Source organism: Arachis stenosperma, chromosome 3, assembly GCF_014773155.1.
Source record: "Arachis stenosperma cultivar V10309 chromosome 3, arast.V10309.gnm1.PFL2, whole genome shotgun sequence".
Taxonomy (NCBI): domain Eukaryota; kingdom Viridiplantae; phylum Streptophyta; class Magnoliopsida; order Fabales; family Fabaceae; genus Arachis; species Arachis stenosperma.
Genome location: NC_080379.1, coordinates 71,974,177 through 72,046,265, shown reverse-complemented (window position 1 = coordinate 72,046,265; position 72,089 = coordinate 71,974,177). Strand labels below are relative to the sequence as shown.

General features: G+C 40.7%; 1 non-coding gene across 1 annotated transcript; it reads right to left on the bottom strand.

The window, feature by feature from the left end:
* Positions 1–45,325: 45,325 nt before the first annotated feature.
* On the bottom strand, positions 45,326–45,433 carry LOC130972740 (small nucleolar RNA R71). Its single transcript, XR_009083903.1, has one exon. It is a non-coding gene; the product is annotated as a small nucleolar RNA R71 (small nucleolar RNA).
* Between the last annotated feature and the right edge of the window lie 26,656 nt (positions 45,434–72,089).

Sequence of the window (72,089 nt, the reverse complement as noted above, 5' to 3'; positions counted from 1 at the left end):
CCAAAGCATAAAAGTTATAAAAGTAATCCCTGAAAGAGACATGAACAAGGTCAAAGAAAGAGGATTACAAAATAACTTAGAAGGGCCCGACGTGATGAAGTCGGCCCAAAACATAAAAGTTATAAAAGTAATCCCTGAAAGAGACTTGAACAAAAGTCCAAAAAAGAGGATTACAAAAATAACTTAGAAGAGACCGACATGATAAAGTCGGCCCAAAACATAAAGCTACAAAAGTAATCCCTGAAAGAGACCTAAACAAGGTCCAAATAAGAGGGTTACTAACAACAACTTGGACAAAACCGACATGACGAAATCGGCAACCTCAGTGTTATACAAAGTAATTCCTAATAAAGACCTGAACAAAATCCAAACAAAATGTGTCCCTGGAAATAACATCAGGCAAAGGAATCAAGCCAATCGAAAGAGGTCAAGCAACGAAAAGTTCCAACACTCTCAAAACCTAGAAAGGTACCAAGACGAGTGTAGATAGACATGATATAAAAACTACTAGTTATAATAATAGCAAGCTTTAGAGGCCACCAAAGTCAACCCCAAAAGCTTTAAAACTACTTTGTTTTTAAAAATAAAGTTACTAAACAAGCAACTAAAAGAGTGTCAACAGTCAGCAAACATTATTTTCAAAATAAAGAGTTTTAAAAGCCCACAAGCCAGACTATCTACACAAGCAATTAGAAAATTCAGTTAACATCCGAAGGCTTCGCGACAGCATCAACACCGGGTGAAGGAGGGCGAGTCTGGAGAGGCACTGCATCCACCGTCCCGTCATCCCTATTCAAGATTCGGCAATCAGGATCTAATTCGAGATGAACAACCTTAGAGGAAGGAGTTGAAGAAGTCGGCACAACAGAAGCTTTGGCGGCAGGCTTAGAGGGAGGCTCAACATCATCATCATCAGGATCGTCAGGGACAATCTTGCCATCCTTCACAACATTAGGATCGTCAAGAACCCGAACCTGCTCTTTCAAGTTCTCATAAGAAGCAGTTACGCTGCCTACAAGGTGACCCTGGAGCTCAAAATAATCATCCCGGGCCGACTCTAACTCCACCTTGAGACGCATCACTTCCCGGTAGGTCGTGACGTAGCTTTCATTGTGCCTCAATGCCGTGTCCTCAGCCAACCTCACAGAAGTCGCCAAGGCAAGGGAGCTAGCCTTCTCTCCCTCTAGTTCCTTCTCCAGTTTGGTCACCTTCACTTCGAGCTCCTCCTTCAGACCCTTCATACGGTCAAACTCTCGCTTAGCTTCCTCCATAAAGGCCTTGGTGGATGAAGGGGAAGATTTTGGGCAGTTCGGTACAGGACAGCTCCCATATATGCCATCTTAATGCTACTTCGAGTTATAAAATCTAAGTGATGAAGGAGAGAAACATCATCCATAGAGAGGGCACCATAAGGACCAATCTGCTGGTCGAGAAATCTAATGGGGTCAAAATCAGGCGCATCCAGATTGAAGGGTTCAACGGTTTGAGGTCTTTTGGAAGGAGGGACGACCGTAGAAGAAACCACAGCAGCAGTAGAATACTGTGGAGGATCCACTAAACGAACCCGAGGAGTAGGGATCATTCTCCTTGGGCCAGGGAATTCGGCACAGACGGCTTCGATGAGACCTGAGAGGACCATTCTCCATTCGCCCGGGTCGAGGTGTTTTGAGCTGCAGTAGCCTTTCTCGCCTTTTTGAAGGCCTTCATTGCATCATTATTCTTGGCCATCTCTGAAAAATGAAAAACAACAGTTTTACAGACTGGGACCAAGGAGAAAGCAAAAAAAAGAAACAATATATATCAAGTAATACCTAATGTAGCTCGGACGAGGGAGGGGTCCCTGATGAGCGGATAATTTATACGCTTTTTGGCATTGTTTTTAGTATGTTTTTAGTATGATTTAGTTAGTTTTTAGTATATTTTTTATTAGTTTTTAGTTAAAATTCACTTTTCTGGACTTTACTATGGGTTTGTGTATTTTTCTGTGATTTCAGGTATTTTCTGGCTGAAATTGAGGGTCCTGAGCAAAAATCTGATTCAGAGACTGAAAAGGACTGCAGATGCTGTTGGATTCTGACCTTTCTGCACTCGAAGTGGATTTTCTAGAGCTACAGAAGACTAATTGGCGCGCTCTCAACGGCATTGGAAAGTAGACATCCTGGGCTTTCCAACAATGTATAATAGTCCATACTTTGCCCGAGATTTGATGGCCCAAACCGGCGTGGAAAATCAGCCTCAGAATTTCCAGCGTTTAACGCTGGAACTGGCATAAAACTTGGAGTTAAACGCCCAAACTGGCATGAAAGCTGGCGTTTAACTCCAGAAAAGGTCTCTACACATGAAAGCTTCAATGCTCAGCCCAAGCACACACCAAGTGGGCCCGGAAGTGGATTTTTCTGTCATTTACTCATTTCTGTACACCCTAGGTTACTAGTTTACTATTAATAGGATCTTTTGACATTGTATCTGTACCTCATGACACTTTACACGTTTCTTTGTGTACCTTCCACGGCATGAGTCTCTAAACCCCATGGTTGGGGGTGAGGAGCTCTGCTGTGTCTTGATGGATTAATGCAATTACTACTGTTTCTCATTCAATCATGCTTGCTTCCATTCTAAGATATTACTTGTTCTTAAACCGGATGAATGTGATGATCCGTGACACTCATCATCATTCTCAACTATGAACGTGTGCCTGACAACCACCTCCGTTCTACCTTAGATTAAGTAGATATCTCTTAGATTCTTTAACCGGAATCTTCGTGGTATAAGCTAGAATTGATGGCAGCATTCAAGAGAATCCGAAAGGTCTAAACCTTGTCTGTGGTATTCTGAGTAGGATTCAATGACTGAATGACTGTGACGAGCTTCAAACTCCTGAAGGCGGGGCGTTAGTGACAGACGCAAAAGAACCAATGGATTCTATTCCGGCCTGATCGAGAACCGACAGATGGATAGCCGTGCCGTGACAGGGTGCGTTGAACATTTCCACTGAGAGGATGGGAGGTAGCCACTGACAACGGTGAAACCCTGCATACAGCTTGCCATGGAAGGAGGCTTGCGTGTTTGATGAAGAAGACAGTAGGAAAGCAGAGATTCAGAAGATGGAGCATCTCCAAAACCTCAACCTATTCACCATTACTGCATAACAAGTACTTATTTCATGTTCTTTTGCTTTTCACAATCAATCCTGATAATTTCTGATATCCTGACTAAGATTTACAAGATAACCATAGCTTGCTTCAAGCCGACAATCTCTGTGGGATCGACCCTTACTCACGTAAGGTATTACTTGGATGACCCAGTGCACTTGCTGGTTAGTTGTGCGAGGTTGCAAAAGTGTGATTGCAATTTCGTGCACCAAGTTTTTGGCGCCGTTGCCGGGGATTGTTCGAGTTTGGACAACTGACGGCTTATCTTGTTGCTTAGATTAGGACTGTTTTATTTTTGTTGGTTTAGAGTATTTTAGTTGAGTCTAGTTTCATATTTTAAGTTTGGTGTCAATTGCATGCTTTTTGTTTTTCTTTTATTTTTCGAATTTGCATGTCTTTAGTCCCTTTTTGATCCGTAAAAATTCTAAGTTTGGTGTCCTCTTTGTGTTTTTCCTTTAAAATTTTCAAAAAAATTGTGTTTGATTTTCTAAAATTTTATGTTTGGTGTCATTTTGTTGTTTTTTCTCTTTCCTCATTTCAGAAATCAAATCTTTTTCATAAAAATTTTTCACTCATATCTTTCTAATTGCTAATCTCAAAATCTTTTTAATTAACTAATTGATTCAGTTTTCAATTTGCTTTGATCTTATTTTCTTTTTGATTTTCGAATTTTTATTTTTTTTCCTTTTGCTTTATTTTATTTTTTTCGGCTAATTCAAAAAAAAAAAACAAAATTTAGCTATTTGCAATCCATATCATTTCCCTTTATCCATTATGGACCTAAGTGGGGTTGATCAGTCCAGAAGGACTCTGGGGTCATATGCTAACCCCATTACAGCTGCATATGGGAGTAGCATCTGCACACCTCCCATCAAAGCAAGCAGCTTTGAGCTAAATCCTCAACTCATTATCATAGTGCAGCAAAATTGCCAGTATTCCGGTCTTCCACAGGAAGAACCTACTGAGTTTCTAGAACAGTTCTTACAAATTGCTGACACAGTACATGATAAAGAGGTGGATCAGGATGTCTACAGACTATTACTGTTTCCATTTGCTGTAAAAGATCAAGCTAAAAGGTGGTTGAATAACCAACCTACAGCAAGCATAAAGACATGAAAACAGTTATCAGACAAATTCCTGAATCATTTTTACCCTCCAAAGAGGATGACACAGCTAAGGCTGGACATCCAAGGCTTTAAACAAGAGGATAATGAATCCCTTTATAATGCCTGGGAGAGGTATAGAGGTATGCTAAGAAAATGCCCCTCTGAAATATTTTCAGAGTGGGTACAGTTAGACATCTTCTACTATGGGCTTACAGAAAAAGCTCAGATGTCTTTAGACCACTCAGCTGGTGGATCTATACACATGAGGAAGACAATTGAAGAGGCTCAGGAGCTTATAGACACTGTTGCTAGAAACCAATACTTATACTCTAGCAATGAGTTCTCTCCAAAAGAGGAAGTCATGGCAGTAGTCACTGATCCTAATCCTCAAGAACAGATGATTGAGCTTAATCAACAATTGCTCCTGATGACAGAACAATTAGCAGAATTTAAAGAGATGCTCCATGAAACCAAAGTTGCTAACAAGAACATAGAACTGCAGTTGAATCAAGCAAAATAGCAGATATCTAATCAGACAACGGGAGAGTGTCAAGCAGTTCAACTGAGGAGTGGGAAGACATTAAACAACACCACTCAAAAGAGCAAAAAGTCAAACAAGGAACAATTGACAGAGGATAACCAAACCACTGTTCAAAATCCCTCTGAGGACAGTAAGAGCCCAGAGAGGAATGCTAGTGGCGTTCAAACGCCAGAAAGGGAGGGAAAGCTGGCGTTAAACGCCCATTCCCTGCCCAGTTCTGGCGTTCAAACGCCAGAAAAGGGAGAGAAGTTGGCGTTTAACACCCAATCTTCACCCATTCCTGGCGTTCAGACGCCAAGGGAAGATCAGACACCTGAGAGTGCTGACAGTAATCCCTCTAACAATGCTTCTTCAACCACTTCTGTAAGGAATAAACCTGCAGCATCTAAGGTTGAAGACTATAAAGCCAAGATGCCTTATCCTCAAAAACTCTGCCAAGCGGAACAGGATAAGCAATTTGCCCGCTTTGCAGACTATCTAAGGACTCTTGAAATAAAGATTCCGTTTGCAGAGGCACTTGAGCAAATACCTTCTTATGCTAAGTTCATGAAAGAGATCTTAAGTCATAAGAAGGATTGGAGAGAAACTGAAAAAGTGTTTCTCACTGAAGAATGCAGTGCAGTTATTCTGAAAAGCTTACCAGAAAAGCTTCAAGATCCTGGAAGCTTTATGATACCATGCACATTAGAAGGCGCTTGCACCAAGACAGCCCTGTGTGATCTTGGAGCAAGCATCAATCTAATACCTGCATCCACTATCAGAAAGCTTGGGTTGGCTGGAGAAGTCAAACCAACCAGGATATGCCTCCAACTTGCTGATGGCTCTATTAAACATCCATCAGGCATAATAGAGGATATGATTGTCAAGGTTGGGCCATTTGCCTTTCCAACTGACTTTGTGGTGCTGGAAATGGAGGAGCACAAGAGTGCAACTCTCATTCTAGGAAGACCATTCCTAGCAACTGGACAGACTCTCATTGATGTACAAAAAGGGGAAGTAACCCTGAGAGTCAATGAGGATGAGTTCAAGTTGAATGCTGTGAAAGCTATGCAGCATCCAGACACACCAAATGACTGCATGGGCGCTGACATTATTGACTCTTTGGTGGAAGAGATCAATATGACTGAAAGCCTAGAATCAGAGCTTGAAGACATCTTCAAGGATGCTCAGCCTGATCAAGAAGAACCACAGGAAACAAAGGAATTTTCGAAAATTCCTCAGGAGGAGGATAAGCCTCCCAAACCTGAACTCAAACCACTACCACCATCCCTGAAGTATGCATTTCTGGGAGAAGGTGACACTTTTCCAGTGATTATAAGCTCTGCTTTAAATCCACAGGAAGAGGAAGCACTGATTCAAGTGCTAAGGACACACAAGACAGCTCTTGGGTGGTCCATAAGTGATCTTAAGGGTATTAGCCCAGCTAGATGCATGCACAAGATCCTGTTGGAGGATAATGCCATACCAGTGGTCCAACCACAGAGGAGGCTAAATCCGGCCATGAAGGAGGTGGTGCAGAAAGAGGTCACTAAATTACTGGAGGCTGGGATTATTTATCCTATTTCTGATAGCCCCTGGGTGAGCCCTGTCCAAGTTGTCCCCAAAAAGGGAGGCATGACAGTGGTTAATAATGAAAAAAATGAACTGGTTCCTACAAGAATAGTCACAGGGTGGCGTATGTGTATTGACTACAGAAGGCTCAATACAGCCACCAGAAAGGATCATTTTCCTTTACCATTCATAGACCAAATGCTAGAAAGACTAGCTGGTCATGATTATTACTGCTTTTTGGATGGCTATTCAGGTTACAACCAAATTGCAGTAGATCCTCAGGACCAAGAGAAAATAGCATTTACTTGCCCTTCTGGCGTGTTTGCCTACATAAGGATGCCTTTTGGTCTGTGCAATGCACTTGCAACCTTTCAGAGGTGCATGCTCTCTATCTTCTCAGATATGGTAGAGAAATTTCTGGAAGTCTTCATGGATGACTTCTCAGTATATGGAGACTCATTCAGCTCCTGTCTTAATCACCTAGCACTTGTCCTGAAAAGGTGCCAAGAGACTAACCTGGTTTTAAACTGGGAGAAATGTCACTTTATGGTGACTGAGGGAATTGTCCTTGGGCACAAAATTTCAAGCAGGGGAATAAAGGTGGATAAGGCAAAGGTAGAGGTAATTGAAAAATTACCACCACCTGCCAATGTTAAGGCAATCAGAAGCTTTCTGGGGCATGCAGGATTCTACAGAAGGTTCATAAAGGATTTTTCAAAAATTGCAAAACCTCTGAGTAATTTGCTAGCTGCTGACACACCATTTGTGTTTGACACACAGTGTCTGCAGGCATTTGAGACCCTGAAAGCTAAACTGGTCACAGCACCAGTCATCTCTGCACCAGATTGGACATTGCCATTTGAATTAATGTGTGATGCCAGTGACCATGCCATTGGTGCAGTGTTGGGACAGAGGCATAACAAGCTTCTGCACGTCATTTATTATGCTAGCCGTGTTCTAAATGACGCACAGAAGAACTACACAACCACAGAAAAAGAGTTACTTGCAGTGGTCTATGCCATTGACAAGTTTAGATCCTATCTAGTGGGATCCAAAGTGGTTGTGTACACTGACCATGCTGCTCTTAAATACTTACTCACAAAGCAGGATTCAAAACCCAGGCTAATAAGATGGGTGTTGCTTCTGCAAGAGTTTGACATAGAAATAAGAGACAGAAAAGGGACAGAGAACCAAGTAGCTGATCATCTGTCCCGAATAGAACCAGAAGCTGGGACGTCCCTCCCCTCTACTGAGATCTCTGAGACTTCCCCAGATGAGTAACTATTTGCCATTCAGGAAGCTCCATGGTTTGCAGACATTGCAAACTATAAAGCTGTGAGGTTCATACTCCAGGAGTACAGCAGAGTGCAAAGAAAGAAATTAATTTCAGATGCCAAGTATTACCTATGGGATGAGCCATATCTCTTTAAGAGATGTGCAGACGGAATGATCCGCAGATGTGTACCCAGAAAAGAAGCACAAAGGATCCTATGGCACTGCCATGGATCACAGTATGGAGGACATTTCGGAAGTGAGCGAACAGCCACTAAAGTCCTCTAATGTGGCTTCTACTGGCCTACTCTCTATAAAGATTCCCGAGAGTTTGTGCGTAACTGTGACAGTTGCCAAGGAGCTGGTAACTTGCCTCACAGATATGCCATGCCTCAACAAGGGATATTAGAGATAGAATTGTTTGATGTATGGGGAATTGACTTCATGGGTCCGTTCCCACCATCATACTCAAACACGTACATTCTGGTGGCAGTGGACTATGTATCTAAGTGGGTAGAAGCAATTGCTACACCCACTAATGATACCAAGACCGTGCTGAAATTCCTCCAGAAACACATCTTCAGCAGGTTTGGTGTTCCCAGAGTACTAATCAGTGACGGGGGCACTCATTTCTGCAATAGACAGCTATACTCTGCTATGGTCAGATATGGAATTAGCCACAAAGTGGCAACTCTGTATCATCCACAGACAAATGGGCAAGCTGAAGTCTCTAACAGAGAGCTAAAAAGAATCCTAGAACGGACTGTGATAGCCCGAAGAAAGGATTGGGCAAAGAGCTTGGATGATGCTCTGTGGGCATACAGAACAGCATTCAAGACTCCTATAGGAACCTCTCCATACCAACTGGTGTATGGGAAGGCCTGTCATCTACCCGTGGAACTGGAACATAAAGCCTACTGGGCAACCAGATTCCTAAACATGGATGCTCAGCTAGCTGGTGAAAAAAGATTGCTCCAGTTAAATGAGCTAGAGGAGTTCAGACTCAATGCCTTTGAAAATGCAAAAATTTATAAGGAAAAGGCAAAGAAGTGGCATGACAAGAAGTTGTCAACCAGAGTCTTTGAGCCAGGACAAAAAGTTCTGCTCTTCAACTCTAGGCTCAAATTGTTTCCAGGAAAACTTAAATCCCGGTGGAGGGGTCCATATGTGATTACAGGAGTGTCACCGTATGGATCTGTTGAGCTTCAGGATATTGATTCTGACAAAAAGTTCATTGTTAATGGACAGAGAATCAAACATTATCTTGAAAGCAATTTTGTGCAGGAATGCTCAAAACTGAGACTTGAGTGAGTCTCAGTAAAGGTCCAGCTAAAGACAGTAAAGAAGCGCTTGCTGGGAGGCAACCCAGTCATTAGGAGGTTATATTATTTGTTTTTACAGAGGCAAGTATCAAAAATGAAGGAATTCACAGAGTTACAGAAGGATTCAGCTCAAAAAGCAGAGAAAAAGAGCTTGCTGGCGAAAAAATGCCAGTAAGGGGCATTTTGGGCGTTAAACGCCAGAATGGGTACCATTCTGGGCGTTTAACGCCAGGTATGGTGCCATTTTGGGCGTTAAACGCCAGAATGGGCACCATTCTGGGCGTTTAACGCCAGGTGTGCAGCATCCTGGGCGTTTAGCAAAACGCCCAGTGATAAAGGAATTCTGGCGTTTAACGCCAGGCAGGGCACCTGGCTGGGCGTTAAACGCCCAAAAGGGGCATCAAATGGGCGTTAAACGCCAGAATGGATGCCATTCTGGGCGTTTAACGCCAGAAAGGTGGGGGGACCAAGATTTCGTTTTTCAATCAAATTTTTTAAAACTTTCCTTTTCTTACCCATACTCTTCTACATAAATACACTTCAACCTTTCATCATTCACTTTCAAATCTTCAAAAATCAAAACAACTCTTCAAATCTATCTCAAATCAATCCCAAATCTTATTCAAAAACTCACCCTTTTCTCAAATCCTCTCCATATCTTCTCAAATTTCTTCTCAATTTTTTCGAAATCTCCTTCCCCCCCTTATAAGAACAAGTTCGGCCTCACCATTCCCACACACCATTCGAATTTGCTCTCTCCCCTCTCTTCTCCTTCCTTTCTTTTGCTTGAGGACAAGCAAACCTCTAAGTTTGGTGTGCTTTTTCGTGATCACTAAAGCCAAGATTCATCAAGATCATGGCTCCTAAGGGAAAACAAACCAATTTAAGAGGAAAGAAAGAGAATAATCCAAAGAATCTTTGGAATCAAGAGAAGTTCTTAACCAAAGAACATGAAGACCATTATCACAAAATAATGGGTCTGAGGTCGGTGATCCCGGAAGTGAAGTTTGATCTGAAAGAAGATGAATATCCGGGGATCCAAGAGCAAATTCGAAACAGAGGATGGGAAGTTCTAACCAATCCTGAAATAAAGGTTGGAAGGAATATGGTTCAGGAATTCTACTCAAATCTGTGGCTAACAGATAAGCAGAGAATGACTGGAACTGCCTACCATACCTACAGAACCATGGTCAGAGGGAAAGTTATGTACTTCCATCTGGACAAAATAAGAGAAATCTTCAAATTGCCTCAACTGCAAGATGACCCTGACTCCTTTAATAGGAGAATGGTGAGAGCAGATAAAGGGTTGGATCAAGTTCTAGAGGACATATGCCTCCCTGGAACTAAGTGGATAACCAATTCTAAAGGTGTCCCAAACCAACTCAAGAGGGGAGACCTCAAACCAATTGCAAGAGGTTGGCTAGACTTCATTGGGCGTTCCATACTGCCCACTAGCAACCATTCTGAGGTCACTATCAAGAGAGCAGTGATGATTCATTGCATTATGCTTGGAAAAGAAGTGGAGGTTCATCATGTGATTGCTTGTGAGATCTACACAATTGCAAATAAGAATTCCACTGAAGCCAAACTAGCTTACCCAAGCTTGATCTCCTTGCTCTGTAAAGAGGCTGGGGTGAAGATGGGAGTAGATGAATTCATACCCATTGAACATCCAATCACCAAGAAGTCAATGGAAGGACAAATGCAAGACAACTCTATCAAAAGGAGGGCGCAGGAGTTCCTCCCTGAATTCCATGAAATTGGCTATTGGGCCAACCTAGAAGCGTCTATCAACAAGTTGCAAGAGACTATGGAGCAACTTAAGGAAGAACAGCAGAATCAGAACTGCATGCTCTGCAAATTGCTGAAGGAACAAGAGAAGCAGGGGCGTGAACTCCAAGAGTTGAAACGCCAAAAGCTCTCCTCTCAAGCTGAGGGAGCATCCACTTCTCAAAATCAAGGTTGTTGAGTCCTAACTCTGTGAAAACCTCTATCATTAGGAGCCTAGTTTAAAATTTTTGTTTTCTAATTTTCTTTTAGTCTCATCTTATATCTATTTTTGAGTCTTGTTCTTAATTCATAATTAATAAAATTTAAAGTTTATGCCTTAAAGCTATGAATGTCCTATGAATCCATCACCTCTCTTAAATGAAAAATGCTTTAATCACAAAAGAACAAGAAGTACAGGATTTTGAATTCATCTTTGAAACTAGTTGAATTAGTTTGATGTGGTGACAATACTTTTTGTTTTCTGAATGAATGCTTGAACAGTGCATATGTATTTTGAATTTGTTGTTTTAAGAATGTTAAAATTGTTGGCTCTTGAAAGAATGATGGAAAAGGAGAACTGTTATTGAGGATCTGAAAAATCATCAATTGATTCTTGAAGCAAGAAAAAGCAGTGAATTTAAAAAAAAAAAGAAAAAAAAAATCGAAAAAAAGGGGAGAAAAAGAAAGAAATAAAGTTGTGATCCAAGGCAAAAAGAGTGTGCTTAAGAACCCTGGACACCTCTAATTGGGGACTCTAGCAAAGCTGAGTCACAATCTGAAAAGGTTCATCCAATTATGTGTCTGTGGCATGTATGTATCCGGTGGTAATACTGGAAGACAAAGTGCTTTCGGCCACAGCCAAGACTCATGACATAGCTATGCTCAAGAATCATTATTCTTAACTAGGAGAATCAATAACACTATCTGAGTTCTGAGTTCTTATAGATGCCAATCATTCTGAACTTCAAAGGATAGAGTGAGATGCCAAAACTGTTCGGAAGCAAAAAGCTACTAGTCCCGCTCATCTAATTGGAGCTAAGTTTCCTTGATATTTTGGAGTCTATAGTATATTCTCTTCTTTTTATCCTACTTTGATTTTCAGTTGCTTCGGGACAAGCAACAATTTAAGTTTGGTGTTGTGATGAGCGGATAATTTATACGCTTTTTGGCATTGTTCTTAGTATGTTTTTAGTATGATTTAGTTAGTTTTTAGTATTTTTTTATTAGTTTTTAGTTAAAATTCACTTTTCTGGACTTTACTAAGGGTTTGTGTGTTTTTCTGTGATTTCAGGTATTTTCTGGCTGAAATTGAGGGTCCTGAGCAAAAATCTGATTCAGAGACTGAAAAGGACTGCAGATGCTGTTGGATTCTGACCTCCCTACACTCGAAGTGGATTTTCTAGAGCTACAGAAACCCAATTGGCGCGCTCTCAACGGAATTGGAAAGTAGACATCCTGGGCTTTCCAGCAATGTATAATAGTCCATACTTTTCCCGAGATTTGATGGCCCAAACCGGCGTGGCAAATCAGCCTCAGAATTTCCAGCGTTTAACGCTGGAACTGGCATAAAACTTGGAGTTAAACGCCCAAACTGGCATGAAAGCTGGCGTTTAACTCCAGAAAAGGTCTCTACACATGAAAGCTTCAATGCTCAGCCCAAGCACACACCAAGTGGGCCCGAAAGTGGATTTTTCTGTCATTTACTCATTTCTGTACACCCTAGGTTACTAGTTTACTATTAATAGGATCTTTTGACATTGTATATGTACCTCATGACACTTTACACGTTTCTTTGTGTACCTTCCATGGCATGAGTCTCTAAACCCCATGGTTGGGGGTGAGGAGCTCTGCTGTGTCTTGATGGATTAATGCAATTACTACTGTTTCTCATTCAATCATGCTTGCTTCCATTCTAAGATATTACTTGTTCTTAAACCGGATGAATGTGATGATCCGTGACACTTATCATCATTCTCAACTATGAACGTGTGCCTGACAACCACCTCCGTTCTACCTTAGATTAAGTAGATATCTCTTGGATTCTTTAACCGGAATCTTCGTGGTATAAGCTAGAATTGATGGCAGCATTCAAGAGAATCCGGAAGGTCTAAACCTTGTCTGTGGTATTCTGAGTAGGATTCAATGACTGAATGACTGTGACGAGCTTCAAACTCCTGAAGGCGGGGCGTTAGTGACAGACGCAAAAGAATCAATGGATTCTATTCCGGCCTGATCGAAAACCGACAGATGGATAGTCGTGCCGTGACAGGGTGCGTTGAACATTTCCATTGAGAGGATGGGAGGTAGCCACTGACAACGGTGAAACCCTGCATACAGCTTGCCATGGAAGGAGGCTTGCGTGTTTGATGAAGAAGACAGTAGGAAAGCAGAGATTCAGAAGATGGAGCATCTCGAAAACCTCAACCTATTCTCCATTACTGCATAACAAGTACTTATTTCATGTTATTTTGCTTTTCACAATCAATCCTGATAATTTCTGATATCCTGACTAGGATTTACAAGATAACCATAGCTTGCTTCAAGCCGATAATCTCCGTGGGATCGACCCTTACTCACGTAAGGTATTACTTGGACGACCCAGTGCACTTGCTGGTTAGTTGTGCGAGGTTGCAAAAGTGTGATTGCAATTTCGTGCACCAGTCCCCCAAAGATTTTTTACTATCCAGATGAGGAGGTTCCCCCCAAAGGTCCTCCAAAACTATTACAAAGGCCTGCTCAATCTTGTCGAGCATTTCCCACGTATATCGGGATACTACTACATTCTACTGCCAATGTAGAGGGAAGGATGGTTCACCATTCGCTTCCAGAAAAAAGGGGCAAGCTCCCTCAACAGCTCGAACCTTGAAGAAATAATTCTTGAAGTCCCTAACTCGTCATACATGGTAAAAACCTTATGTCCTTGTGCAGATCTAAAAGAAACCCACGAGGCTTTCATTTTTGAAGAAATCTCGGGCTTAGTTAAAACAAACAAATAAAGAAAAGAGTTTGAGAAGGGGTAACACCCAATTCTTGGCAAAGAAGCTGAAAAATCTTAATAAAGCCCCAAGAGTTCGGATGAAGCTGGGACAGAGCTACATTACACGACCACAACAAATCGGTCTCAAATGAAGTAAAGGGAAAAGTGATGTCTAACTGGCTGAAAAAATAGTCGTAAGCATAAAAGAAAGGCGCTCCCCCTGGGTCGGGACAGGGAAGCAAACCCTCTCCTCGGAGTCAGGTGCCACCAATTCATAATTCCTCTCTTGATCTCTACTCTTACAGAGACGGTGATGTTTCCTAAGCTCCACACAGAATTCAGCATTTACCATAGAAACACACATAAAAACAAGGGAGTCCAACCAATCGGACATCCCCTCAGGGACTTTAGAGGACGTCTCTACAATATTTTTGCGAGAAGACATGGCCAACTAGTCCTACAAACAAGAAAAGGAGATTGGATTACTAAAAAACATCTCGGATGAAATCAAAACAACTCAGCCAACACAGTCCAGTGCAGTACAAATAGCAAAAGGAAACCCCAGGACCCACACCAAAAAGATCCAGGGGCATCCTTTGGAGGCAATCAGGTGATGCCAGGGCATCTAGGCCAGTTTTACTGACCTTTTCTTTACTGTTTTAGGGTAGTTTCATGCATTTTCTTAGTGAATAAGGCAAGTTTTGGATGAAATTACACTTACACATTGATTTAAGCAACTTTTGTGAACTTTGCATACTTTCATGAGTATTTTGCTAGAATTGCATGATAAATTGATGATGCATAATCTCATGACTTTGGCTAGAGCTTTGATGCACTTTAATTGCTTATTTTCAGGGCAAAGGAAGCAAGGAAGAACCACGTTAGTACTCACGTTAACCTAGTTAACGTGAACACTAACGTGGAATGGTAAAGCTTGCAACATTAATGAGAAAAGTGATCACCAATAACGCCTGTGAAGCCACCCAAAGCTCACGTTACTTGCCATGTTAACTAAGTCAACGTGGTAGTTAACATAGAAGAAGAAGAAACTCCAACGTTAATGGTAAAAGTGAACACCACTAACGTTGGAGAACTTGGCAATGGTCCACGTTAAGAGTCACGTTAACTTAGTTAACGTGAACTCTAACGTGGAAGAGGAAACAAAAGCCAACGTTAGTGACACTCACTTTTGTCACTAACGTTGGACCATTTAGCATTGCCTACGTTAACTTTCACGTTAAGACTATTAACGTGAAAGTTAACGTGGAGTTGAGATCAAAGAGCCAACGTTAGTGACACTCACTTTTGTCACTAACGTTGGGAGATGGCTTCACTACTACGTTAAGAGCCACGTTAACTTAGTTATCGTGAGTTCTAATATAGAGAATGTGGCATTTGGAGCGTTAGTGACAAAGGTGAATGTCACTAACGCTCTCGAAGGTGGATCACACCTACGTTAAAAGTCACGTTAGCTATACTAACGTGGACTCTAACGTAGGAACATAGGGGCACTAAGCAACGTTAATGGGAAAAGTGATTCCCATTAACATTTGCGAAGGGGTATAAGCCAACGTTATTGGGAAAAGTAAGTCCCAATAACGTTAGCCAAGTTTTGAGAAAGCAACGTTAGTGGTCACGTTAAGACCACTAACGTTGGATTTCACGTGGATATATGAGGTTGGAACGTTAGTGGAAAAAGTGAATGCCACTAACGTTCTCAAACCCACAATAGAAATCAACGTTAAATCTCACTAAATACCCAAAGCCTAATTCATCTTTCTCTGCAAGTTGGGCCCACTAAAGATGAGAACTGCTTCAACTCAAGATCCAAAGCCCACATCCAAGGCTCGAAGAACTCACTAGAAGATCAAGAGGAGTAGTATATATAGGAGTAGTTTTAACTATAGAGATGCTTGGTACCTTTGGGAACTATTCTCTATAGATTTACTTTTCTGCACTTTTAGCATGTATTCTTCTTTTCTGCCATTTTTCATTTCTAGAGCTATGAACCACGAAACCATTTTCATTGGGTTAGGGAGCTCTGTTGTAATTTGATGGATCAATTATAGTTTTCATTCTTCTTCTTCTTTCTTTTCTCTTGATCTTGCTAGAAAGCTTTTGATCTTAATTCAATTGGTTAGTTGTCTTGGAAAAGAAACTCTCCATAATTGGATCTCCTTTGAGACTTGGAAAAGGGATAAGGAGATCATGCTAGAAATGCTTTCTTATGTTTGACCAAATTGGGGTTTGGGCGGATATAGTGACATGTAATCCTCCCAACACTTTGAATTGGAAATACATGTGGTATAATCAGTGACCACACTTCATCTCTTCCCATGAGCAATTAAATCAAGGAATTGGGCAATTGTTCAAGCTTAGAGAGATTGGATTGCCAAGGAATTGGGATCCAATCAGTTAAGATTGCCAAGGAGATAAATGAATGCATTGATTGAGGAAGAGATGAGAATGAACTTGATCCGGAGAATGCAACACCTCCTGAACCCAATGATTTCCCCATTTCTGATCTTACCCATTCTCTTTACTTCATGCCATTTAAATTCATGCTCATTACCCCAACTTCCCATTTAAGATTCTGCACTTTAATTTCTGTTGTTTACTTTCCAGTCATTTAAATTTCTGCATCTCAATTCAAATTCTGTTAGCTCAACTAGCATATTCTTCTAACTAAAGTTGCTTGACCAATCAATCCTTGTGGGATTCGACCTCACTCTATTGTGAGTTTTACTTGACGATAATTCGGTATACTTGCCGAAGGGAAATTTGTTGAGAGGCAAGTTTTCATGCATCATCAGGGAACAAGGATTCAGGAAAATCTAAAAGACTAACGTCCCAACAAAACTCGCAGCAAAGACAAAGAAAAACCCTTTCTCAGAAAATAACATCCCAAAAAGAAAAGAAAGTCATTACCCCATAAATCCATCAAAATAGCTACCTTCCAAATTCACAGTCTTAGCTTATCAACAAACAAAAAGCAAAACAACACGAAGAAAACCAAAACGAGCCATCAAAAGAAAAAGTTCTTTTACGGGATTCATCGGCAAAGAAAGCTATCAGCGTAACGAAAAACATCAAAGGAGCAATCTTCCAGGAAAATAAGCAGGTTCATGCAGTTCGCAAAAGAAGAAAAACAAGCAGTATGAACCCTAGAATACAGAGGGACTATTTCAAAATCATGAAAAACCCCCGAACAGTAAACAAGCAGGCGCACAGTGATACAAAAAAGATTCAGATTTTCCAGCATGCACTTCAAGAGAAAAATTGAAACTTTATCAAAAACCGAAGGCAAAACGACAAAAGAGAAAGTAAAACCAACCTGGAGAAAGGAGAAAGAGCTCTGAAGAAAGACAGAATCCAGAGTGAAGAAATTATCCCTTGAGCAAAGCACAAGACACAGCGTTGAAAAACGAAAAGACAAGCTCCAGGTGAAACAGAAGAGCAAAGAAAAGAGGGAAGTTATAGAAAAGAGAAAACCTTTTATTGAGACCAAAATTCAAAATAAAAGCCAAAAGAAACAGAGCATCAAAAACCAATTAATGAGGGCATTAAAACCCTCGCGCATTCCCAAGGCTAGAACGCTAATACAAAAGCGCACGCTTTCAAAGGAAACGAAAGAAGAAATGTTCCGCATTCAAAAAAGAACTATACAAAGATAAAATCGACAAAATGCTTGAGTTTGGCTTCACCCGAGAAGGTTCGAAGTCCTAAAACTAGGACTCGGCCTCCAAATAAAGACCAAGCTCGAGCAAGGGCACTGTTCATACGCTGGACCAAGCTGTCCGACCTAGGATGTTCTATTAACAAATCGACCGATCTCTTCAGGTCAGGACAATCCAACTTTTTTTCAAAGAGCTCAGCCAAATCACCATGAAGAGCCCAAAAAGGGCCCAACAGAGGAATATGAACCAAATCCTAAGGCAGTCCAAGCCTATAGAGATAAGGGCGATTCCCTCGAAGATAAGATGACCTCACTCAAAGATAAGATAAGATAAGATAAGATAACTATCTTATCTCCAGAAAGGTCATTCCACACCATTATAAATACACTGGAGCACCCAGGTATAACTCATACTCTGATTCTACAAAACACCTATTTAATACCCTTGCTAACTTAAGCATCGGAGTCCCTTGCAGCTACCACCACCCTCCGGTGACAAAGGATCAGCAGCATTGACAGTCCAACAAATCGGACGGGGCAGCTTCAGTCACCACCTACACGCCGGACACGTCATCTCCAACCAGCACAGGAGATCTCGACCGAGATCGACCTACAGTTTTAGGTAACCGTCGAAACAGAGATCAACAAAGAAGACTTACAGTGGAAGGAAGAAACCAACAAGACACTCATTAATTCCCTTCCGAAGCAAGAAATAAGCAACAAAGCAGGACAGAAGGAGAATGAAATTGTGCAGAGTGATGAAGGAAAGCAAGAAGGAAATGAATTGCAGCCCACTGTCAAAGGCAAAGGATCACTAAAAAGGAGGAAGAAAAGCAAGAAAAAAGCTCAAAAAGGGTGGAAGAACAAAAAGATCCCAACTGAGGGATTTTCAAAGGGAGATAAAGTATAGTTAATCTATCAACAGTTGGGGACAAACCAACAAGCTGATGACTACTACACTGTCAGCAGGATACTCTCACTAGAGCATGCAGAGATTGAGCATCGCGGCACTGGAAGGAAGCTCACTGTGAGGGGAGACAAACTGAGACACTACAGTCATCAACCACCCTAATGAAGGCCCAATGTCAAGCTAGTGACAATAAAAGAGCGCTTCATGGGAGGCAACCCATGATTTAAAATTTTTGTTTAGATTTTAATTCCAATAACCAATGATCCTTCTATCTTGAATTTGAGTTCTCATGAATATGTTTGATACTTGCATACATGATCTTTAAGCATATGCTAAATTTCTAAGTTTGGTGTGCCTAAAGGCACTCTAAAATAGCTTTTCTAGGTTTCATAGACTATATTCTCATTCTTTTTGATGGAGAATATAGCCAAACATTAAGTTTGGTGTCTGCATATACATTGAATTCCAAAAAAAAAATCATTTTTGTTTATGGGATCAAATTTATGAATAGGTGGATCATACATAGTTTCATTTTGTCAGTTTATGGTAGAAAATAAAATGTACGTTGTGATGAATACACCAATAATGATGGATTATTTGCATTTTATTTTGATCCCTTAGCAAGAGACAAGTTTGGTGTTCACCAAATTTTGGTTCACTTATCTAAGGAGCACAATTGGTTATTTATGAATAAGGAACATGTTGAATTGTGTAAATTCTATTCACCACACCACCGTGCCCCTTTTAATTCTTAAGGATTAATATTGCTTTGGTTTAATTGAATAGGAAAAAAGAAGATTGAGAATAAGACAAAAGGAGAAGGAAGACACGGCTATAACAAGCTAAGGGAGGAGGGTCACATGTGCTTAGAGAAGCGTGCTCCCTTGGAAAACAAAATCTTCATGTTTTCATACCCTTGAAGACCAAACCTTATGCATTCAATGGGAAAGGAATCCTTGTCAACCTTCAACTATGCATGCAAACCGTTCATCTCATGAGCTTCCTACAACATTTTGCTCAATTTTCACCCTCCATAGGCTTAACCGAATTGCTCTCTTCAAGTGTGTTTTTGTTCAAAGCCCTGATGCCTTGTCTATAAATAGTTTGAGACACTTCATGGGCTACACATTCATACAAGCTTTCCTCATACTTATAAGCGTTTCTTTTACATTTCACTTATCCAAAAACACGTTCAGCACCACTCTTCCCCAAATAGCACATTATTTTCCCTTCTTTTTACAACAAAAACCAAACCTCACCCCAACCAAAGTTTACCCTTGCTTCTTCCCTCTTTTTAAACTCATGGCCCCATCAAGTTCTAGTAGAAGAAAGGGAAAGGAACCAATGGAGGCCGAAATCTCAACCTATGATACAAAGAAATTTAAATCTCAGTTTCATGAAGTAAGATATCATAGGCTCATGAAATCAAAGCATGTTATTCCTGAGATGGGCTTCAGACTGAGGGAGGGGGAGTATCCCATTATGAGGCAAATTACTAAGGAAAGGAGGTGGGAACTTCTATGTGATCCCCTCACTGACATCAGTGCAGTCATGATAAGGGAATTCTACGCGAATGCTGTAAAAGGGAGTGATGACAGCCACTCGTATAAGAGTTATGTCAGAGGTGTTGAGGTGGATTTTAGTCCATCATCAGTTATGAGGGTCCTACAGTTGAGGAGAATAATCTATGGTGAGCTTAGCTTTGAGGATAGAATGTAGGAAGAGAATGACCCTGATGAGATATTACAGGGGATATGTTTGGAAGTCACAGACTGGGAAAGAGACTCAAAGGGAACCCCAAGCCACTTGAAAAGACTAGATCTCACTCCTGAGGCCAAGGGGTGGAATGAGATAGTAAGGAGATCTATATCCTTACTTGGAACACCTCAGTGGTCACAGTCAAGCGAGCACTCTTGACGTACTGCATCCTACATGGAGGAGAAATCAACCTCTCATAACTCAAAGCCGATAGTATTCAGTAGATGGCTGAAAACACAAGCAAATCGGGTAGGCTTGGTTATCCAAGCACCATTCTACGGCTATGCAACAGGGCTGGGGTGCTCTTTGAAGACGAAGACACAGAGAAAGTAAAAGGAGGAAAGGGAATCACAAAGAGAAGCATGGAAGGTATTACTGAAGATGATGATCAAGAGGAAATAAGAACTCAAAGTAGAATACGAAGACCACAAGTGGATGGGGAGCAGGCTCTTGATGCATTGGATTTGAGTCAAATGCAGAGAGCAATTGAGAAAATATCTCAATAACTCATGAAAGCATAGGAGCAACAGTAATAATAGTACCTGAAGCAATAGGAGCAGTATCTGAAGGATAGAAAGGAAAGAGAGAACTGACATCGCCAAATGATGGAACAACAAGAGAAATGACAGCAACAAATGATGGCTCAACAATAAGAATTTCAAACAGAGATTCTTGATGGGCAAAAGGAATAATCAGCAGATTTTCGAGAATCATATGATAGATTTTCCCTATGGCAAGCCAAATATGGGGAGTATATTCAAAATCTATACCAATGGAAAAACCTATATCATACCATTGGGAAGCATAGGAATGTGAACAGAATGGAGTACAATAAGCAAGGTCAAGCAAAGTTGGACTATATAGTCCATAACATGCCCACATTGAATCAGGAAATCAAGCCATTTGCCCAATGCCCAGAATTCATGGAGCAGTAGAGTGAACAAGTCAGGAGAAATATAGCACACATGCAGCATGGCTTGGAGCAAGTTGGACTCTCATGCCAAGTAGACCAAATTTGGGATCGGAGGTGCCCTGCTGAAGAACCCCAAGAAAGAAAGAAAGAAGAAGAAGAAGAAGGAAGAATTCAGTAGAATGGAAATGCTTGATAATTAGAGGTGGTGAAGTTCTTTTCTTTTTTTTTTAATTAAATAAGGAAGATGCATATCTGAAACATGATATGCCTCCAATTCTTTCATGTTTTACACTTCCATGCTTTAATAAAATTTTTGTTAGGCTCTGCATAATGCATTCTTTCTATCATTCATCAATAGCTTGAATTTGGTTTTGTATCCCTTCTGCTTGAATAAAAGAAAAGTGTTTGGAAATGGAAGTGAATGTCTAATGTTGCATAAGTTAGAATGAAATTCAATGGTGGTAGTTGTTTGATTCAATTATTAGCTCAAAAAACAAAAAGCTGCATAATAACATGATTCTTTGAAGTGTGAGTTAGTTTGCTGCTATAATCTGTCAATTAATGAAAATCCCTTGAGAATAAATCAAAACAAAAAGAAAAAAGGAGAAAAGTCAAGAATTTGCAAAGAAACAAACAATAAGGCTAGACACCAATAGCTTGGACCCTAGGACATAAGCCTATCGTGTTTTTGTACTAGGATATGCTTAGACAAGTAGGTTCTGAGGAGTATTTTAAAACTTGGCCACTTAGATCAACTGATTTGGGGTTGCTGATGTGTGGAAAACGATTCAACACAAAACTCACCGGCAAGTGTACCAGGTCGCATCAAGTAATAAAACTCACGGGAGTGAGGTCGATCCCACAGGGATTGAAGGATTGAGCAATTTTAGTTCAGTGGTTGATTTAGTCAAGCGAATCAAATATTGGTTGAGTAATTTTGTATCCAACAGTAAGTAAATAGCAGAAAATGTAAAGGGAGAGGGATGAATTGCAGAAATTAAAGAGAACTGAAAGTAAAGGTGTTGAATCTTAAAGAACAAGAAATTAAATGACTGAAACTTAAAGTGCATGAAATGTAAATTGTAGTAACCTAAAGTGCAAGAAATATAAATTGCTTGAATGGAAAAAGGGATTTGAGGACTGGGAATTCAAAATTTAAGCAAGGGAAATTAACTTGCAGCAATTATCAAAGCAAGAGATGAATTAAAATTGTCTAGATCTCAAACAAAAATGGAAATTTGATTGCAGCAGTGGTTCAACAGAAGAACCAAAAGAAAAATTGGATCTCAGGACTCCAGAGACTAGATAGCAAAGTCTTGATCTCAATTGCCTTCCCAGATCTAAGTTCACAAAGCAATTAAAGAGAAATTGAAGATTGAAGCAGTAAAGGAAATTGAATTCAACTCAATTATGCAGTAAAAAAATCAAAGAGATCTTAAATGGAGATTGAGACAGAAATTCTTCAATTCTTCACACTCAAGACTCAAACAAGAAAAGTAAAAAGTGCTCAAGCAAGAACAAGGAAGAAGAGAGATCAATTCTCCTTCCCAATTCTCTAAGATCTGAATTCAAAACTCTCACAGAAAATGAAGTCTTAAGATGTAAAAATTCAAAAATCCAAAAGAAGGTCCTCATTGCATCAAACTATCTCCTATTTATACACTTTCTATTCTTGGATTTTGGAATTTGGATGGGCTTTTGATTTGGTGAAGAAACGAATTAAATTGGATTTTTAATCCAATTTTCAGCCCATGAAGAAATTGGCTCCAGGAGGCTGCTCTGCTCTTGTGGAGGGCAGAGCAGGGAAATTCTGCATGAGGCCTCGTGCATGCTTGTGCTGCGTGTGATGTTGCCCTGCCCTTGCGGAGGGCAGGGCAATGTGCGTGCATGCTTGCCTCCCGTGCGTCCAATGTTGCGCGTGCAAGCTCCTGGCCGTGCGTGCTTATGTGCGCGCCCAAGCTCCTAGCCGTGCCAAAATTGCTGCCCGTGCCATGCTAAGGAACGCTGCTCTGCTCTCCTTGTGGGCAGCGCAGCAAAGTTTCCCAAGGGTCCCTGGTTCGAAACTTGATGAAGGGAGATTGTTGCATTTCTTCCTTGGTTTCTTGGCACCAAAGTAGCGCCTAATTCCTTGCTTCCCCAAGGTGCTGTGTTCGATCCTTGAAGGTTGAAAACAAGCCAATTTTGGCTTGTTTTCCTTGTTTTTGAGCGCTACTTCCTTCCCTTCTTGTCTTGGGTTCGAAACCCATGGGTAGCACTAGGAGACAATTTCCTTTGAATTTTTCTTGCATGGAGCCCGATATTGCTCTTGAGGAGGGCAGGGCAGAATTTTTTCTTCCTTTGGTCCTTGGTATAGAATTGTGCTCCGCTCTTATGGAGGGCAGGGCAGTGATGTTTTGGAAGCTTGGTTCATTATGCTGCTCTCTTGGAGAGCAGTGTGCTCTTGTGGAGAGCAGTGTTGCTTCCTCCTTCAATGTTGCGCCACACTTCTCCTTCTTTCAGCATACCATTTTCTTCCCTTGGCCACACTTCTTAAGCCACGCTTTTCTTCTTTTCTTCTTTTCTTCACCTACAAGAAATCAAAGTAACCAATCAAAGTATCTCCCAATTCATAAGGTTTTTAAATCATTAAAAATTAATTAATTTTAGCTCAAACCTCATGATTTAGCATCAATTAAATGGTAGTTGTTTGATTTAAAGAAGTCATGCATTTTCATTCCAAATTACTTACTTAGGTTGCAAGAAAGTGCATAAAGACTAGTGAAACAAGTGAATTTAGCTTGAAAAATGGTATATGATGACTTGTCATCACAACACCATACTTAAATCTTGCTTGTCCCCAAGCAAGCATCAAAACTAAGAGGAAATGAAAAGAACAAGAAGAGCAACATATCCTTATTAGGCATATAGCAGAACTTGATTCATGGAGTTTTTATGCAGATAATGATAACTCAGTTATTGTTTGCTGTTACATAATATACACTTTTCCTCAAAGGCTTACTAAGCTTGCTATTATAAGGTCTACTTTTTACTTGCTCCCTTGCTAACTTTTCTTTCCTTTTTTTTTTACTTAACAAGCTTATTCTTCTTTAAAGGTTGGTGTCAAATGTTGCAGTAGCCTTTGGCTTTAATTTTACTCAACATCTTTCCACCACAGACACATGGCTCACTATTTCCTCCTAGGATCATTGATGCCCAGTATCTCTTTGGATAACTAAATGTTCTGTATCTAGGTTGCTCTTTATTGTGGACTTTCAATTGGCCATCCCGAATCAGTTGATCTAAGTGGCCGGGTTTTGAAATACCCCTCAGAATTTACTTGTCCAAGCATATCATAGTACAAGAACACCACAGGCATGTGTCCTAGGGTCCAAGCTATTGGTGTCCAGCCTTTATTCTTTGTTTTTCTTGCCACATTGGCTTTTTCTACTTCCTTTTCTTTCTGTTTTATTTTGTACTTGATGAGCGGATAATTTATACACTTTTTGGCATTGTTTTTAGGTAGTTTTTAGTAAGTTCAAGCTACTTTTAGGGATGTTTTCATTAGTTTTTATGTTAAATTCACATTTCTGGACTTTACTATGAGTTTGTGTGTTTTTCTGTGATTTCAGGTAAATTCTGGCTGAAATTGAGGGACTTGAGCAAAACTCTGAAAAAGGCTGACAAAAGGACTGCTGATGCTGTTGGAATCTGACCTCCCTGCACTCGAAATGGATTTTCTGGAGCTACAGAACTCCAAATGGCGCGCTCTCAACGGCGTTGGAAAGTAGACATCCAGGGCTTTCCAGCAATATATAATAGTCCATACTTTATTCGGAAATTGACGACGTAACTTGGCGTTGAACGCCAAGTTCATGCTGCTGTCTGGAGTTAAACGCCAGAAAAACGTCATGATCCGGAGTTGAACGCCCAAAACACGTCATAACTCGGAGTTCAACTCCAAGAGAAGCCTCAGCTCGTGGATTGATCAAGCTCAGCCCAAGCATACACCAAGTGGGCCCCGGAAGTGGATTTATGCATCAATTACTTACTCATGTAAACCCTAGGAGCTAGTTTATTATAAATAGGATGATTTACTAATGTATTAGACATCTTTGGTCTCAGTTTTGTTTTATTCTTCATCCTAAGAGGCTATTGATCACGTTTTAGGGGGCTGGCCATTCGGCCATGCCTGAACCTTTTACTTATGTATTTTCAACGGTGGAGTTTCTGCACACCATAGATTAAGGGTGTGGAGCTCTGCTGTACCTCAAGTATTAATGCAATTCTATTTTCTTTTATTCAAATCTCTCTTATTCTTATTCCAAGATATTCATTCGCACCCAAGAACATGATGAATGTGATGATTAAATAACCCTCATTATCATTCCCAGTTATGAACGCACGTGATTGACCACCACTTCCTTTCTACATGCAACAGAGCTTGAATGTGTATCTCTTAGATTCCCCAACAGAATCTTCGTGGTATAAGCTAGATAGATGGCGGCATTTATGAGGATCCGGAAAGTCTCACCTTGTCTGTGGTATTCCGAGTAGGATCCTGGGAATCCGGAAAGTCTCACCTAGTCTGTGGTATTCCGAGTAGGATTCCGGTAATGAATGACTGTGACGTGCTTCAGACTTGCAAGTGCTGGGCGTGATGACAAACGCAAAAGAATCAAGGGATTCTATTCCAGTAGGCGCGGGAACCAACCAGTGATTAGCCGTGCTGTGACAGAGTGCGTGAGCGTAGTTTTCACTGCGAGGATGGGATGTAGCCATCAACCATGGGTGATGCCTCCAGACGATTAGCCATGCGAGTGACAGCCGCAGAGGACCATTTTCCCGAGAGGATTGAAAGTAGCCACCGCTGATGGTGAACCCCTATACACAGCTTGCCATGGAAAGGAGTAAGAAGGATTGAGTTGAAGCAATAGGAGAGCAGGGGTCCTTGGGCCATACAGCATCTCCATGCGCTTATCTGAAATTCCCACCAATGAGGCTGCATAAGTATCCCTTTTATTATTTCTTTTTCTTTTTATTATTTGATTTTCTAAATTCCATAATTTTATCTGCCTGACTGAGATTTACAAGGTGACCATAGCTTGCTTCATACCAACAATCTCTGTGGGATCGACCCTTACTCACGTAAGGTTTATTACTTGGACGACCCAGTACACTTGCTGGTTAGTTGAACGGAGTTGTGAATTCAACCAGTGCCATAATGAAGCTTTCTTCTCAAAATAGTTAAAACATGGATCACAATTTCGTCCACCAGTACTCAAGGGATTTTTTTTTCTTTACTGATAGGAACAGCAAGCTAGCTCACACTTTAATGAAAATGACACTATGCAGCAATTATTTCATGAGTTATGCATTTAATCAGACACATATACCACCATTAACTTCCATTCTAACTTATGCAACATTGGATATTTACTTTCTGATTCAAACAATTCTCTTTTATTCAAGCATATGGGAAACAAAACAAAATTTAGCTAAGTGATGAATGACAAGCATTATACATATCATTTCTCTAGCTACTTATTGAACAAGGAAAAGTACATGAAAATGGAATAAAAGGAAATAAACAGTGGAGGTATATCATGTTTCAGACATGCATCTCCTTATTAGAAGTATGAAAGAACTTTGCCACCTTCTAATGGTTGTGGCTGCTGCTTGATTCTCCCTTTTTCTTCTTTCTCTTCCCTAGCTTGGAATAGTCTCGGGCTTCTTCACCAGGGCATCTTCTATCCCAGACAGAATCTAAGAGTCCTGAGAGCCCAACTTCTTCCAATCTGTTAAGTGTTACCTCCGTATAGTGATAAGACCTTGCTTGCTGCTTGGCATTAAACTCTTGGCACTATTCAAATGGCTTGATCTGTGGATTGAGTGTTGGCAAATTGTGGGTCAAGTACTCCAATCTTGCTTGTATGTTTTCATCACTCTCCATTCTTTGCACATATCTAACTTCTCCCATAGTGTGATGAATATTCTTTCACTGATACAAGTTGTGACTATATTCCCCTGCTTTAGCTTGACTAAAGTACAGCTTATCATATGATTCTCAGAATTCTTTGTATTGCTCCTTTTGTCCTTCAAGAGTCTTTGTTTGAAACTCTTGTTGTTGAGTCATCATTTGTTGTTGCCAACTCTCTTGCTTCTCCTCCATTTGACGCTGCCAAGCTTCTCGTTCCTCTTTATCCCTCAAATATTGCTCCCGGAGCTCTGGATGGGGCTCTAGATATTGCACTTGGCGCCCTTGATTTTGCTCTTGTTGAGCTTGCATGAGTTGCTGAGATAGCTCTTCAATTGCTCTTTGTAGTTGGCTCATGTCTATGGTACCATGAGCTTGCTCTTGTTCTTCCTCTCTTTGAGATCTTCTTTGTCTGGGAGCTACCACTCCCTCTTGATCATCTTCTTCATTCAACCCCTCCATGCTCCTCTGGGTGATTCCTTTCCCTTTCTTCACTTTTTCTATATCCTCATCCTCAAAGATGACTCCAGCTTTGTTGCATAGCCTGAGGATGGTGCTTGGATGACCAAGCCTACTTGATTTGCTTGTGCTGTCGGCTATTTCTTGAATACTGTCAGCTATGAGTTGTGCAAGATTGATTTCACCTCCATGTGTGATGCAGTATGTCAAAAGTGCTCGCTTGATTGTGACCCATGATGAGTTTCCAGTGGGAAGGATGGACCTCCTTACTATCTCATACCATCCCTTGGCCACAGGGGTGAGATTCATCCTTTTTAAATGGCTTGGAACTCCTTTTGAATCTCGTTCCCAGTCTATGCCTTCTATGCATAGCCCTTGTAAGATCTCATCAGGATTATTTTCCATCTTCAATCTGGTCTCATAATTGGGCTCTGCATATTTTATTGTCCTCAACTTCAGAGCTCTTGTGATGGCTGCTGGACTGAAATCTACTTCAACTCCTCTGACATAACTCTTGTAGGAGGGGCTTGATGTGTGAAAAATGATCCAACACAAAACTCACCGGCAAGTGTACCGGGTCGCATCAAGTAATAAAACTCACGGGAGTGAGGTCGATCCCACAGGGATTGAAGGATTGAGCAATTTTAGTTCAGTGGTTGATTTAGTCAAGCGAATCAAGTATTGGTTGAGTGATTTTGTATCCAACAATAAGTAAATAGCAGAAAATGTAAAGGGAAAGGGATGAATTGCAGAAATTAAAGAGAACTGAAAGTAAAGGTGCTGAATCTTACAGAACAAGAAATTAAATGACTGAAACTTAAAGTGCAAGAAATGTAAATTGCAGTAAATTAAAGTGCAAGAAATATAAATTGCTTGAATGGAAAAGGGGATTTGAGGACTGGGAATTCAGAATTTAAGCAAGGGAAATTAAATTGCAACAATTACCACAGCAAGAGATGATTTGAATTCAATTAGATCTCAAACAGGAATGGAAATTTAATTGCAGCAGGGGTTCAACAGAAGAACCAAAAGGAAAAGTGGATCTCAGGTCTCCAGAGACTAGATAGCAAAGTCTAGATCTCAATTGCCTTCCCAGATCCAAGTTCACAAAGCAATTAAAGAGAAATTGAAGATTGAAGCAGTAAGGAAATGGAATTTAGCTCAATTATGCAGTAGGAAAATCCAAGAGATCTTAAATGGAGATTAAGACAAAAGTTCCTCAATTCTTCACACTCAAGACTCAAACAAGAAAAGTAAAAAGTGCTCAAGCAAGAACCAGGAAGAAGAGAGATCAATTCTCCTTCCCAATTCTCTAAAATCTCAGTTCAAAACTCTCAATGAAGTCTCAAAATGTAAAAATTCAAAAATCAAAAGAAGGGTCCTAATTAAATCAAACTATCTCCTATTTATACACTTTCTATTCTTGGATTTTGGAATTTGGATGGGCTTTTGATTTGGTGAAGAAATGAATTAAATTAGATTTTTAATCCAATTTTCAGCCCATAAGAAATTAGCTTCCAAGAGGCTGCCCTGCCCTTGTGGAGGGCAGAGCAGGAAAATTGTGTGATGAAGCCTCTTGCGTGATTATGTTGCGTGTGTAGCATCATGATGCTGCCCTGCCCTTGTGGAGGGCAGGGCAGTGTTGCCATGGTGCGCCTTGCCTTGCTGCCCGTGCGTCCATGTAGCGCGCCAAGTGCTCATGCCCGTGCCAATTTGTGCGCTGGCCATGCACCAAGAAATGCTACCCTGCCCTTGTGGATGGCAGGGCAATGTTGCCAATGGGTGAGGTCCCAAGTTCGAAACTTGGTGGAGGCACACGGTGCCCCTTTTTCCTTGGTTTTCTTGGCACCAAAGTAACGCCTAGTTCCTTGCTTCCTCATGGTGCTGTGTTCGATTCTTGGAGATTGAAAACAAGCCAATTTTTGCTTGTTTTCCTTGTATTTGAGCGCTACTCCTTTCCTCCTTGTTCTTGGGTTCGAAACCCATGGGAAACACAAGGAGGCAATTTCCTTTGAATTATTTTTCATGAAAGCCCAATATTGCTCTTGAGGAGGGCAGGGCAGAATTTTTGCTTCCTTTGGTCCTTGGCATAGAATTGTGCTCCGCTCTTATTGTGGGCAGGGCAGTGATATTTTTGAGGCTTGGTTCATTATGCTGCTCTCCTGGAGGGCAGTGTGCCCTTGTGGAGGGCAGTGTTTGCTTCCTCCTTCTATGTTGTACCACACTTCTCCTCCCATGATCACACTTCTTAAGCCACGTTTTTCTTCTTTTCTTCCTTTCTTCACCTACAAGAAACCAAAACAACCAATCAAAGTATCTCCAAATTCATAAGGTTTATAAATCATTAAAAATCAATTAATTTTAGCTCAAACCTCATGATTTAGCATCAATTAAATGGTGGTTGTTTGATTTAAAGAAGTCATGCATTTTCATTCCAAATTACTTACTTAGGATGCAAGAAAGTGCATAAAAACTAGTGAAACAAGTGAAATTATCTTGAGAAATGGGTATATGATGACTTGTCATCAGGGCTGTCTTTGTTCTCTTTTACAGCGTTTGCATAAAATTCCCTGATCATGACTGCACTAATGTTGGCGAGAGCATCACATAGAAGTTCCCACCTTCTCTCTTTAGTGATTTGCCTCATGATGGGGTATTCCCCTTCCTTCAGCTCAAGACCATTCTCGTAAATGACATGCCTTGTCTTTATGAGTCTGTGATATCTTCCTTCATGGAATTGGGACCTAAATTTTCTTGCATCATAAGATGGGGGTTCGGTCACCATTGGTTCCTTTCCTGGCCTTCTTTTTTAGCTCGAAGAGGCCATTAGAAGTGGTGTGAGAAGAAGAGGGAAGTGGGTTGTATTTGGGATGATGTTCAGTTTTGTTGTGTAAGAGAAGGGAATTGTCGGCCTTAGTTTTGGGAGTAGAGGAGATTATGGTTTACAAGTGAAGGTAGTTTGTATGAATGTGTAAGCCATTTAGTGCTAACGGCTACTTATAGGTAGGTTCTTCAAACTTCTTAACAAAACCACAATAAATGAGGGGGGAGTTCATTGGTGATCATGAAGGGTTGAGATTGAGTTGAACATATAGAGGGCTCATGGATTGAACGGCTTGCATGCATTGTTAAGGCTTGACGAGGATCCTCTTCTCATTGGTTGCATGTATTTAGGTGTTCGATGGTGCATGCATGCAGATTCTGCTTCCCAAGGAGCATACTTCTCTAGGCACATGTGACCACTCCTCACTTGGCTTGTCCTAGCCGTGGCCCCTCCCCTCCTTGTATTTATCTCAACCTCTTTTTCCTAATTTAACCAAAATAGCTAGCCTTAGCACATAAATATATACGGTGGTTTGATCATAAGATGGGAATTTATTCCAAAATGTAATAATGCATGATCCATGTATGATTTTGATTCCATGAATAGGAAATGATCTTCTGAACATTGTTACACATGCAGACACCAAACTTAGTGTTTGGTCATATGCTTTATCAAAATGACTATGCATATTGATGACTGGTCATCATATACCCATTTTTCAAGCTAATTTCACTTGTTTTGTTAGTCTTTATGCACTTTCTTGCATCCTAAGTAAGTGATTTGGAGTGAAAATGCATAACTTCTTTAAATCAAACAACCACCATGAAATTAATGTTAACTCATAAGGTTTAAGCTGAATTTAATTGATTTTTAATTGATTTATAAGCCTTTTGAATTTAGTGATACTTTGAGTGGTTGTTTTGGTTTATTGTAGGTGAAGAAAAGAAGAAAAGAGGAAAGCGTGGCTTAAGGAAGCGTGGCCCAAGGAGAAAAAGGCGTGGCGCATAATGGAGGAAGCAAGCATTGCCCTCCACAAGGGCACACTGCCCTCTAGGAGGGCAACATAAGGGAACAAAGCTTGAAAGGCAACTCTGCCCTGCCCACGACAAGGGCAGAGCACAAATCTGTGCCTTGGAATCAAGAAGATCAAAATATTGCCCTGCCCTCCTCAAGGGCAGTATCGGGCTCACCAAGGGAAGAAATTCAAAGAAAAAGTTCACCTATGCTTGCTACAAGAATCGAACACGGCACCATGAGGAAGCAAGGAATTAAGCCTCACTTTGGTACCAAGAGAACCAAGGAAAATGGGTAGCGTGTGTGTCATCCAAGTTTCGAACACGGGGCTTCAAGTTGGAAACATTGCCCTGCCCTCCGCGAGGGCAGGGCAGCATTTTGTTGTGGCACGGTCAGCGCACCATTCTGGCGCACCAAGGGGGCTTCGGCAGCATCAATCTGGCGCACAGGCATCAAATCTGGCGCACCAAAAATTTCTGCCCTGCCCTCCGCAAGGGCAGGGCAGCATCCTGCAGCACCAACTCGTCCAAACGCGCACGCAAAACACCAACACGCACCATTTTCTGCCCTGCCCTCCACAAGGGCAGGGCAGCCTCCTGGAAGCAATCTTTCATGGGCCAAAAATTGAATTAAAAATCCAATTTAATTCATTTCGTCACCAAATCAAAAGCCCATCCAAATCCCAAGATCCAAGAATAGAAAGTGTATAAATAGGAGCTAGTTTGATGTAATTAGGACCTTTTACTTGACTTTTGAATTTTGCACTTTCTTTGGAGCTTTGAATTTTGCAACTTTTCTTTGAGAGACTTGACCGAGAATTCAGAGAATTAGGGAGGGGAATTGATCTCTCTTCTTCCTCGTTCTTGCTCGAGCAATTCTACTTTTCTTGTTTGAGTCTTGGGTGTTAAGAATTGAGGAAATTCTGTCTCAATCTCCACTCAAGAGCTCTTTAATTTCTCTTCTGCATAATTGAATTCATTTACATTCCCTTTACTGCTTCTTCTTCAATTTCTTGTCAATTGCTTTAAGAACTTGGATCTGGGAAGGCAATTGAGATATAGGCTTTGCTACCTAGTCTCTGGAGTCCTGAGATCCCAATTTCCTTTTGGTTCTTCTGTGAACCTTTGCTGCACTTAATTTCCTTACTGTTTGAGTTCTAATTGCTTCTAATTCAATTTCTGCTCTATTAATTGTTGCAATTCAATTTTTCTTTGCTTAGATTCTGAAATCCCAGTCCTCAAATCCCTTTTACATTCAACCAATTTATATTCCTTGCATTTTAAGTTACTGCAATTTACATTTCTTGCACTTTAAGTTTCAGTCATTTACTTTCTTGTTCTTTAAGATTCAACAAGTTTACTTTCCTGCTCTTTAATTTACTGCAATTCTCCCCTCTCCCTTTACATTCCAAGCAATTTAGCTTCTGTTAAATATAAACCACTCAACCAAAACTTAATTCGCTTGACTAAATCAACCACTAAACTAAAATTGCTCAATCCTTCAATCCCTGTGGGATCGACCTCACTCATGTGAGTTATTATTACTTGATGCGACCCGGTACACTTGCCGGTGAGTTTTGTGTCGGATCGTTTTCCGCACATCAAGCTTTTGGCGCCGTTGCCGGGGATTGAAATAGATTGACAATGATTAAGTGAAGTGGATGTCTAGATCAAGCACTTTTTCTTTTCTGTTTCTCTAACACACTAACTGTTTGAATTTTTGCTTAAACTAACTAAAAATTCATTCTAACAATAGATTGAAGTTTTATTGACTTTCTGGTTCTGTGTGTGTCTTATTGTGTGTTTGTATGTCAGGTACAGGAAGAGCCTCCCCTATTCTCTCTGAAATTGACCAAAGAACTCTTCAAAGAATAAGAAGAGCTGAAAGAGGGAAGAACGTCTTTGGAGAGGAAGAATCTGAGGAGGAATTCCAAGAAATGGATGGAGATCCATCAAATCCCAATCAACCAGAAGGAGGAGCCAATAATAACCAACAACAAAGAAGAGTACTGGCTTCCTACACATTTGCAAACGCTAGACATTGTGGGAGTAGCATTCTTCCCCCCAATGTCAATGCAAACAACTTTGAACTAAAGCCACAGCTCATCACACTGGTCCAAAACAACTGTTCTTTTTGAGGAGGGCCATTGGAGGATCCGAATCAACATTTATCTACCTTCTTGAGGATTTGTGACACTGTCAAAACCAATGGTGTGCCTCCTGACAGTTACAAGTTGTTGCTCTTTCCATTCTCTCTCAGGGACAAAGCCACTCAATGGCTAGAAACGTTCCCAAAGGAAAGCATCAATACTTGGGATGACTTGGTGAGCAAGTTCCTTGCCAAATTTTATCCCCCTCAAAGAATCATAAGATTGAAGACTGAGGTACAGACATTCACTCAAATGGAGGCTGAGAATTTATATGAAGCATGGGAAAGATATAAAGCACTATTGAGAAAATGTCCACCATGGAGTCATTCTCATTCTCTGCTGAATCTAGGATCACAAAGTCTGCAGGAAAGATGAACTTGTCAACCATAATTAAAAGGTTTTCAATTAACCCTTTAGGATATACCACTGATTGGTCCACCAATTCCAAGGACATCTGTATTGGTTTCACCTCTCCTATGCCAAGATTTTTCACTAAAGAGGATGGAATTAGATTTATGCTTGCTCCTAAGTCACACCTCCCCTTGTCGATGAATAGAATTCCAATAGTGCAAGGTAGGAAGAAACCTCCAGGATCTTCAAGCTCGGGAGGAAGTCCTTTTCTGATTAGTGCACTGCATTCTTCAGTGAGCATTACAGTCTCCTTCTCATTCCAGCTCCTTTTCTTGTTGAAGAGCTCCTTTAAGAACTTGGCATATAGAGGCATTTGCTCCAATGCCTCAGCCAAGGGTATGTTGATCTCTAGCTTCTTGAAAGTCTCAAGGAATTTGTGGAAATGTTGATCCTTTGCTTCTTTTTGGAATCTCTGTGGATAAGGTAGTGGAGATGTACAACTCTTCTCCACTTGCTGCTATTTTGGATTTGGTTTTTCCATGATCTGCTTTCCCTTCTTTAAATTCTGTGGTTGGTTGTTCTCTTCTGTGAGCCTTTCTGGGACATTCTTACTTGTTATGTCCTTGTTGTTAGCTTCATCTTTCTCTGTTGGTTTTTTTTCACTCTCCGTAAGTTTCTTGGTTGCCCCTTGGTTGCCATCCACCAATGTCTTTCCACTCCTTAGTTGCACAGCTTTGCACTCTTCTTTTGGATTAGGAATGGTATCACTCAATAGAAATCTGCTTGGAGATTTGTCCAATTTGCCTTTCTAGGCTCTTCATGGAAGCTTCTTGGTTCTTTGTTGTCAATTCTTGGTTCTTCATCATCTTCTCCATGAGCATCTCCAGATTAGTAATCCTCTGAGAGTCTTGTGAGATTGGTTGGTTTTGGGGTGTTGATGGATGATGGTAAGTGTTTTGGTTAGTTGGTTGGTTATTGGATGGATAATGGTTGGAGTTGGGGTAATTATTTTGGAGTTTTCTGTAAGAATTTTGGTTAGTTGGCTGCTGATTGTGATTTTGGTTGTTTCTTGGAGTGTTTTGAGCTGAGTTCCTTTGCCATGGTTGTTGGTTTTGGTTGTGGTTATCTCCCCACCTAAGATTTGGGTGATTCTTCCAAGAGGGGTTGTAAGTGTCACCATAGACCTCATTTGACCCAGAACTTTGGTTGTGCATATACTGGACTTGCTCTTGCTGTTGCTCCTCTTGAGTTTCTTCATTTTGCCCCCATGTGGTTGATGGTTGGCTTGTATTAACTGCTGCAACTTAAAGGCTATCAATCCTTTTGGCCATTTGCTCAAACTGTTGTTGAATTTGCTGCTGCATCATTTTGTTCTGAGCTAGGATTGAATCCACTCCTTCCAACTCCATCACTCCTCTCCTTTGTGATGGTTGGCGTTGCCTTTGATGAGCAAAGAAATACTGGTTGTTAGCCACCATGTCAATGAGATTTTGAGCTTCCTCTGCAGTTTTCATGAGTTGTAACGAGCCTCCAGCTGAATGATCAAGTGCTTCCTGGGATTTCAATGTTAGGCCTTCATAGAAATTCTGCAACTTATCCCACTCAGTGAATATTTCAGGTGGACATTTCCTGATCAGAGCCTTGTATCTCTCCCATGCCTCATAGATGGGTTCAGCCTCCATTTGTGTGAATGTTTGTACCTCAGTCTTTAATCTAATGATCCTTTGAGGTGGGTAGAATTTGGCAAGGAACTTGGTTACCAAATTGTCTCAATTGTTGATGCTGTCTCTTGGGAAAGACTCCAACCATTGGGTAGCTTTATCTCTGAGAGAAAATAGAAAGAGCAGTAGCTTGTAGCTATCAGGATGCACTCCATTAGTTTTGACAGTGTCACAAATCCTCAGGAAAGTAGACAAGTGTTGATTGGAATCTTCAAGTGGTCCTCCTCCATATGAGCAATTATTTTGAACTAAAGTGATAAGTTGTGGCTTCAGTTCAAAATTATATGCATTAACATTTGGAGTTAAAATGCTGCTTCCACAATGCCTTGGATTCGCAAATGTGTATGAGGCCTAAACTCTCCTCTGTGGAGGATAGTTGTTGTCATTGGCTGCTCCTCCTGGTGGATTGGTTGAATGTTCCTCCATGTCTTGAGATTCTTCTTCTGACTCCTCCTCTCCAACAATGTTTTCCCCCTTTCAGCTCTTCTTAATCTCCTGAGGGTTCGTTCGTCTTGTTCATGAAAGGTGGGTGTAGCTCTTCTTGTATCTGTCATACAAACAAAACACAAGAAACACACAAAACCAATGACACTTCAATCTATTGCTAGAGTGAAGTTTCAGTTAGCTTAAGCAAAAATTCAAACAGTTAGTGGGTTAGTTAAAAATTAAAGAAAAAGAAAAGAAAAAGTGCTTAATCTAGATCTCCACTTCACTTAATCATTGTCAATCTATTTCAATCCCCGGCAACGGCGCCAAAAACTTGATGTTGGAAAACGATTCAACACAAAACTCACCGGCAAGTGTACCGGGTCGCATCAAGTAATAAAACTCACGGGAGTGAGGTCGATCCCACAGAGATTGAAGGATTGAGCAATTTTAGTTCAGTGGTTGATTTAGTCAAGCGAATCAAGTATTGGTTGAGTGATTTTGTATCCAACAGTAAGTAAATAGCAGAAAATGTAAAGGGAGAGGGATGAATTGCAGAAACAAAAGAGAACTAAAAGTAAAGGTGCTGAATCTTAAAGAACAAGAAATTAAATGACTGAAACTTAAAGTGCAAGAAATGTAAATTGCAGTAACTTAAAGTGCAAGAAATATAAATTGCTTGAATGGAAAAAGGTATTTGAGGACTGAGAATTCAGAATTTAAGCAAGGGTAATTAACTTGCAGCAATTATCAAAGCAAGAGATGAATTGAAATTGTCTAGATCTCAAACAGAAATGGAAATTTGATTGCAGCAGTGGTTCAACAGAAGAACCAAAAGGAAAATTGGATCTCAGGACTCCAGAGACTAGATAGCAAAGTCTAGATCTCAATTGCCTTCCCAGATCCAAGTTCACAAAGCAATTAAAGAGAAATTGAAGATTGAAGCAGTAAAGGAAATTGAATTCAACTCAATTATGCAGTAGGAAAATCAAAGAGATCTTAAATGGAGATTGAGACAGAAATTCCTCAATTCTTCACACTCAAGACTCAAACAAGAAAAGTAAAAAGTGCTCAAGCAAGAACAAGGAAGAAGAGAGATCAATTCTCCTTCCCAATTCTCTAAGATCTCAATTCAAATCTCTCACAGAAAATGAAGTCTAAAGATGTAAAATTTTAAAAATCCAAACGAAGGTCCTCATTACATCAAACTATCTCCTATTTATACATTTTCTATTCTTGGATTTTGGAATTTGGATGGGCTTTTGATTTGGTGAAGAAATGAATTAAATTGGATTTTTAATCCAATTTTCAGCCCATGAAGAAATTGGCTCCAGGAGGCTGCTCTGCTCTTGTGGAGGGCAGAACAGGGAAATTCTGCATGAGGCCTCGTGCATGCTTGTGCTGCGTGTGATGCTGCCCTGCCCTAGTGGATGGCAGGGCAATGTGCGTGCATGCTTGCCTCCCGTGCGTCCAATGTTGCGCGTGCAAGCTCCTGGCCGTGCGTGCTTGTGTGCGCGCCCAAGCTCCTAGCCGTGCCAAAATTGTTGCCCGTGCCATGCTAAGGAACGCTGCTCTGCTCTCCTGGTGGGCAGCGCAGCAAAGTTTCCCAAGGGTCCCTGGTTCGAAACTTGATGAAGGGAGATTTTTGCATTTCTTCCTTGGTTTCTTGGCACCAAAGTAGTGCCTAATTCCTTGCTTCCCTAAGGTGCTGTGTTCGATCCTTGAAGGTTGAAAACAAGCCAATTTTGGCTTGTTTTCCTTGTTTTTGAGCGCTACTTCCTTCCTTTCTTGTCTTGGGTTTAAAACCCATGGGTAGCACTAGGAGACAATTTCCTTTGAATTTTTCTTGCATGGAGCCCGATATTGCTATTGAAGAGGGCAGGGCAGAATTTTTTCTTCCTTTGGTCCTTGGCATAGAATTGTGCTCCGCTCTTATGGAGGGCAGGGCAGTGATGTTTTAGAAGCTTGGTTCATTATGCTGCTCTCTTGGAGAGCATTGTGCTCTTGTGGAGAGCAATGTTGCTTCACCCTTCAATGTTGCGCCACACTTCTCCTTCTTTCACCACACCATTTTCTTCCCTTGGCCACACTTCTTAAGCCACATTTTTCTTCTTTTCTTCTTTTCTTCACCTACAAGAAATCAAAGCAACCAATCAAAGTATCTCCCAATTCATAAGGTTTATAAATCATTAAAAATCAATTAATTTTAGCTCAAACCTCATAATTTAGCATCAATTAAATGGTAGTTGTTTGATTTAAAGAAGTCATGAATTTTCATTCCAAATTACTTACTTAGGATGCAAGAAAGTGCATAAAGACTAGTGAAACAAGTGAATTTAGCTTGAAAAATGGGTATATGATGACTTGTCATCAGTTGCTAACCAAATGTCCACTATCAAGAGCAACCTAGCTACAAAACATTTAGTGATCTAAAGAGATGCTGGGCATCAATGTTCCTAGGAAGAAAATGTGAGCCATGTGTCTGTGGTGAAGAGATGTTGAGCAAAATTGTGCCAAAAGGCTGCTGTAACATTTGCCACCAAGCCTTCATTAAGCAATAAGCTTTCTAAGCAAAATAAAGAAGGAAAAGCTAGCAAGGGATCAAGCAAAAGTAGGACAGTATAACAGTAAGTCTAATGAACCTTTGAAGAAACATTTCTTATCTATCAGCGAAAGAATAAATGAGCTACCATTGATCTGCATAAAACACCATGAACCAAGTTTAATTATCTGCTAAATAAGGACATGCATTCTTCTCTGTTTCATTTTATTTTCTCTTCTGATTAGTGCTTGCTTGGGGACAAGCAAGGTTTAAGTTTGGTGTTGTGATGACAAGTCATCTTATGCTAGCTTTTCAAGCATTTTTTACTTGTTTCATTAGGTTTTATGCACTTTCTTGCATTATAAGTAAGTGATTTAGAGTGGAATTGCCTGGTTTTGTTGAATCAATCAACCATTCTTTATTTGACACTAAATCATGAGGTTTAGGCTAAAATTAATTGGTTTTTGAATAATTTATAAACCTTGTGAATTTGGTGGTACTTTGAATAATTTAGCTGTGCTCTCCTTGTCAACCGAGCGCTACAAAGAACCAAAGAAACAAGGCAAAATCAATAGCGCTCGGTTAACTGTGTTAACTTTATGGGGGCTTGGCACAAGAAAATGCAAGTGTAAATGTCTGCTAGTGGAGGCCACAAGGTTCGAACCCATGAGCCAAGGGAAGGAAGGAGCGCTGCTCCAAAGGAAAATGAGCCAAAAGGGGCTCAACAAAGTTCGAACCCAGGACATGGAGGACCCAAGAGGAGCGTTACTCTTCAAAGAGTTTTTCTAAAATGCTCCCAGTAAGCCTCGAAGTTAGGGACCTCACAACGCAACAAAGGATGTGCGCTCTCTCTATTCACCGAGCGCTACATTGCTTGACACGTACAAGGAGCTGGGACACACCAAACTTGGCAAGGCCAAGGCCTAGGGAGCGTTGCGCTCTTTGTGACAACCGAGTGCTACCCTGATGCTTGGTCCATGGAGCTTGTCACACAACATTGGAAGGCCAAGGCAAGGGGGAGTGTTGCGCTCTCCTTGCCTACCGAGCCGTGCCCTGGGAGTGTGACCCATGGTCCAAATTCAACTAAAATTCCAATTTAATTCAATTCTTCACCAAATTAAAAAGCCCAGTCCAAATTATGAAATCAAAAAATAGGAAGTGTATAAATAGAAGTTAGTTTGATTTAGAGAGGAGTTACTTTTTTTTCTTTTCACCTTTTAGAGACTTTTACTTTACATTTTTCATTTTGGGGAGCTCAATTTGAGATTTTAGCTTTGGGGTTTGGGAATTGAAAGGAAGAATTGAGTTATCTTCTTCTTTGTTCTTACTTCTACACTCATCACTCTTTATTTTGAATCTTGGATTGAGAATTGAAGGAATTCTATTTCATTCTTGACTGAGACCTCTCTTTGTTTACTTTCTGCATAATTTCAAAGAATTGTGATTTGGATCTAAGTTTCCTTTACTTTTTTCATCTCTACTTCTTCTGCAATTGTTCTCTGTTGGATCAAGGAAGAAATTGAGATCTAGGCTTGTTCTCTAGTCTCATTCAACCCCTGAGATCTTCAACTTCTCTTTTAGTTATTGCAATTAAGCTGAATTTACTTTCTGTTTTGCTTCTTCAAGTAATTCTTCTTTTCTGTTTAGATCTGCTGCACTTTAATTCAACTTTTACTTCTCTGTTGATTGTCATTTACTTTCTCTTGTTTAATTTCTGAAATCCCAGCTCCCAAAGCCCTTTATGATTCAAGCAATTTACATTTCTTGCACTCTAAGCTTCAGCTATTTACATTTCTTTCAATCTAAGCTTCTGTCATTTATATTACTTGCACTTTAAGATTCAGCTTCTTTATTTCCTTTGCCCTTTAATTTACAGTCAATTACCCCTCTCCCTTTAAATTTCATGCAATTTAGCTTCTGTTGAATACAAATCACTCAAATCAACACTTGTTTGCTTGACTGAATCAACCACCTAACTAAAATTGCTCAATCCTTCAATCCCTGTGGGATCGACCTCACTCATGTGAGTTATTATTACTTGATGTGACCCGGTACACTTACCGGTGAGTTTTGTGTTGGATCGTTTTCCACACATCAGCCGTGTTCAACTTTCGGTAGTCAATGCACACCCGTTAAGAGTTTTGTACCCTTGTTGCTATAAGCTCTCCCTCTCATTTTTTATTGTGGTCACCTCGGATTTCTTTGGCACAACTTGAACGGGACTCACCCATTCACTATCCGAAATGGGGTAGATGATGTCTGCTTCTAATAACTGGGTAACCTCTTTTTTTACAACCACTAGAATGGTAGGATTTAATCGCCTTTGAGGTTGTCGAACGGGTCGAGCCCCTTCCTCTAGGAATATTCGGTGCTCGCATACTTGGGGGCTTATTCCCACTAGATCCGCCAAGCTCCACCCTATTGCCCTTTTATTCTTCCTCAAAACACATAGCAACTTTTCTTCTTGTGGAGGAGTGAGTTCCCTTGCAACGATTACCGGGAACTTATGGGTTTCATCAAGGTATGAGTACTTTAGGTGGGGCGGTAGTGGCTTCAATTCTAGCTTTTGGCCTTGACTTGACACTCGAACTTCCGGAGTATCCGAATGGGGTAATGTGTTCACTTCACTTGGGTCTTCACTTACTTCTTCAATCATATGTTTTTCATCTAACTTTTCATAATGCACTTCGGCCACAATGTTGTCAATTAGGTCACACCGGAATATGGAATGGTTCTCCGGTGGGTGCTTCATGGCTTCTTCTAAGCTAAAACTCACGACTCTCCCATCTATCTCAAATGAGTAGGTTCTTGAATGGACATCCAACTTGAATCTAGAGGTCCTCAAAAATGGCCTCCTAAGTAGGATAGATGAGGTCCTCTTGGCTCCACTTGATGGCATCCCAAGGACATAAAAATCGATTGGAAATACCAACCCTTTTATGCTCACCAATACGTCTTCCGCCACACCCGTCACGGTCATTATGCTCTTATCCGCTAAGACAAACCTAGCCGCCGGCCGCCTCAATGGCGGTAGCTTCAATAAATGATAAACGGAAAGAGGCATAATACTAATACATGCATCGAGATCACACATACAATCAAGGAATTGAACTCCATCTACGGTACAAGTAACCATGCATGGGCCCGGATAATCACACTTCTTGGGCAATGCTCCCATAAAAGCCGAAACAGAACTCCCCAATGGAATAGTTTCTAACTCATGGATTCTGTCCCTGTTCATACATAAATCCTTAAGAAATTTTGCATACTTAGGTACTTGATGGATAGCATCAAAGAGAGGAATAGTTACCTCAACTTTCTTGAAAATCTCCACCATTTTGGGGTCAAGTTCTACACGCTTCCTAGCTTTCTTTGTTAATGTTGGAAATGGGATTGATTGAGCAATTTCTTCTTCCAAGGCCTTCTCATCTTTGGAGACTTCGTTTGTTGGTTGGGAGATTTCATCTTCAACTACCACTTGTACATCTTCTTCCTCTTGAACTTCTTTTATCTCAATTCCCTCCCCATCTTGAGTTACAATTATAGGACTAGGTTCCTTTTGCTTTCTTTCTTGCAATTGTGTTTCGGATCTCAAGGTAATGGCATTGATGCCACCCTTGGGATTGGGTAAAGGTTATGAAGGAATAGCACTAAAACTTAGGGCTTGAGGAGTGGAAGTGGAAGGTGGTTCCATGCGTGCAAGAAGAACTTATAGAGTAGATGTGAGACCAGTAAGACCGAAGGCAAGTGTAGTTTGAAGTTCTTTTTGGCCTTGGAGAAAGGTCCGGAGTGTATCATCTTGCTTGGGAGAAGTGGAAGGGTGTGTGATTTGAGGGGCTTGTTGAGGTGGTTATCTTTGGTGTGGTGGTTGGTAGGTTTGGTAATTTCTTCCTTGGTTTTGTTGAGGGTATGGTTGATTTTATGAGTATCAGTTTTATGAGTTATTGTTGTTCCATCTTTGGTTGCCTCCATTATCCCTTCTTCCTTGTTGGTAATTGTCCCTCCACTGGTTCGAATTATCTCTCCAACCTTGATTATAGTTGCTACCCCCTTGGTTGAAATTGCCTCCTTGTTGAGGATACCCTTGGTTGAAATTGCCGCCTTGTTGGTAGTATCCTTGATTCGGGTGGTCATAGAAGTTGTGAGTAGCCGCCAAGGTGTTATCTTCTTGAAGGCTTGGACATTCGTCCGTATAGTGGGAATAACAAGAACGAATGCCACACACTTTTTGGGGGACCAATTGTTGACTATGTTGTTGAGGGGGTGGTGGAGGTTTAGGGTGTTGTTGAGGTTGTTGTTGACCAAGTTAAAGTTGCTTTAGAATGTTTGTAATCTCACCCAAGGATTTGGTAAGAGCGGCGGTCTCACTACTAGTGGAGACTTCATTTACAGTCTTTGGGCGGTTAGTTCTCCGTCTAGCATGTTAAGTGGACTCGGCCAAGTCGCCAATGAGTTGCCACGCCTCCTCCGCCGTCCTATACTTTGACAAAGAACTGTTGCTTGAGGCATCCAATAAATTCTTGTCTTGTTCTCTTATTCCTTGGCATATATAGCTAAGGAATACTTGAGTGTCAAGCCAAGTAAGGAAGTTCTACTCTATAGCTAGGGTTATCATTTCATCAAACATTTGGTGAGCATTCATAGAAGTCATTACGGAATTGAAAGAAAGGAGTTGAATTCAAACAACAATCACCAAACAATCAAACAATTACATTGATGAACATGAAAATATCTCAATTCATTGATCCAAATAAAAATAACAAAGCATTCATAGATATAGAGTGAAGTAATCAAAAGAACATTGATAAACCACTATTTTATAGTTTATATTGTGTTTAATTGTGTGGTTTTGTCATGATCCTTACCCACTTATTCATCAATTTAGCATGCATTTAGATTTCCTTCCTGAATTTATTACATGTTTGAAAATTGCTTCCTAGAGACTTTAATTATTTAATTTTAATTCTCCTTTATTCCATTCGATGCCGTAATCTGTGTGTCAAGTGTTTCAGGCTTTATAGGGCATGAATGAGACGAAGATTGGAGAGGAAGCTAGCAAAAATGGAAGGAACACAAGAATTTGAGGAGATAACCAGCGAAAATTGACGCGGTAGCATGGCTCACGCGACCGCGCGAAGGAGCGCAAATCGCAGTGACGCGGCCGCATGGCTTGCGCAGCCGCGCGGATTGGAAAGCACAAGCAACGCGGTAGCTTGGATGACACGAACGCGTGAATAGGAAAAGCGCAAGCGACGCGTCCGCATGGACGACGCGATCGCGTGACATGCGTGATCTGCATAATATGCAGAATCCGAAACCAGCGATTTTGGACCCTATTTCGGCCCAGTTTTCGGCCCGGAACAGCAGACTAGAGTCGGAGAATATGCAGAAACAACGGAGACACATTCATTCAGTAGTTTAGATCTAGTTTTTCACTCTCTTAGGTTTTCTCTATATAGCTTTTAGAATTTTACTTTCAATTGGTCTTAGCATTGGAACATTGAGAAGAGTTATTTCCTCATCAAGACTTCATCACTCTAGTTTGTTCTCTTAACTTGGTTTTATTCTTCCATGTTCTTTGTTATGTTCAATTTTGTCATTCAGATACTTTTATGATTAATTAATGCAAGGATTATTTCTTTTTAATTTAATTTCAATTCCAATAATCATGTCTTCTTTAATTCCCTTTCATGTGCCATGGATTCTTTTTTACAATGCGTGAGTAGTTTCATTACTTGATGGGGAATTGATTAAAAGGAACTCTTGAGTTGGAAGGATTGAAGAAAAAAATTTGTAGTTGGGTTAATTGTTGGATTGCTATCCTGTCACCAACGCCAATCCCTTTGAACTAAGTGGGTTGTAACTCGTGAACAGATCTGGCATTCCAACTTGTTTGACTTTCCCTTACCTAGTAAAGGATAACCAAACAGAGTAACCATTAATTATAAATCAATCTTAAAATTCATTCCATCAATGATAGAGATTCTAACCAATCAATTCCCAGTCAAGGCTTTTATTTATATTATTTAAAATTCCTCAATTTAAATCCCAATTTACTTAGCTCAACTTTTTGGAATATCTGATTAATAAAACAGCACACTTTTCTGCAACTCGTTGGGAGATGACCTGGGACTTAAAACTCCCAGTAATTTTAATTTAAACTTTCTGTGACATATTTCTAAATTGATAGGCAGATTTTCGGTGAGTTAAGAACTATACTTGCAACGTAACCATTTTAATAAATTTTTAATTCACCAGCTTCTGCACTCCATTAATTTTTGGCGCCGTTGCTGGGGAGTTGCAATAGAGTGCTAATTTTATCAATTAGAATTTATTTACTTGAATTTTATTTAATTTTGCTACTATGAGCTGCATGTTTCTTCTGTCAAATGACACGTTCACTTCCTGATCCGCGCTTGCTAATATTTGATCCTGAAATTGAAAGAACAATTTCACGAATAAGGCGAGAACAGCGTAGGTTAGTCCGCTCTGAGGGCGGATCTGAAAGTGAATCTGAGGAAGAAATTAGCCCCCGTTCTACTGATTCGGTTGTTTTACGTGCAAAAAACACGGCAGCTAGAAGAGTTACCATTCAGGAGGAAGGAGCTCCTGATTTTATAATGCAACCGTTTCAAGCGCATCATCCAGCGGTAGCTACGGATTTTGAAATAAAGACCACACTGCTAAATTTGATGCCCAAGTTTCATGGCCTACCTGCTCAAGAGCCTATCAAGCACTTGAAAGATTTCCAGGCAGCCTGTTCTACTGTCAGGCGTGATGGCACTGATGAAACTTCAATTCTGCTGAAAGCTTTTTCGTTCTCTCTTGAGGAAAAAGCAAGAAAGTGGTACTACACTCAACCTCTAGCAAATGTATCCAACTGGGATACACTCAGAAAGGAGTTTCTGGAGAAATTCTTTCCATCTGAAGTTACTGATAAACTGAGAAAGGATATCTCTACAATTGTTCAGGATGACAATGAGACTCTCTTTGAATACTGGGAGCGCTTCAATAATCTTCTGGAAGCATGCCCCCACCACATGATTGACAAGATCGTGCTACTCAGCTATATCACACAAGGTATGAGGCCCCAAGATAAGACCACATTGGAAAGTGCCAGCAATGGGTCTATGAAGAAGTACAAGACCACTGATGAAGCTTGGCAATTGATCAGTGATTTAGCTGAATCTACTTGGAACCACAGACAGAAGCAAGGCCGTTCAAGGGCCGTTGCAGAAGTATCTTCTGGCATAGAGACTGCTGCTCTAAATCAAAGCATCTGTGAAATGACCAACCTGCTGAAGCAAATGCAGTTAAATCAACAAGCTCAGAAAACTCAACCGCAGCAAAACCAACAACTAGTTCCACAAAGAATTTACGGAATTTGTGCTGATTACAGTCATTACACTGATGAATGCCCGCAGCTCCAACAAGGAGACAACATGGTGGCATCCACTCACAATTTCTATGACCGCCCAAACCAAGGGTACAATCAAAGTTGGAAATAATAACCATGGATGGCAGGACAATTCAAACCAGAATTGGAGGGACAACAATAATAGGGGAGGCAGAGATAATCAGGGAAATCAGAGGTGGAATAATTACAACAACAGGCAGCAAAATCAACCTTACCGAGCACCTCACCTGAGGCAAAACCAAGGACCACCGAACAATCAGTAGCAAACCTCTCAATTTACTCATTCTTCTGTATCTTCTAATGAAGATTTATTACAAGCTTTTGAGAAAAGACAACTGGCCATGGAAAACACCATCGTGAATAGTATTAACGCTAGTCTGAATGGTTTCACGTCTACTCTGCAAGCTTTTATGACACAACTTGGTTCAGCACAAAATTCTAGTTACCAACCTTCAAGCACCACTGGAATCCCCTCTCAACCATTACCCAATCCAAAGGGAGGCATTAATGCCATCACCCTGAGGTCCGGAACCACACTGCAAGAGAGGAATTAGGAGGAACCAAGCTAACCAGAATACGCCTCAGCTGAAGAGGTGGTAGAATTCGAAGATGTTGAAGAGGAAGAAGATATACAGGACATAGCTGAAGAAAAGATAGCTCAACCATAGGAAGAAGCACAAAAAGGTGCAGGCACCACAGAAAACACTACTCCCATTCCATTTCTACAACTTGCAAGGAAGCCTAGGAAGCAGCTGGAACCTGATCCTAAAATGGTAGAAATATTCAAAAAGGTTGAGGTAGCTGTTCCCCTTTTTGATGTTATTCAGCAGGTACCTAAATATGCAAAGTTTCTAAAAGACATATGTATCCATAAAGACAAAATTAATGAATGAGAAACTATTCCTTAGGTAGTCTATATCTGCTTTAATGGGAGGATTACCTGAAAATGTGTATACAGGTCCTTGCTGGTTAGTTGTACTATTGGTGGTGTAGTAATTATGATTGCATGTGTGATTTAGGAGCATGTGTCAGTATAATGCCTTGTCTATATGATGTTTTAAGGCTCCCTCCCTTAAAAGGTCGGCAGCTCGTTTTGTGTTAGCAGATAAAAGCATTATTACAGTGGCTGGAGTTGATGAAGATGTTTTGGTGAACATTAAAGGGCTCACATTTCCCACTGATTTTAATCTTGGAGATGCCCATAATGATTCAGATAAGCCATCATCAATCCTACTTGGAAGACCATTCCTGAAGACATCAAAATTCAAATTGGATGCTTTTTCAGGGACATACTCCTTTGAAATAGATGGCCGCATAGTAATCTTCAATCTGAATGGAGTCATTGACAACCCTGCAGAAGATTGTTCTATCTTCCAATGTGATGTCATAGACGAAAGTGTGGCTGAAGTTCAAAAAGAAGAGTTTGAAGAGAGGCACACTGGACAAGGTCCAAGTGTGGGGACCCTCTTAACTGACAATGAGAACACTTCGCCATTTTCACAAGCCCCAGATAACCCAGAGCCTGCCCATGATCAAAAGTTAGAATTGAAACCTCTCCCTCCACATCTCAAATATGCTTACCTTGAGGATGAGCAGAAGCTTCCGGTTATTTTTGCAAGAGAACTGACTTCTCAACAAGAAGAGCAGTTACTTGATGTACTGAGGAAGCATAAGAAGGCAATTGGGTGGAGTTTGGCAGACATAGTGGGAATCAACCCTCAAGTATGCGAGCACAGAATATTTTTAGAAGAGGGAGCAAGACCTGTCCGTCAACCGCAAAGAAGATTGAATCCCACCATCTTGGAAGTTGTCAAAAAGGAAGTGACCAGACTATTGGAGGCAGGTATCATATATCCCATTTCAGACAGTGATTGGGTAATCCCAGTACAAGTGGTGCCCAAGAAATCTGGAGTCACTACAGTGAAAAATGAACATGGAGAGCTTATAGCAACTAGAGTTCAGAATGCTTAGAGAGTCTGCATTGATTACAGGCGTCTCAACCAAGCTACTCGTAAGGATCACTACCCACTTCCATTCGTTGATCAAATGCTGGATCGCCTGTCAGGTAAATCACATTATTGCTTTTTAGATGGTTACACAGGTTATTTCCAGATTCATATAGCTCCTGAGGATCAGGAAAAGACTACTTTTACATGTCCTTTTAGGACCTATGCTTATAAGAGAATGCCCTTTGGCTTGTGCAATGCACCAGCTACTTTCCAAAGGTGCATGATGAGTCTTTTCTCTGATCTTATTGAGGACTGTATGGAAGTTTTTATGGACGATTGGTGCACGAAATTGTGATCTCTTCTTTTCACAACTCAAATAATCCCTAGTAATGGCTCCAAAGACTTGGTGCTCAATACCATGGCATCACAAATTCGCACAACTAACCAACAAGTGCACTGGGTCGTCCAAGTAATAAACCTTACGCGAGTAAGGGTCGATCCCACGGAGATTGTTGGTATGAAGCAAGCTATGGTCATCTTGTAAATCTTAGTCAGGCAGACTCAAATGGTTATGGATGATATATGAATAAAACATAAAAATAAAGATAGAGATACTTATGTAATTCATTGGTGAGAACTTCAGATAAGCGAATGGAGATGCTTTGTCCCTTCCGTCTCTCTGCTTTCCTACTGTCTTCATCCAATCCTTCTTACTCCTTTCCATGGTAAGCTGTATGTTGGGCATCACCGTTGTCAATGGCTACAGTCCCGTCCTCTCAGTGGAAATGTTCAACGCACCCTGTCACGGCACGGCTATCCAGCTGTCGGTTCTCGATCATGTCGGAATAGAATCCAGTGATTCTTTTGCGTCTATCACTAACGCCCCACAATCGCGAGTTTGAAGCTCGTCACAGTCATTCAATCATTGAATCCTACTCAGAATACAACAGACAAGGTTTAGACCTTCCGGATTCTCTTGAATGCCGCCATCAATTCTAGCTTATACCACGAAGATTCCGATTAAAGAATCCAAGAGATAAACATTCAAGCCTTGTTTGCTTGTAGAACGGGAGTGGTTGTCAGGCACGCGTTCATAAGTGAGAATGATGATGAGCGTCACATAATAATCACATTCATCAAGTTCTTGAGTGCGAATGAATATCTTCGAATAAGAACAAGCTGAATTGAATAGAAGAACAATAGTAATTGCATTAATACTCGAGGTACAACAGAGCTCCACACCTTAATCTATGGTGTGTAGAAACTCCACCGTTGAAAATACATAAGAACAAGGTCTAGGCATGGCCGAATGACCAGCCTCCCAATGATCTAAGATAGCATAAAACTACTCAAAGATAGCTACCAAGATGAAAATACAATAGCAAAAGGTCTTATTTATAAAGAACTAGTAGCCTAGGGTTTACAGAAATGAGTAAATGACAGAAAAATCCACTTCCGGGCCCACTTGGTGTGTGCTTGGGCTGAGAATTGAAGCATTTTCGTGTAGAGACTCTTCTTGGAGTTAAACGCCAGCTTTTGTGCCAGTTTGGGCGTTTAACTCCCATTCTTGTGCCAGTTCCGGCGTTTAACGCCGGGCATTCTTGAGCTGATTTGGAACACCGATTTGGGCCATCAAATCTTGGGCAAAGTATGGACTATTATACATTGCTGGAAAGCCCAGGATGTCTACTTTCCAACGCCGTTGAGAGCGCGCCAATTGGGCTTCTATAGCTCTAGAAAATCCACTTCGAGTGCAGGGAGGTCAGAATCTAACAGCATCTGCAGTCCTTTTCAGTCTCTGAATCAGATTTTCGCTCAGGTCCCTCAATTTCAGCCAGAAAATACCTGAAATCATAGAAAAACACACAAACTCATAGTAAAGTCCAAAAAAGTGAATTTTAACTAAAAACTAATAAAAATATACTAAAAACTAACTAAATCCTACTAGAAATATACTAAAAACAATGCCAAAAAGCGTACAAATTATCCGCTCATCATCAACGATTTTAGCGTTTATGGTGATTCTTTTAACCTTTGCTTAGATGGATTATCTAGAGTATTAGATAGATGTATTAATACAAACCTTGTATTGAATTTCGAAAAAATGCCACTTTATGGTAAAGCAAGGGATTGTATTGGGACATGTGGTATCTAATAATGGCATTTCTATAGACCCAGCAAAGGTGAATGTTATTTCTAGTTTACCTTACCCCTCTTCTGTGAGGGAAGTCCGTTCGTTCCTTGGCCATGCAGGTTTCTACAGGAGATTTATTAAGGGCTTTAGTAAGGTGGCACTTCCCTTATCCATTACTACAAAAGGATATTGAGTTCGAGTTCAGTGAGGATTGCAAACACGCATTTGATAAGCTAAAGATGCTCTAACTCAAGCTCCAATTGTGAGAGGACCCGACTGGAGCCAGCCATTTGAAATCATGTGCGATGCTTCCAACCATGCAGTAGAGCAGCGCTGGCTCAGCGTGAAGGTAAGAATCCTTTGTATTGCCTATGTGTCTAAGACTTTAGACACTGCCCAGTCCAATTATACTACTACTGAGAAAGAGCTACTTGCTATTGTTTTTGCTCTGGAGAAATTCTGGGCTTATTTACTTGGTACTAGAGTAGTAGTGTATTCGGACCATGCAGCTCTAAAGTATCTATTGGCTAAAAAGGAATACAAACCAAGACTTATACGTTGGATACTGCTGTTACAAGAATTTGATTTAGAAATCAAGGATAGGAGTGGTAATCAAAATTTAGTAGCAGACCACTTGAGTCACCTTGAACATATTAAGGATGATTCTACTCCTATAGATGATAATTTTCCTTTTGACAACCTGCAAGCAGTATCTGAGGTAGTCCATTGGTATGCACCTGTTGCTAATTATTTAGTTAGCCGCACATTTCCTCCACATTTTTCTAAACATCAAAGAGACAAGCTGAAAAGTGAGTCTAAATATTATATATGGGATGACCCATATTTATGGAGATGTGGCGCTGACCAGATAATTAGACGTTATGTACCTCAATCAGAATTCCAGTCCATTTTAGAGGCCTGTCACTCATCTGAGAGTGGAGGACATTTTGGCCCTCAACGAAGAGCTAGAAAGATCTTAGACTGTGGATTCTGGTGGCCTACTCTTTTTAGAGATGCTGCTGAGTTTTGTAAATCTTGTCACCCATGCCCGAAATTTGGTAACATATCCAAGAGGGATGAGATGCCTCAACAATATATGCTTTTCTGTGAAATTTTTGATGTTTGGGGCATTGACTTCATGGGTCCATTTCCAAATTCTAGTGGATATTTTTATATATTGTTAGCTGTAGATTATGTTTCCAATTGGGCAGAAGCAATTTCTACCCGCACTGATGATGCTAACACTGTTGTTTCCTTTGTGAGAAACCATATTATATGCCGCTTTGGATCACCACGAGCGATCGTGAGCGATCAAGGCACCCATTTTTGTAACAGGAGACTAACAGGATTGATGAAGAAGCATGGGATAATCCATAAAGTTGCAACAGCTTACCATCCCCAAACTAATGGGCAAGCCGAGGTGTTAAACAGAGAAATTAAACGTATCTTGCAAAAGATAGTAAAGCCTCACCAGACTACAAGATGCACTGTGGGCATATAGAACAGCATACAAGACACCCATTGGGATGAGTCCCTTCCGCTTAGTTTATGGAAAAGCTTGTCATCTTCCAGTTGAAATCGAACACAGAGCCTTCTGGGCAGTCAAAGGGTGCAACATGGAAATTGAGAAGGCCGGAGCTGAAAGGAAGTTACAACTGCAGGAACTGGAGAACCTTCGCCTAGAAGCTTATGAAAACTCCAGAATATATAAGGAAAAGATGAAAGCTGTGCATGATCAAAATATCAAGAAGAGAGAGTTCCAACTTGGAGATTTTGTTCTCCTTTACAAATCTCGACTGAGGCTCATGCCCGGTAAGTTGAGATCAAAATGGGAAGGTCCATACAGAGTAGAGAAGGCTGAACCGTACGGAGTTTATCACCTAAGCCATCCTTCAAGCTCTGAACTTATTAAGGTTAATGGACACCGCCTAAAGCTGTACCATGGTGAGAAGGTGCAGAAAAGCAAGGAGCTTGAGATCTTCCACCTGGAAGATCCCCACATAACAACAGATTGAGCTAGTGGAGCGTCCAACTTACGGACGTTAAAGCAAAGTGCTTGGTGGGAGACAACCCACCGCGGTACGATCGTTCTTTTCTTCACTTTTAGTTTTTCTTCTTTAAATAACTCTTCTCTTTATTAGTGCTTTCGTGTTCTTTCAATTACATGTCTTTATCTTTAAAAAAAAAAAAATTTCGCCGCGCGACGCGATCGCACCAGCGACGCGTCCGCGTGGTAGGGGAGTAAAGAAAAATAAAAATGAACAGAAAGTTACGCAGGAGCAGCGCTGGAGTCGTGCCAAAGGCACAAATTATCCCACGCGACCGCATCGCTGACGCGACCGCGTCGCATGGAAATCATGGCCTCCCACGCGACTACGTGCTCCACGCGGCCGTGTGCCCTGCATTTTCGACGTAAAAGGGTGCATAATGCCATATTGTGCGAGAGTGGTGCTGGATTGGTGCTGGAAGCACAATCCTTGTCACGCGACCGTGTTACCGACGCGGCCGCGTCAATTATTTTCTGACGCACACTCACGCAATCGCGTGACCCACGCGATCGCGTCACCCAATTTTGGCAATTAAAATGAATCGAACAGAGAGTTGTGCTGGAGCGAGGCTGCACTCGCGCCAGCAGCGCAACACGGGTCACGCGACCGCGTGACTGACGCGATCGCGTCGTCTTACCTGACGCGCACCCACACGAACCGCGTCGCATGCGCCGCAGAGCTCAACCTAATAGCCAAATTATCTTATCTTTCTCTCCTCCAAATCCTCCTTTTTCTTTTCCCCCTTCTTTCTTCTTTCTCCCTTCCCCCTTCTACCTCACCTTTCACTCTCTCTCTCTCTCCCCTCCATTAACAAGGTTTTACCTTCTTCTCTTTTCCATCATCCTTATTATATTATGTATATATATTATTATTCTCTTTTTCTTTTCTTTTTCTTTTCAAATCATTCTTTTTCTTTCTTCTTCTTCTTTTCTTTTTACATGGTGTTAGAAACCTTTTGAGTCATTATTTATCATTATATGCTTGTGGATTATTGCAAATTATTTGACAATTATTTTTCTCTTATTTAAGGGATTGCTTGCATGTTTCTCTTCATATTTTCTATACCCTATTCACCATGCATGCTATATGTTTATGAAAAAGCTCATGTGGCATTATGCACTTCTCTATGTTGTTATACTATTCAATGCTTGCTTTTCACAACTTTCCCTTGTTATTTTATTAATTAGATTTAATTGTCAATACAAACGTGATAGTTTGTTACAAATGGTAATCTAAACTGGACATTGTATGTTTGATATATGCTACTCATGCCTTTGCCTGCATGCCAATAAACCTCTTGCATTCCATTGTCCTATATGCACTTGCTATATTTCCATTAATGTGATTTTCACATGTAATCCGGACCATGTGTTAATGCCATTTATCTTTATTGTGCATTGACTATCACTTACAATACCCTCTTCCTTGCTCTATCTCTTTGAATTTAATTTCCTTTCTCTCCCCTTCTTTCAGGATGGCCACCAAGAACGGAAAAGAGAAAGCTACTTCCAAACCACCAGCAAGAAGAGGAACTAAAAGAGCATTAGTGGCAGAGCCTTCTTCAACCGCAATCAAGCCCTCAACAAAAAGAGTTAAGAGGATAATAAAGGTTGACGACAAGGAGAAAGCCTTTCCAGCAAAGGACACTGCGCGATTTCCCAATCGCTACTGTGAGCAGATGTTCCCTATCCTAGCAGAAAGGAACTATAACAATGAATACCTTCTTATCCTCCCGTCCAATATTGCCACCTTTGTTGAGCCGCAAATTGAGCGAAGACAATGGGGTTTCCTACGGAGACAGCCAAGGCAGGTAAATCTTTCTTGGGTAGTTGAGTTCTACTCCAACTTCTACATACCGACCCTGCAGTCTGTTTATGTCCGGCAGAAGCAAGTCCCCATCACAGAAGAGACCATTCAGCAAGTTCTGAGTCTTCCCCCTATTCCAACAGGAATGGACGCTTTTCAAGAAGCCACCTTCAACGCTAGAGATACCAATTTGACTGGGACTCCGTTCTCGGAGTCATCGCTTTACCTGGCAGCCGTTGGATCTACGGATACCACCGCAACCGCCCTAAGGGAATCTTGGCTTCCGCACTTACCTTGGAGGCTCGCGTATGGGCACAGATCATGTCCCATTATGTCTTTCCGAGCACTCATGAGTCCTCCTTCACTGTGGACATGGCTGTTCTACTATAGTGCATCCTTACAGACCAACCTCTGAATCTCTCAAGACACATCCAGAATGCTATGGAGCATGTATAAATCGCGGGCAACTTACCTTTCCCCGCCTTGGTCTCAAATCTTGTCTCAACAGCCAGAGTCTCCTGCAGAGCTGGGGACACCAAAGCCATGCTTCCACGGAATGATCAATATGTCCCTAACGGGAAATACCTCAGATTTTCAGCAGCCACTACAAGCCAGCCTACTGAGCCGGTTGAAGATATTCCTTCTTCAACACCACAAGCATCTACCACTGAGAAATTGCTCCAGCAGATACTTGAAAAGTTGGATCGGCATGAACAGAAAGCAAAGATGAGAGAGCGCCGTAACGGGTGCCGATTCAAACACCTCAAGGAGCTACTCAAGGGAAGCTTCAAAGACTCAGACACCGCGGACTCCACTTCTTTTACCAGCACCGGGAGCCATGATGGTCCCGACTGTGGAGATACTGCCACCAGCCCACCCCTGTTCCTGACAGATGGCACCGAGGACGGTGCAAAGCCTTAAGTGTGGGGAGGTCGGTCAGTACTTGACTTCCGGAGGTCAATTTTCTTCTCTGACACCAATAATTAGGATATTTTAGTTAGATTTTTCTTTCTTTTATAGAATAGAATAAATTGCATAGGTTAGGATAGTTGCGTGCATGTTCTACTTGATTGAAAAGACAATAAGTTTCTTTTAAAAATCTATCTTTGGAACAAAATTTCACTAATTTTTCAAAATTTTTATGATAAATCTGCTTGAGTTGTATTTGGAACATGATGTTTGAGCTAAAGAACACACAACCTGTGAAAGATTTGAGCCTTTATGTATGGTTACATTATTTAACCATAATTATTTTATTCTTGTGTGTTTACCTCTCTATGATTGTAATCTATATTTTGTTTTATCTTATATGTCCAATATTTATTATATTTACATGCTTGCACATGATTGAGGCCATTATTTGTTTAAACTCACTTATCCAAATCAAGCCTACCCTTTTCAATTACCCTTGTTAACCACTTTGAGCCTTTAAAACCCCATTTGTTCTATATTTTACCACATTACTAACCTTAAGCTGAAAAACAATTGCATATCCCAAATTGAATCTTTCGTTAGCTTAAGATAGAATTGTGTGTGCTAGTTAAGTATGGGAAATTGTGGGAACAAAAGTTGTTAAGGAAATGTGTCATGAAAATTTAAAGGAAATTTGGATACCCATTCATGTGAAACTATAAGAATAAAAAATCTATGTGCATTGATAAGCTTTATTTATTTCAATTCAAAAAAAAATGATGATAAACAAATAAATAAGGGGACAAAATTACCCCAATGTTAAATTCAGAATTCAAAGATCAATGCACATATGATAGAATTAAAATACAAGGTTGAAACATGAGTATGGGTTGAAAAAGGGAATTATGGGTAGCTAGGCATGAATTTAAAAGTATATAGAATATATGTATATTAGGTGAGAGCTTAGGTTAATTAAAGATTCAATTTATAAAGCTCACTTACCCATATATATATACCCTTACCTGCACCTTGGCCCCATTACAACCCTGAAAAGACCTCATGATGTTTGCATTGGTATATTAACTATTGTTGATTGGTTAGGAGAAAAACAAAAGTTAGAAACATGACTAGAGAGAATAGAGTGATTACCCTATACACTAGAGATTAGAGCGTACATACATTATCAGTGAGGGTTCAATGCTTGAATTTTCATGTTTCCGGCCTTCATAAGCTATCTTCTTGCACTTTTATCGGTTTTATTATATGATGATAGAATTAGTGGAATTTGATTTGTAATTGTTTTGAAGGGCTTATTTACTTTTGATCAAGTGGACAATAATCATATAGTTGCATTTATTTATATATGTAGGATTGCATTGCATTTCATGAGTTTCTGCATGTTCATACTTATTTCCTTGTCTCCTTCAATTTAGCATGAGGACATGCTAATGTTTAAGTGTGGGGAGGTTGATAAACCACTATTTTATAGTTTATATTGTGTTTAATTGTGTGGTTTTGTCATGATCCTTACCCACTTATTCATCAATTTAGCATGCATTTAGATTTCCTTCCTGAATTTATTACATGTTTGAAAATTGCTTCCTAGAGACTTTAATTATTTAATTTTAATTCTCCTTTATTCCATTTGATGCCGTAATCTGTGTGTCAAGTGTTTCAGGCTTTATAGGGCATGAATGCGACGGAGATTGGAGAGGAAGCTAGCAAAAATGGAAGGAACACAAGAATTTGAGGAGATAACCAGCGAAAAGTGACGCGGTCGCATGGCTCACACGACCGCGCGAAGGAGCGCAAATCGCAGTGACGCGGCCGCATGGCTTGCGCGGCTGCGTGGATTGGAAAGCACAAGCAACGCGGTAGCTTGGATGACGCGAATGCGTGAATAGGAAAAGCGCAAGCGACGCGTCCGCATGGACGACGCGATCACGTGACATGCGCGATCTGCATAATCTGCAGAATCTGAAACCAGCGATTTTGGACCCTATTTCGGCCCAGTTTTCGGCCCGAAACAGCAGACTAGAGTCGGAGAATATGCAGAAACAACGGAGACATATTCATTCAGTAGTTTAGATCTAGTTTTTCACTCTCTTAGGTTTTCTCTATATAGCTTTTAGAATTTTAACTTTCAATTGGTCTTAGCATTGGAACATTGAGAAGAGTTATTTCCTCATCAAGACTTCATCACTCTAGTTTGTTCTCTTAACTTGGTTTTATTCTTCCATGTTCTTTGTTATGTTCAATTTTGTCATTCAGATACTTTTATGATTAATTAATGCAAGGATTATTTCTTTTTAATTTAATTTCAATTCCAATAATCATGTCTTCTTTTAATACCCTTTCATGTGCCATGGATTCTTTATTTACAATGTGTGAGTAGTTTCATTACTTGATCGGGAATTGATTAAATGGAACTCTTGAGTTGGAAGGATTGAAGAAAAAAATTTGTAGTTGGGTTAATTGTTGGATTGCTATCCTGTCACCAACGCCAATCCCTTTGAACTAAGTGGGTTGTAACTCGTGAACAGATCTGGCATTCCAACTTGTTTGACTTTCCCTTACCTAGTAAAGGATAACCAAACAGAGTAACCATTAATTATAAATCAATCTTAAAATTCATTCCATCAATGATAGAGATTCTAACCAATCAATTCCCAGTCAAGGCTTTTATTTATATTATTTAAAATTCCTCAATTTAAATCCCAATTTACTTAGCTCAACTTTTTGGAATATCTGATTAATAAAACAGCACACTTTTCTGCAACTCGTTGGGAGACGACCTGGGACTTAAAACTCCCAGTAATTTTAATTTAAACTTTCTGTGACATATTTCTAAATTGATAGGCAGATTTTCGGTGAGTTAAGAACTATACTTGCAACGTAACCATTTTAATAAATTTTTAATTCACCAGCTTTTGCACTCCATCAAACATAAATTGAGAATAGGAGAAGAGTAGATCTACAACTTGTATCAAAGCAAGAGTGAATTGGCAATTGATCTAACTAAGAAATCAAAGGAGAATCACAATGGATAATGAAATCCTAGAGAGAGGTTGGAGCTTCTCTCTCCACAAAAAATGTAACTAACTAATGGAAATATCTAGAAAAATGTGTCTAATGAGTGAATTCCCCTCAAGCCCTTCAATCCTTGGACTTCTTATGCTTCTCCCACTAGAACTCTACCCCAAAACAGGGTTGGTAACTGCTTGAAATTGCTGGTCACGTTTTCTTCTTAAAAAATCACATGCGGCCATTGGCGCGTACGCGCACAGTACGCGTACGCGTCCCTTGGGCTTTAGCAATCCGCGAGCAGGCGTGAAGTACGCGGGCGCGTCCCTTGAGGTTCTGGCTCAGCCGCCAAATACGTCGGCTCCTGGCTTTGGCTCCTTCGCGCTGGTCACAACGATGCGCATCCATGCGTACGCGTCAGGTGCACGTGCGCGCCCTTGCTCGAAATTTCAAAGCTTCAATTTCCATGCTCCTTTCTTTTATGCGTGCTCCTATCTTTCCTCCAAGCCATCCTTGCCCTAAAATCTCTGAAATCACTTAACGCACGGATCACGGTATCGAATGGTAATAGAGGAATATCAAAATATATCTAATTTAATGCAAAAGAGGTATGTTTTTATCCATGAGGCAAAATTAGGAAAGGAACACCAAATCATGCATTTTATATGAATAAGTGTGGAAGATCATTGAAAGAACCCTCAAAATCTATACAAGATAAACCCTAAAAACGGGGTTTATCAATTACCCTTACAGAAGGATGGCCCTAAATCATATAACAGGAAGGTAGTAGCCAAGCCTAAGCTAGATTAGTTCCTAGAGGACATATGCCTGCCTGGAACTCAACGGATTGAAAATGCAAAAAGCTAGCCAAACCAGCTGAAAATGGCGAACCTAAAGCCAATTGCTAGAGGATGGCTAGACTTCATTGGGTATTCTATACTCCCCACAAGTAACCGCTTTGAAGTCATTATTCCAAGAGCTGTGATGATTCACTGCATCATGATGGAAAATGAGGTAGAAGTCCACCAAATAATCCCCCGTGAGATCTACAAGCTGGCAAACAAAATGTCTACTAATGCAATGCTAGCTTATCCAAATCTCATCTTTTGCCTATGCCAAGAGGTTACAGTTCTGATCCATGTGGACAACTTTATTCCAGTGGTAAGTCCAATCACCAAGCATGTGATGGAGAATTCCAAGATAGAAGAGGATCATCCCAAAAGGAAGGCACTTGAGCCTCCCCAAGAGATTCCTCTAATTGAATATTGGGACCAGCTGAAGGCATCTGTGATGCACTTACAATGCACCTTAGATCAACTCATAGAGGAGCAAAAAGATCAGACTAGCATGATTTGTAAACTGATCACGGAGCTGAAGTGCCAGAAGCTATCCACTGAAGAGCCCAGCACCCCTCAAGTTGAAGAGCCTAGTACCCCTCAAACTGAAGGTTGTTGAGTTTCAATCCTGTGATTATTTCAATTTCTGTTTCAAGTATTTCCATCCTAATTCAGAGTTACATGATCACTAGTAGTATTTAAGTTTTTATTTATTTTATGTCTTTTAATATTTAGAATTAAATAAGCATTAATATTAATTAATTTTCACTTTCCAATTAGCTATAAATTATTCCTCTTATCATCATTAAATATGAATAAAATAGTGGATTTTTTTAGAAGAATTAAAGATGCATAATTTTTGAGTTCTACAATAAAGAATAGTTCAATTATTTTGATGTGGTGGCATTTCTTTTGTTTTCTGAATGCATGAATAAACAGTGCATATTAGAAGTTGGAATTTTAGAATGTTGGCTCTTGAAAGAACAAGGAAAAAGGAGAAGTATTATTGGTAATCTAAAAAATTCAAAAATTAATTCTTGAAGTAAGAAAAAGCAGCAAAAAAAAGAAAAAGGGAAAGAAGCAAGAAAAAGTAGAAAAAGCCAATAACCCTAAAAACCAAAAGGCAAGGGAAAAAGGATCCATGGCTTTGAGCATCAGTGGATAAGAGGACCTAAAGGAATAAAATCCTGGCCTAAACGGCTTAACCAAGCTGTCCCTAACCATATGCTTGTGGCGTGAAGGTGTCAAGTGAGAAGCTTGAGATTGAGCAGTTAAAGTCGTGATCCAAAGCAAAAAGAGTGTGCTTAAGAACTCTGGACACCTCTATCTGGGGATTCTAGCAAAGCTTAATCACAATCCAAAAGGGGTCACCCAGATAAAGTGTATATGGCATTTATGTATCCGGTGGTAATACTGGAAAACAAAATGCTTAGGGCCACGACAAAGACTCTAAAAAGCTGTGTTGAGGAATTAAAAAGAGCTAAACTAAAAGAGTCAATAATATTGTCTGGATTCTACGTTCCTAAAGATGCCAACACTTCTGAGTTTCAATGGATAGTGAGATGCCAAAACTATTCAGAAGCAAAAGGCTACTAAGTCTCACTTATCTAATTGAAATTGAGCTTCATTGAAAACTCTGAACTTTATTGTATCCTACTCTTTTTTCATCCTATTTTGGTTTTAGTTGCTTGCGGATATTTTATACACTTTTTGGTATTGTTTTCGTATATTTTTTAACATATTTTATTTACTTTTTATTAAGTTTTCATAGGTTTTTGTATTAAATTCAGATTTTTGGATTCTACTTTGAGTTTGTGTGTTTTTATGCAATTTCAGGTATTTTCTGGTTGAAATTGAGGAGTTGGAGTAAAAGTCTAATTCAGAGACAGAGAAAGCATCGCAGATGTTATATGGATCTGACCTCTTTGCACTCAGAAGAGCTTTTCTGGAGCTACAAAAATTCAAATGAAGCATTCTCAACGACTATGGAAAGTTTACTTCTAGAGCTTTTCAGAAATATATAATAGTTTATACTTTGCTTCATATTAGAAGGCCCAATACGGGCGTCCAACGCTAACCTCTTGCCCCCTTCCAAGTGTCCAATGCCCGAGGAGAAGAGACAAGCGTCCAGATGCCCAAAGAGGACCCCCTAGCCAGCGTTCAATGCCCTAGAGGCCTCCTAGCACATGGATCTCATCAAAGCTCAGCCCAAACACTCACCAAGTGGGCCCCAGAAGTGGATTTTAGCACTAAAAATACTGTTTTACCCTACTAGTCATTAGTTTAGTATTTAAGGAAGAAGATCACACTTGTGTATAATCTCTTCCTGCATATTTCGAATTCTACCATTGTATTTTCTATCAGTATGAGTTTTTAAACCTCCTTGGTTGAAGGGAGTAGCCCTGCTAAATTCCATGAATTAATAAAATATTACTATTTATCTTCAATCCGTGTTTGATTTGATTCTAAGATGTATACCCGTTCTTCAAAATGGTGAATAGGATGATCCGTGACAATCATCTCCATTCATCATACTAAGACCGCGTGCCTGACAACCACACGTGTCTACTCGGGTTCATGTGAATATGTGACTGGAAAGCATCGAACCGCCAGCTTGATTATACATCTCTCAGACGACTAATCCCCAACTTTGTTGGAGAATTCTCGAGACACCAGTTCAGCCAATTTACAGGGAGATTAGGGTCTCTGTGGTAGAGGCTAGAACCCAAAGGAGTAGCATCCTCTGAAACGGAAGATTCGACCTTATCTGTGGCATTTTGAGTAGGATCACCAAAGCGAATGAACTGCTAGAGCTTCACCCTCGTTTAGATTAGATGACCGCGGCCATACGGCGTTTGATCTGAAGTAGAGGAGATTGATGACCGTGGCTATACGGCGTTGATCACAAACAGCCTGCTGATGACTTACATCATCTACCCTTTTTCGTGCATAAAAAGGACCATAAAAGAGGCATAATCTCATTTGATCATTGAAAAATTCATGCCTTAATTGATGAATATCATATTATATTGCTTTAAAATGAGTTTGTGTTGAATTTCAGGCGAAAAATACATCAAAAATGGGAATGAAACAACTAAACAAGTGGGCGCGTAAAGCAGGCGTGCCACTTGGAACAAACGCCACAAGAATGTATTGGCATGGCACGCCAGAAGCTGGGTGTGGCACGTTGGTACAACATTCCAGAGAGCAACAATGAAGACCATCAAAGGGGCGTGGCATGCCAACTAATTACCTAGAAGAGTCATCGTTATGGCGTGCCACTTTGTATCGAAGGCATGGCACGCCAGTTCCAGAATTCACTTGGTCATGCCATTTGAGGATCAAGGCGTGGCACACCAAGTCTAAGAGACCCACAATTGAATGGGCGTGCCACTTGAGCAACATGGTGTGGCACGCCGATACAATAATCCAGAGAAGGGGTTGAAGGCTAATGAGGTCTGGGCATGCCACGTGAGCAACAAGGCGTGGCATGCCAATGAACAAGAAGGCAAAGAAAAAAGCTGGGCGTGCCACTTGGTGTCGATGGCGTGGCATACCAGCTCAAGAAGTCTCACTAAGGTGTGCCACTTGAATGATCAGGCGTGGCACGTCAGCACTAAAGGAGGCCAAACAAAGCTGGGCGTGCCACTTGGCATCGAAGGCGTGGCACGCTAGCTCAGTTGTCCCACTTTGGCGTGCCACTTGAACGTCAGTCTCATGGCATGTCACGCCAACCTTTGGAACCTAGGTAAGTAAAGGGTGTGGCACGCCAGTCTCATGGCGTGGCACGTTGGTAGTGTTTTCCAGAGGAGGAGATAAAGAGCCAAATGAACTGGGCGTGCCACTTAGATGATGAGGCATGGCACGCCAGCAAGAGGATGAAGCATTTAGAGGGGCATGGCACGCCAGACCCTAGGCGTGCCACGCTGGTACAAGTTTCCAAAAGCATGAAGATGTGGAAAATGGAAACACACACAGAGACCCAGATCACTATCTCAAGGGGATTGTAGAGTTTTAGTTTTGAATTCACTTTTTTACTTTTTACACATCATCTCTTCCAACTTTTGTACTTTCTTTCTGAGCTATGAGTAGCTGAATTCCCTCTCATTGAGAGAGGGAGCTCTATTGTACTTGATGGATTAATGATAGTGAATTTCTTCTTTTCTTCATCTTCTCCTTGATTTGCTAGAAGGAATTTTGATTTTCATGCTTAGTGTTCAATTATCTTGGAAAAGAGATTGAATGCAAAATGGGTTTCATGGGAACCTTGGAAAAGGAAACATGAAACCATTATAGAAATCTCTTCTCACACTTGAGTAGAATCTGGGTTTTGGTGTTTGGATATGGTGACATATAATCCTCCCTCTACCTGGACCTACAAGGATTTGTGGTATAATCAGGGACCAAGCATATCTCTCTTCATGAGCAATTAGACCAAGGAATTCGCTATTGATTAAGATCTGAGAGATTGAGTCACCAAGAGATTGGGGCTCAATCAATCATGATTGCCAAGAGGTCAATGAGTTGCATGATTGAAGAGGATATAAGCTGGATTTAATCCAAAGAGACAATATCTCCTGATCTCAATGAATTCCCTTATTTTTATCTCTCCCATTCTTTTATAGCTTTTATTTACATTCTGCAAATTCCAACTCCCTTTTACATTCTTGCTATTTCTATTTTTGCACTTTATTGCTTTCCTTTATTCCTTTGCCATTTATGTTTCCGCCATTTATGATTCTGCACTTACAACTTATTCTGTTTAAGCTTGACTAATTCACCAATTAATTAAAATTGTTCAAATCTACCAATCTCTGTGGATACAATTCTACTCTACTGTGGCTTATTACTTGACGATAATTTTGGTGCGCTTGCCAAAGAGCGGAATCATTAGTTTTAACTAAGGAGATTCTTTTCACTTGTCCTTTACTTGCTATGCATTGAGTGTATGACAGGCAGAAGATGAGAAATTTCATCCTTTTTTGATATGAACCTGAGAGAATCTTCCTTAGATTGAGGAGGGAGGCTAGAGGCAAGGGCATAGTTGGAGAAGAACCAATGGAAAAAGATCTAACAACCACCATGGAAGACGAAGTGCATGACAATGTTGGAGGAGGTGCTGGAAATCAAGCTGGGCAAGAGAGGAGAGTCTTAGGCTCCTACATCAACCCAAATTCAGGAAAGTGTGGCAGCAGCATCCTCAAGCCAACAATTCATGCTAACAACTTTGAGTTGAAACCTCAACTCATCACACTAGTCCAGAATAATTGTTCATATGGAGGAAGTGCCCAAGAAGATCCAAATCAACATCTCAACACATTCTTGAGGATATGTGATATTGTAAAGTCCAATGGGGTACACCCTGACACCTACAAACTACTCTTGTTCCCTTTCTCACTCAGAGATAAGGCAACAAAGTGGTTGGAAGCATTTCCTAAGGAGAGCCTAACCACATGGGAAGATGTTGTGAACAATTTTTTAGCAAGATTTTACCCTCCACAGAGAATCAACAGGCTAAGAGCTGAGGTGCAAACCTTCAGACAGCTAGATGGTGAAACACTCTATGAGGCCTGGGAGAGGTTCAAGGATCTAACAAGAAAATGCCAACCAGATATGTTTAATGAATGGGTGCAGCTCCACATTTTCTATGAAGGACTAACCTATGAATCAAAGAAGGCTGTGGACCACTCTTTAGGGGGTTCACTCAACAAGAAGAAGACCATTGTAACTGTAGCTGAGAATGACTACTTCTATGCTTCAGAAAGGGGTCAAAAGAAGGGGGTGCTGGATCTCAACTCTGTAGATGCCCTGTTGGCACAAAACAAGGCAATTGCAGCATAACTAGCCGCCTTGACTAAGAAGACGAAGAACACTCAACTTACAGTGGTTCAAGCTCAAGCACCACCCCAAGAAGGAGATGCACCAGAAGTCGAATGTGAGCAAGCAAACTATGTAGACAACCCCTCTCGACCACCATATGACCCTAACTCCAAGACATATAACCCAGGATGGAAGAACCACCCGAATTTCGGGTAGGGGAACCAACAAGGTCACAACCAAGATCATAACAAGGCATACCAAGCCAATCATCACTACCAAAATCACAACCCCAACCATCAATCAAACAACAACCGACCCTACCACAATCCACCTCACACATCATACCCTTCCACCCAGCAAACACACCACCATCAAGACACATTAACCTCAACCTAACAACCATGCGAGATCAGAGGTAACTTTGAGAGAGTAGAGGCTGCAATAGCATAGATATCATCACAGCTCACAGGGGCTTTTTCCACCCTTTTGGAGAGACAAGCACAGGCTGAAAAGAAGATAGATGCCAACTAAGAAGAATACAGATCGAATCTGAAGAATCAAGGTGCAGCAATCTCAAAGCTGGAAGCACAAGTGGGGATCTTATCCAAGTAAATTCAAATGCCTACACACACATTTCCCAATGATACCATGGCCAACCCAAGAGGTGAATGCAAGGCCATCATACTTAGGAGTGAAAAGGTGGTAGAAGAGGCAACCCCGAGCCAGGAGAACCATGAAGAAGATGCTGTAGAAAATCCTGAAAACAAGAAGAAGGAAGAGACCCCTGGCCCATCCTCACCAAAGCCAATTTTGAAGCCTTATGTGCCAAAGGCACCATACCCACAAAGGCTAAGGAAGGATGGGAAGGATGGCCAGTTTTCCAAATTCTTGAAAATCTTCAAAAAGCTCCAAATTAATATACCATTTGCTGAAGCACTGGAGCAAATGCCCCTCTACGCCAAGTTCTTGATGGAACTCATGACAAGAAAAAGAAACTGGGGAGAAAAGGAGACTGTAGTGCTAACTAAGGAGTGTAGTGCCATTATACAAAAGAAACTCCCTTAGAAAATGAAAGATCTAAGGAGTCTCTAAATCCCATGCATCATAGGGGATAACAATATTGAGAAGGCCTTATGTGACTTGGGGGCTAGCATCAATCTCATGTCCTTGAACATGATGAAAAGGATGAAAACTGAAGAAGCCAAACTAACAAGAATGGCACTCCAACTAGCTGACAGAACATTCAAGTTTCCACATGGAGTAGTGGAAGATTTATTGGTGAAAGTGGGAGAATTCATTTTCCCAGCTGACTTTGTTGTGCTGGATATGGAAGAACAGGCTAACACTTCAATTATCCTAGGAAGGCCATTCCTAGCTACTACTGGAGCCATCATTGATGTTCAAAAAGGGGAACTAGTCTTGAGATTGAATGAAGAGAAGATGATCTTCAATGTCTTCAAGGCAATGAGTTACCCCAAGGAATCAAAAGGAGAATGCATGATGGTGGAAACCATAGAACAGATAGTTCAAGGAGTTTTGGAAGAAGAGCAATATGAAGGAACTATGGAATTGGAGCAACAAACACCACGTGGAGAACTACCACAAGGAACCATGGGAAGTTCAATCATGACAAACCACAAAGACAGCAATTGAGAAGAGACACCAAAACTAGAACTGAAAACCTTACCTTCAAGCTTGAAATATGCATATCTGGGTGACAACAGCACCTACGCAGTGATCATCAACTCAAGCTTGAGTAAGGAACAAGAAGAGAAACTCATCCAAGTGTTGAAACAACACAAGGATGCTATAGGCTGGACACTCACAGACTTAAAGGGGATCAACCCCTCAATGTGCATGCACAAGATCCTGCTTGAAGAGGGTGCTAAGCCCTCAAGACAACAACAAAGAAGGCTGAACGCAACTATGAATGAAGTTGTCCAAAAGGAGGTATTGAAGTTGTGGCAAGCTGGGGTGATCTACCCCATCTCAAACAGCTCTTGGGTGAGCCCTGTACAAGTAGTTCCAAAGAAATGAGGGGTCACTGTTGTACCAAATGAGAAGAATGAGCTGATACCAACAAGAATGGTGACTGGTTGGCGCATGTGCATCGACTACAGGAAGCTCAATGAAGCTACCAGGAAGGACCACTTCCCCCTACCATTCATGGACCAGATGCTTGAGAGGCTGGCCGGGCATGAATACTACTGCTTTCTTGACGGTTATTCGGGTTACAACCAAATAGTTGTAGACCCCAAGGACCAGGAGAAAACTTCTTTTACTTGTCCATATGGTGTCTTTGCTTATAGGAGAATGCCCTTTGGATTGCGAAATGCACCTGAAACATTCCAAAGGTGCATGCTCTCCATATTTTCATATATGATTGAAAGATTCATTGAGGCGTTTATGGATGACTTCTCTGTATTTGGTAACTCATATTCTGATTGCCTACATCACTTAGCCTTGGTGCTAAAGAGATGCCAAGAGACCAACCTTGTTTTAAATTGGGAAAAATGCCATTTTATGGTTACAGAGGGGGTGATCCTTGGTTATAAAATCTCAAAAAGGGGCATAGAAGTGGACAAGGCAAAAGTGGAGGTGATTGAAAAGTTACCCCCACCTTGCAATGTCAAAGCAATTAGAAGTTTTCTAGGACATGTTGGCTTCTATAGGAGGTTTATTAGGGACTTCTCTAAGGTTGCCAAACCCTTGAGCAACCTGCTTGTCTCTAATGTGCCTTTTGTTTTTTATAATGAATGCATGTTTACTTTTGAGGAACTTAAGAACAAACTTTCCTCCGCACCTATCATAGCACCAACATGCTGGGACCTTTTGAGTTGATGCGCGATGCATCAGATTTTGCTATGGGTGCTGTTTTAGGACAGAGGAAGGATAAATTGGTGCATGTCATTTACTATGCCGGCAAAGTTCTTAATGAGAATCAAAGGAACTGCACCACTACAGAGAAGGAATTACATGCCATTGTCTTTACTTTTGATAAATTTAGATCATATCTCATTGGTTCTAAAGTAATTGTATTTACTGATCATGCATCACTCAAATACTTGCTTACCAGACAAGAGTCCAAGCCAAGACTAATAAGATGGATCCTGCTACTCCAAGAGTTTGACATCGAAATTAAAGACAGAAGTGGAGCAGAGAATAAAGTAGATGACCACCTCTCAAGAATTTCACAAGAAGAAGAAGGAGCACACCATCTTACGGTGAATGAAAGCTTCCCTGATGAGCAATTGATGATGATCCAAGAGACCCCTTGGTTTGCAGACATAGCCAATTTCAAAGCCATTGGGGAACTACCAACCAACATCAACAAATACATGAGGAGAAAGCTCATCAAAGATGCCAAATACTATATCTGGGTTCAAAAAGTGTGTTGATGGGATCTTGAGGAGGTGTATAGCCTATGGGGAAGGACAACAGGTGCTTTGGCAATGTCATGGATCTGCATATGGAGGCCATTTTAGTGGAGAAAGAACAGCAGCCAAGGTGCTCCAATGTGGATTCTACTGGCCAAGCATTTTCAAGGATGTAGAGGACTTGGTGTCAAGATGTGATGAATGCCAAAGGGCTGGCAATCTACCCAAGAAAAATGAAATTCCATAGAGATTTATAATGGAGTTAGAACTATTTGATGTATGGGGGATTGACTTTATGGGGCCTTTCTCATCCTCCTACTCAAATAGTTATATACTTGTGGCTGTAGATTATGTGTCAAAATGGGTAAAAGCTATTGCCACTGCAACAAATGACAACAAGGTCGTAATGAGTTTCTTAAGAAAGAACATTTTCAGCAGGTTTGGGGTTCCCAGGGCACTCATTAGTGATAGAGGAACACATTTCTGCAATAAACAACTGGAAGCACTCCTTCTCAAATATGGAGTCAAGCACAAGGTGGCAACTCCTTATCATCCGTAGACCAACGGGCAAGCAGAGATTTCCAACAGGGAGCTAAAAAGGATTCTTGAAAAGACTATTGGAAGCTCAAGAAAGGACTGGTCTAAGAAGCTGGACGATGCTTTATGGGCCTACAGAACAGCCTTCAAGACCCCCATTGGGATATCTCCATACCAATTGGTATTTGGCAAGGCTTCCCACTTGCCAGTTGAACTTGAACATAGAGCATTCTGGGCTCTAAAACTGTTGAACTTTGATGAGCAAGCTGCTCGAGAATATAGACTAAGGCAACTCAACGAGCTAGAGAAATTTAGGAGCCAAGCATATGAGAATGCAAAGATTTATAAAGAGAACACAAAAAGGTGGCATGATCAAAAGATAACAAGAGGGAGTTCACTGAAGGACAAAAGGTGTTATTGAACAATTCTAGACTTAAGTTCTTCCCTGAGAAGCTTAAGTCTAGATGGTCAGGACCCTTCACCATCATCAAGGTGTACCCCTATGGTTAGGTGGAACTTATGGAGGACAAAACACAAAGAACCTTCACTGCAAATGGTCATAGACTCAAGCATTACCTGGGGGACTCACTGGATGAAAGAAGAGTGAGCTACCAACTCAACTGAAAAAGGAAGAACGTCAAGCTAGTGACGATAAAGAAGCGCTAGTTGGGAGGTACCCCAACACTTTATATCCTTTTGATTCATTGCTTTCTTAGAAGTTGATTGTGAATATTAGCTTAGGAAGTTTAATTTCAGTTTTGATAGTTAGGATAGCTTATTGAATTATTTTGTCTCCTATTTCTGGAAACATGATGAAGGCATTTACTGATTATAAGTGATTAGGCTAAGAACTAGCTAAAAAGCTAAGTTTGGTGTTGCCACTCACCTACTTAATCTAGGCTTACAACCATTTGGATAAACTAAATTTTGAAGAGTAAGCCTAGAGATTAAGTTTGGTGTGGCCACCACCATACAAGGATCACTTAACAAGCCCAATGCCACTCAATATGAAAGCATTTAATATATTGGTGGAGGCTTGAATGTGAATTTTAATGTGTTCAGGCGAGTTTAAAAGCAACAAAATGTGAAAGAATTGGAATTACTTCTTCCCCATGAACACATTAAAAACTCCAATGATGAACCCATCCAATTTATTGAGATGCAAATGAATTAAGTTTGGTGTCCCAAGGGACACCCATCAGTTGCAAAAAGGTCAAAGTGTACTTGCACTTTAGAACTCAACATACGCAGAGGGCACAGTGGGATAAGGATTGGTGCCTCTTCCCACGTTAGGCGCCACTCCCCAGTGGGAAAACATTGAATTCTCTTCCTTTCCCACCATTCGAACCACACTCTCACCTCTATAAAAACCTCACTTCCCCATCTCCCTCCTACACACGAAAAAAACTCACACAGACCTTTCTTTATGTTTTCTCTTTTCTCTTTTCATCTCCTTTCTCTCTATCTTTCTACTTGATTGGGACAATCAAGTCCTAAGTTTGGTGTTAGAGCAAAACTATAGTTTTGCTTTTGTTTCTTTGCAACACTCTATTACTATCTCAGAACCTTCAAACACTCTCTCTCTCTCCACCCAATGGCACCACCAAGGTCCTCTGCCTCAAAAAAAAGAAAGACCAAAGAACCAACCTCCGATTCCTCAAGCTCAACCTTCAATGAATACAAATTCCTCTCCGCATTCAACAAAAACCAATTCTATGGTTGGGTGAGTGAGAGGGAGATCATCCCAGAGGTTGGTTTCCAATTGCGAAGGAGTAAGGACCATGAGATCAACATTGAGATTAACAACAGGGGCAGGGCACTCTTCTACAACCCACCAAGGAAAGTGGTGGAAGGCGTGGTAAGGGAATTTTATGCCAACGCTGTGCCACAACCAGGGCAAGCTTATGGGTACATTAGCTATGTGAGAGGGAAGTCCATTGACTATAGTCCCTCTAACATAGAAAGGGTGCTGATGGTGAAGAGGACAGACTCCACTCGGAGTTATGAGGAGAGGATGAAGCAACCAGACCCAGGATTTGATGAAATCCTGAACAAAATTTGTGTACTAAATGTGCAGTAGATCAATGACAAAGATGGGAAACCCAACCAGCTGAGAAGAAAGGACTTGAGCCCCCAAGCTAGGGAGTGGCTGGACATTGTGAGAAGATCTTTGATTCCTACATCCAACACCTCCGAGGTGACCAAGGAGAGAACTGTGCTCATATACACATTATGAAAGGAGAGATGTAAATGTTGGGGAGTTGATTGCCAACAACATCAACAAGATACTGAAGAGCACTAATGAAAGCATAATCTTGGCATTCCCTAGCATCATACAAAAGCTAGGTGATGACGCTGGAGTGTAGAAAGTTATTGATGAAGTGCTAGCAAAGCAAGATAAGCCTATAACTGCCAAGAAAATGGCCAAGGTGTTGGTTGTCAACCCACTTCAGAGGGCCAGAGAGCATAGAGCTCATGCTCATGTACCACAACAACAACAACAACAAGAAAAGGCTGAGGAGCAAACAAATTTCCTGGTGCTTCAACCACCACAATATCAACAATACCAGCAATTTCAATAATTTCCAGAAGGAGTAAAGTGGGAGCAGCTGCAAGGAGATGTGCATCAAATGAAGGGAGATTTGCATCAATTGATGGAAGATGTCAACCAATTTCAAAATAGCCAAAGGGAGCAATAGAACCAAGTGAATGAGAACATACAAAACCTCCAAGGAAGCTTTGAACACCTGAAGGAGCAACAAGAACAAATCAACTAGGGAGAGTTGCAAAGCAGTTTAGGGATGATGCTGGAACATCAAATACATCAAATGAATAGCCTTGCTGAATTCAGACACCTCTATGAAGCTAGAACTATAGCAAAAGGGGACTATGACTGCTATGCACAAACTAAGTTGAGCTACTTGTAAAATGCAGTAGCCAACATGAATCCAAATTATCCCACCAATATGCAGAAATTGGAGGAACTCAGTGGACGGCAGGAGAAAATTGCATACCAGCACAAAGAAAATGTTAAGTCCTACATGAGAAGGATGAGATTCTGGAAGCCCAAGGACAAGAAAGCACAAGAAGGATCCTCCCAAAAGGGTGAAAATGACTCATCCCCCTCCAAGAAGAATGACAAGGGCAAAGGGCCAATGAACTAAAGTTGAAGCTGCACAAGGTTGTTGAGTTCCATGGCTGACATTGAAAATAATTGGTAATGCTAGGATAGTTTATATTTTATGTTTAGTTCTTTATTACTTGAAGTCTTTTGAGAGTCCCTTGATATGCAAGAAAGAAAATGCAACGTTAACTTTAGTCTTTTTCAACATCAATAAAGTGTAGTTTGTCTCCATAAGAGTTGTGCAAGAACAAGAGTAAATGAGACTAAGACCAAGAAAGCTCTTTCAAAGAACTAAGAAACAAAAGACTAAGTATAGAACCTTGAATGAACTAAAAAGGAAATGAGTCATGAAAGGCAACTAGTCCTAGAAGGCATGACAAGTAGAGGTTGAGGGGTGTTTCTTGAATATCTATAGAACCAAGAAGTAGTAAGCAACAAAGACCCAAGGCTCTCAGCATCAACTACTAGGAAGGAAAGAGAAACATTGAAAAACTCAAAAGATTTAGAGACCCTAGTAGATGCTTGTGGTGAAGATGTGTCAAGAAGAGGCCTGGGCAAGTAAATTCTCAGGGGTGTTTCAACACCTAACACCCTAAAGCCAACTAGTTTGGGAGTGTTGATTGAAAGCCTAACTAAAGGGTTATAGTTCCGAGGGTTACCTGAAACTGTAGGTCGATCTCGGACGAGATCTTCTGTACTGGTCGGAGCTGTTGTGTCC